The sequence below is a fragment of the Trachurus japonicus genome, chromosome 13 (genome assembly GCF_045865225.1).
Source record: "Trachurus japonicus isolate A0001 chromosome 13, Traja_1.0".
NCBI lineage: Eukaryota > Metazoa > Chordata > Actinopteri > Carangiformes > Carangidae > Trachurus > Trachurus japonicus.
The window spans coordinates 27,900,061-27,971,188 of record NC_140919.1 but is presented as its reverse complement, the minus strand read 5'-3'; the positions used below and the strand labels follow the sequence as shown (position 1 = coordinate 27,971,188).

General features: G+C 42.3%; 3 protein-coding genes across 18 annotated transcripts in view; all 3 read left to right on the top strand.

Moving 5' to 3' along the window:
* The window catches only part of ccdc9 (coiled-coil domain containing 9), a 22,075-nt gene extending 10,377 nt beyond the window's left edge, over positions 1–11,698 (top strand). Inside the window, exons 11-17 of one of the 9 annotated variants that reach the window (XM_085795706.1) lie at positions 1,179–1,223; positions 3,911–4,049; positions 4,303–4,426; positions 4,751–5,369; positions 5,513–5,689; positions 6,777–6,932; positions 11,536–11,698. In XM_085795706.1, coding sequence (XP_085651832.1) covers positions 1,179–1,223; positions 3,911–4,049; positions 4,303–4,426; positions 4,751–5,369; positions 5,513–5,689; positions 6,777–6,932; positions 11,536–11,540 — 1,265 coding nt within the window. In that variant the 3' untranslated portion in view covers positions 11,541–11,698. Of the gene's footprint in view, positions 1–1,178; positions 1,224–3,910; positions 4,050–4,302; positions 4,427–4,750; positions 5,370–5,512; positions 5,690–6,776; positions 7,186–11,535 lie in introns of those variants that run through there. The other 8 variants (XM_085795703.1, XM_085795702.1, XM_085795701.1 and 5 more) reach the window with 8 other exon arrangements.
* A 13,757-nt stretch (positions 11,699–25,455) lies between these two features.
* On the top strand, positions 25,456–51,593 carry pak4 (p21 protein (Cdc42/Rac)-activated kinase 4). Of its 5 annotated transcripts, XR_015037478.1 has the most exons (12): positions 25,456–25,631; positions 40,026–40,262; positions 40,773–40,984; positions 41,542–41,749; positions 42,518–42,751; positions 43,817–44,275; positions 44,995–45,128; positions 45,713–45,839; positions 48,491–48,616; positions 48,713–48,847; positions 50,508–50,961; positions 50,992–51,593. XR_015037478.1 is itself a non-coding variant. In XM_085795696.1 (11 exons), exons 2-11 carry the CDS (start codon positions 40,062–40,064, stop codon positions 50,661–50,663), a joined length of 1,992 nt encoding a protein of 663 aa, XP_085651822.1. In that variant the 5' UTR covers positions 25,456–25,631; positions 40,026–40,061; the 3' UTR covers positions 50,664–51,593. The 5 variants fall into 5 exon arrangements, 4 of the variants coding, with proteins under 4 accessions (XP_085651822.1, XP_085651823.1, XP_085651825.1 ...); XM_085795696.1 differs by having other exon boundaries at positions 50,508–51,593; XM_085795697.1 differs by lacking the exon at positions 25,456–25,631 and adding an exon at positions 32,443–32,696 and having other exon boundaries at positions 50,508–51,593.
* A 6,388-nt stretch (positions 51,594–57,981) lies between these two features.
* On the top strand, positions 57,982–68,630 carry LOC146976155 (sushi domain-containing protein 6). 4 transcript variants are annotated; one of them, XM_085795695.1, is made up of 5 exons: positions 57,982–58,142; positions 62,559–62,665; positions 64,689–64,889; positions 66,860–67,001; positions 67,114–68,630. In XM_085795695.1, the coding sequence occupies exons 2-5, from the start codon at positions 62,572–62,574 to the stop codon at positions 67,451–67,453; spliced, it is 777 nt and encodes a 258-aa protein (XP_085651821.1). In that variant the 5' UTR covers positions 57,982–58,142; positions 62,559–62,571; the 3' UTR covers positions 67,454–68,630. The 4 variants fall into 4 exon arrangements, with proteins under 4 accessions (XP_085651821.1, XP_085651819.1, XP_085651820.1 ...); XM_085795693.1 differs by having other exon boundaries at positions 67,111–68,630; XM_085795694.1 differs by having other exon boundaries at positions 66,857–67,001.
* The last annotated feature ends 2,498 nt before the right edge of the window (positions 68,631–71,128 follow it).

Below are 71,128 nucleotides of genomic sequence, written 5' to 3'. Positions count from 1 at the left end.
TTATTTTTCCAAATTAACCAGTTGGTTTCTTAAATATCAAACATCACAGCTGCACATGACTTCAAATTCAAGAGTTATTGTAATATTGATTTATATTTCTGAATGGAACTTTCTTGTGAATGTTATATTTCAGGATCAGGGAGTTTCTCCAAATTTGTCAGAAATGTTCACTTTGAATCACAAGTGAAAGGTGGTTAAAAGGTCAAAGGTCATTATATCCTCTTAAAAGGTTTCTGGCCAAAACTCCAAAATTCATGCACAAATATCTAACAATATGGCAGGTTTTATAATTCAAAGGGGTCAAAGGTCAACCTCACTATAACATTATAGTGTAAAAAACACACATGTGGCCATTATTCAGCGCCATGGGAGTAACTGTGACCATATTTCTAGTAACGTTCCTGGTTGTTTACAGCTCACGAGCGCAGGCAGCAATTTACAATTACACTAGAGGGGGTGGGAGTTTATAAGTTTTACTTCTTCTCACTCCTTTTCGAATATGTATTCTATTTTTTTCATGTTTAAATGTTTTGTCTTATTCTCTTTTTTTATTACTTTATTTTCATATTCGAAATAAACATTTCAATCAATCAATCAATCAATCAAACTCCTGACGAGCTTTATGACGTGATTGTGCTCATGCATGTTGGAGTTTCAGTCACTCATCCAAATAATTTACTGTGGGACCTGTAATCCCAGTCCCACAGCTAAACAGGCCAAGCTCTGTTCCAGTGGCTCTGCATCTATAATGCAGCTCCTCTTCTCTGCTGGATGGTTGGTGCTTGAGATTGCAGATGTAAGCAGTGATTGTATTCATAACACACCAGATGAGAGAAAACATAATCCTGTGTTAAACATGAAGAGCTGAACAGTCATAAAATAACTGCATCACACTTTAGACCTCTTTCTTTTTTACCTCCTTAGACCCTGGAACGTGTTGTAGTTTTATTGAACATGGCATGACGGTGAAGATGGCTCTGTGTGAAAGGTTGGATAATTGGAACAGTAATTATGATTGGAGCGGTGGTCCCACATGCAACAACCACTTTGTAACAAATGATGTTTCCATGGTTATTATGTCTTTGCTCTCTTTTGTAGACAAGGTGTATATGTGTGTGTTTCTGTGTGTGGTGGATGCACTGTAATGTGTGTGTGTGTGTGTGTGTGTCTCTCTGCAGCGCGGGGGCGTAACTCTCGTGCAGAGCCTCGGGGCAGGGCCTCAGGTTAGACCGCAGCATGGGACTGAGATTACCCTGTGTGTGTTTTTTGTTCCATTTGTATGTCTGTGTGAAGCACAACAGCTGAACCCGATACCAAACTCACCCTAACCCACAAACCCTGACAAAGCAGCCCACGTAGTCACCATAATCATCAACTTAGTCCACCGGCAAAACATAATGCAGCTGTAAACTCTAAACTCAGCCTGAATGAGAAAATATTGTAAAGACGGTGTAAAAGTATCAAAGCCTCAGTCCACACAGATCAATCAACCTGAACACCAGCCGTCAGCACTTCTATAACTTTGTGATGTCACAAAAAGACCCGCCCAAATGAACCCAACATCCAACAGTTTAAATCTGCTGTATTTTTATTGCTTTCTGTACTCGCTCTACCCAATAATAATCCCATGTTGTGTCTGTTTTCCAATAAGTCTGGACAATCATATTTAAAAGTCTTAAATATAGCTTTTCAAAACCTCTCTATAGATATTTTTCCATCTGTATGACTAAAATCAGTCGGCTAGTGCACAGGGTGTCTGGGTTTAGCTTTGGAAGCAGGTGAACATCTGTCAGGCTTTGTGAATGTTTCCTTGAGGCTGGCAACACTTGAGAAGCTTCTGACTGCACACACACCTGTCTGTCAGGAGGGTGAACAGTGTTTTTTTTAGTTCTCAGTGTTTGTCCGGCCTCCTCTCACCAGTCTGATCTTCGCTATTTCCACTGGAAATCCTGATCACACGTGAGCAGGTTAAAACAAAAGCTGAGAATGAACTCTAAACACTGTTCAGTCCTGGTTTTTCTTCCATGTCTCTGTGTGACCGGAGCTGGAGTGTATATTAGAGGTTATGGCACTACACCTGCCCCACATTCAAGCCTGCACCTGCTTTGGCAGTATTTGTGTGTGTCCACATTGGGTGTGTGTGTGTGCTTTCCTTTTATTCTTTACCATTTCTAATTTGTGGAATGACTTGAGTGTCCTCTCCGCAGCCTCAGGCTGCTCTGTTCAATCTCCTCATCTTCATCCTCTCAGTTTTTTTCTTTTCTCCTCACTGATCCCTTCATCTCTTTCGTGCTTATAGCTTTCTCTTTCTGACCTTTTTTTTATCACGGTGTCCCCTCCCCTTCGAGAGCTCTCACCCTCCTCCCTCTTGACATCCTCATGGTTGGAGGGAGGGAGCTTTCAGTCTCTGACAAAAACATCTTACCATAATTTTGACGGTTTTCTTACTCAGTTCTTGTTTGACCTTTATGTTTCTTTCATTCCTCCATTGGCTCAATTCTACTTTCTATATTAATCATTCCTTCCAGAGTGCATTGCCATTGAAATTTCCAAAAGTGATTTTGGAAAAACTATCAGATGCCACACAAAAATGTATATGCTTTTTTTGTTTGGTTGTTTAATATTGAAGTCACAGCATTGCTCCTTTATCCTTTTTTGATAAAGGAACAATGTGTCACTGTCACAGCATCACTGTGTGCTTTTTAGCATAGTAAGCAGGGTGACAACCACAAATACAACCTACAACCTACAACCATATTCTCGTATTTGTTTGGTGTAAGAGGTAACAAAACTCACATCACTGACCCATATTTCAATCACAATATCTGTCAAAATAATCTCAATATGTTTCTTTCTCCATAGTGATTAGCTCTACTTTTGTGTGTTCAAGTCATGGCACTGCCATTGACACATTTTAAGTGGCGCAGTCTTGCAAGAAGAGAAAGCTGAGCAGAGCTTCTTTTCAGTGGAAACGTAAACCATCCATAATTGTAAAATCCTCTACTAAACTGTGATGGAAACCCGGCTTCTGTTGCATCCTTCCCGCTCTGACATAACTTCTTCCAGCATTTTGCTCACTCTTTTAGAGTGCTATTGAGCTGTGTTGCATTATACAGATATGATCCTGTTTTCTTTTTAGCTCATATTCATTGATATTAAAGAGGTGGTTGGAGTAATAGAGCCACTTCTCAGTAGAAGAATCACGAGGCATCAGGCTGAGGGAGACTGCCTCTTTCTCTCTCACCTGCAGCCATCAGTCAGCCACCGACTCGCAGACAGACAATTGACCTTGTCTCATAGTTCAGATGGACTCTGCAGCTGCAGGACTGCTGCTGTCACAAGTCTTGACTCTGTTGTTACATAAGGTATTGACTCTCGAACTGCAGCAGCAGGAAGCGGGAGAAGCAGACCGAGGAATGAATATATTGGTCATGTTTCCACTAAACATTAATTCAAATTTATTTCTTAAAGATAGTTATGCATTCCTGATAAATATGGCAGGTATTTATTGCACGTTTTGGCATATATACATATTCCAGTTTAATTTAAACATCTGTTATCCGGCCTAGAAAGAGGGAAGGTATGTATGAGTCATGAGGAAAGCTTATGACTGATTTCAGGAGAGTGCCTTCTTAAAATTGTGTTGGTTATATTTTTTTCATACTATGTACCCAGTGTGTGTACCCATCTGGATCATGAGTTTTGATTCATGCCTTTTAAAAAATGACTTTTACGCTTCACTTGCTGCGGGGTAAATGTCCTGGGTCATTTGAGCAGCAGCTGTGACAAAGATAAACAAACATCCATCGTCTCATTTCTCATCCTTCAGTCTCTCTCCTCTCTACTGCTCCCCTCCTTCAGATCAGGTGCCATCAAATAACTTGACACTCGACTTTAATGTCTCTTTCAGATGACACTAAGCGGCCGCCCAAAGTTCCGACATTTGGCGACTTCTTGTCCCAGGGTAGGACGCAGGGGCCACGAGGGGACCGAGGGGACCGAGGGGACCGAGGCCGAGGGAAGGGACGAGGACAGAAACAAAGCTACAGGTAGATCAGACAGCATCAAACTCTGTCCTCTGTGACATGTGCAAAGATTCTCATGATGCTGAAGATGTCAAGATTAAGAATCAGTTTCTGATTCAGCATTATTTTAAATAGTTTAATTATTCTTCAGTCTCCATAATAAATTCACACTAAACATCACACGCTACAGGAGTCAAAGCAGTCGAATGATTGGTTTAAACAGCACTTTTGACAACCAAAGATAATGTTTTGTTACATCTCTGGATGTCTTTGACAGCATGCATGACAACCGCTGGGAAGGAGAGAAAGAAGAGGAGGAGAAGGAAAAGGAGGACCAGACAAAGACAGAGGAGAAGACAAAAAAGAAGGAGGTTAAACCCAAACCTCCCACAGCGCAGAAGGTAGGGGAGCTTCATGTGGATTTATAACCAACCAGCATTTCATAACAATAGCTTTAGACGATAGAAAACTGTTACAGTTAACATTTAATCCCAGAAAATACAAGTCGGTGGAGCAGAGGAGGTCCCTGTTCTGGTCTTTGGCCCAGTGACTTCATTGTTTTGGTTCAGTAAACCCTGTTTTTAGCGGACAGCTAACATTAATGGCTAAAACACAAACATGTTTCTGCTTCGGCCGAAAACGACACAAAAATGTTGATCAAAGTTTTAAGATTGTAAACTCTTCAGTAACTTTCCCAGAAATCATCTCCTTCCGTCTCCCCGCAGGTGGAAGAGAAGAATCGGGGAGAAGAGGATGATGAAGACGAATGGGAGGATGCGAGCGATGGAGAGGAGGACGTGGAAGCAGTGGAGGAGGGGAGCGGCTCGGAACACGACTCCAGGGGAGACGAGAAGAAAGACACTGGGAAAGAGAAAGCAGCCAAGAGCAAAGACAGCTCCCCGACGTCTCCCGCGCCTCGTTCTCGATCCACATCAGCAGGAAGTCCCAAAGAGCAGCGCACCCCCCGGCCCAAGGTCCACATCCCCCCCCCAGCAGCGGCTCAGGAGTCCCCAGAGGGAGGTAAGCCCGTCAGCCCCTTCTCCCCACTGGACGGCCACCAGCCTGTGTCAGACTGGGGCGAGGAGATGGAGATGCTGTCGCCCCGGAGCAGCATGGGAGGCGAGAGTCCCCTGAAGCCCCCCAGCACCGAGACCAGTCCCCTGCAGAAGAAGGAGCAGGAGAAGGAGCAGGAGGAGCAGCAGGAGCAGGAGCAGGAGCAGGAGCAGGAGCAGGAGCAGGTGCAGGTGCAGGAGAAGGTGCAGGAGGAGGAGAAGGAGAAGGAGACAGTGAGTCAAGCTGCCAGCTCCAATGATGCTCCTGAGCCACAGAAAGAGGAGGAGACAGGTAGGATAGCACACCTCACACTCTTCATGATGTTAACTGCTGTGCGGGGAAGCCACTGTGTATTGTCTCTTCAACTTTCTGTCTTGTCTCATCTCTGCCTCGACCCCCTCCGTGACGTATTTCGTCTTTCTCCTCTGCTCCAGAAGAGGCTGAAACCCAGCAGAGTCCAGTAGTGTCAGAACCAGAGTCTGTCCCCACAGAGCCCCCAGCTCCACTGCCATCAAACACCTCCCCATCCCATAGTTCAGACCCAGCCCCCTATGAGGTCGCTGAGGCTGCTGCGACGATGGATGAGGAAACGCCTGCTGCTCCGACACAAGGTGATAGAAACCTCATAAACAGCACCAGAGCACTGTTGAGATATTGAAAACTGAAACTGTAAACCTCATGGAGGAAAAGTCAGAGGATGTTGAACTGAAATTAACTGTGTTTATATAGCGGTCGTCTCTCTTAAAGGGATAGTTCAACATTTTTGGCAAATTGGCCCATTGCCATAATCCTTATAGTTTTAGGAGTAGATTCGATACCTTTAATTGTCGGTGCAAGCTATTTTTAGAACGGCCGAGCCAAGCCACAAGCTGCTTAGAGCTACACTACGGAGGCTAGTGGGATTTCTTGGTTTCCCTCATCAAACTCATCAAATACACAATCCAACAACTCCAAAACGCTCTCGTGGACAAGTTGTGACTTGCACATTCACCACGCTATGAGATAATAACAGAATGTTATGAGATGGAGTTGTTTTCGACGCAAATGCAAGGACTGCTTGCCGAAAAACTGCTCCCGACAGAAACGCGCATCAAACAACTCGGTTACGTAACGTTTCATTATCTCATAGCGTGGTGAATGTGCAGGTCCCAACTTGTCCACCAGAGCATTTTGGAGTTGTTGGATTGTGTATATGATGAGTTTGATGAGGGAAACCAAGAAATTCCATGAGCCTCCGTAGCGTAGCTCTGTGAACCATGAATCTGATCTGATGATGTTGTGACAGTCCATCCAGCAGTTGTTGAGATCTTAAAGGGCCGTCGTATAGCTCACTCAGTAGAGCAGGTGCCCTATAAACAGAGGCCTCTCTGTTCAGTTCCACCAGGCGGCCCTTTGCTGCGTGTTATCACCCCTCCATCTGTCTCTCCCCATTTCCTGTCTCTTTCCTCCTAAAAAAGGCATAAAAAGCACCAAAAATACTTTTAAAAAGTTTGGACCAAAGTTTGGCCTCACAGACCAACGTTTCCATCCCTGGAGCCGTGTTACTGCTCTGGCTCGGACTTCAACAGAATCCATGAGCTCATCCAAACTCCCTTTTTTAAACATGAACATTTATTTGATGTTGGATACTGAGGTGTTCTTGGACTGTGAACATGTTGAAGAGATGAATAGATCACTGATATTTTTTCTCTCTGGCAGCAGAAACACTGGACACTGCTTCCCCTCCCGCCATCCTGGAGGCCGACCAGAGCACCCCTGAACCAGCAGGAGGGAAAGATGGCGACGCGGCGCCCGACGGGACCAACGCTGCTCCGACAGCAGAGGCGGTGGATTCCTCAGAGCAGACGTCCTCAGGTGCGGTCCTTATCAGTGACTTTGAGACGGTGTCGTACTGTAAGAAATCCCCTGCAGCTTTCTAACGTCCTGTCGCGCCTCAGTGTTTTTTTTTTTTCTTTCTCGTGGTGAATGTGTTGGTTTGATACCCTCGTCTCTCAGCTCTCTCACCTGCTCTGCTTTTTGTGTTCGCTCCACATATAAATAAATCACAGTGGGAGCTGTTCGGTGGCATGACAAAACCCAATGATATATTTATACACTCACTCACAAGCACAGCGTTCTTGCCTGGTTTTTTGGATCTGATGTGTCGTCTGTCACGTGGTCACTGTCTCCTCCAACCAATCAGGACACCATCCCTTGTTTGAAACTCCACCTGACTGTCCTCCTCCTCCTCCTCCTCCTCCTCCTCCTCCTCTTCTTCCTGTGATGGACTGAAAGTACTAACTGTGTACCGTGTGGTGAATACCGCCCCTGTTCCTCCTCGTGTTTTCATTTTCCTCATGTGAAACCATGTTTTCCTCTTTGCTCCCTTCCTCCTGTGGCTGTGATGAAAACGCTTCCAGCTCTGCATGGGATGCTGCCTGCATTACCAACCCTCGATGTATGACCTCTCGTTCTCTCTCCTTCACTGTCCTGCTGTTAATTACATGATGAGTTTGTTGCTGCTTAAGAGAGAGAAGAGGGGTCAAAGTTGTCTGTGACCCTTTGTTGTTGTGTGCATCTTCTTTTCTCTACATTCATGGCATCTTGGGAACCAGATGTTTTCCTATTTCACTGCCCAACCAAACAAAGTGAATTAGATACAGTTCGCTTTTGATACAGGTCAGACCTTCTTTGCCGCATCATTGTCTGTCAAACAAACTACGATTAGTCGCCTAATCGCTATAAATGACGACTACTGGTCGACCAAGAAAATCTTTGGTCGGGGGCAGCCCTAGTAGTATGCCCTCTGTGTCCTATCTGGTCTTTGACTGGAGGAGGGGGTCATCGTGCCCTCATTGGTTTGTTACACGTGACTATGCTAGTTGGCACATTTCACCACTTGCATGGCTTGAAAAAATCTGGATTTAAGTCAGTTGACAGATTGAGAGAGTGATACCTCAGCCAAAATGGATGACTTTAAGTGTAAGCACAGAGCCAAATGAGCGTTTGATTAAACACAAGAGGCTCCTCTCTCTACTCTCTAGATGTTTTTGGAGAAAGCTGTCAGTCGGTCCACAGTGTTGGTCCTGACTGAAACAGCTCGGCAAGGTGATTTGATCTGATATTTGATGGATCTATATAAATCTAGGTCCCCTTAGGACATTCATTAACCTAAGAGGGTGATTGTGTATCTTAAAACTGTGGCAGTGTGATCGGACAGTTCCTTTTTGCCCTGAATGCAACCTACCTCCTGTTCAGCTTCTGATTGGCCGGCTCTTGACCCTCCAGTCAGAACTTGACCTTGCATGGCTTCACTGATCATGTTGATGGCTCTGCCTGCCTCAAATGTGTCTGTGATTTTTTTTCTCTGTATATTTGACACGACTGTTTCATCTCCTCTGATGAAATTCATGATGGATTGTGTGTTTTTGACATGTTGTTGTTGTTCATTTATTGCCAACCCAGTGCGGTTGGCATTAGTAGTTTCAACCAAAAACAAACACTTATTATAATAATGCCACATGATATCACCGCTTGGTGACTACTAGAACCAAAACACCTCATGGTACCATGAATCATTAGTGTGTTCAGCAGGGGATCAATCAGTGGGAATACAATCCGTGCTCTGCTCTGGTCACTGAGGTACATCAGCTCCTCATCTCTCTGCACATGGTGGTTTAAAAGTGAACAAAGTGGATAAACCACACACCAGAGGAAGTCCCGTCATTAGCTGCTTTCCTCACATACACCACAAGCTTGTGGCTTGGGTGTTATTAATTAGCTAAGAGCTAAGTTTTAAAAGGCAAATATTTTTAGATCAACTTGCTCCCAAAGCCACAGAACATATAGTGTGTGTGTGTGTGTGTGTATGTATGTATATATGTGTGTATGTGTATATATGTATGTAGGCCCCACCCACCTTTGCCCACCATCTATCACCTGTAGGATTTGGTTTCTCTGAGTGTTTTACCTGAAACACTCAGAGGAGAGGCTCAGAGATTCCTCTCTTCTGATTGGCTGACTAACCTGTTGTTAACTAGAGCTCGAGAGAAAAGCCTGAGAGAGGCAAGGCAAGGCAAGGCAAGGCAATTTTATTTGTATAGCCCATTTTTACAAACAGTTTGTCTCAAAGGGCTTTACAGGAGATGTAAAACTACACTGAGATAATTTGTAGGTCCTTAAAACTACAAATATATCTTCTTATGGATCAACAGCCCAAATAAAACTCATGAAATGGTTAAAATCCTCCCAGTGATCCTTCATGTCTGACTCTCACCAGTAAAACTGAGAATTAAACTTAAGTTGACACATCTCAGCCATGCGTATAATTTGGCTCTAATTTGTGGAGTCAGTTTGTGTTGTTTTGAAGTTGACACATTGAGAAATGGCAATGGGCCGGAAGTAATCATCAGCTTTGTTGACAATAAAAAAGACCATTAGTTGAAGGTCTAAGTGGCTTTTACCCCAACACACTGGTTCCAGATCAGGCTCCTGTTTCCTTTTATATGTATGTCAGTTGGTGTTTACGCTCTACTCTAACAAGAGCTTGTTGCGTGAAATTATCTTTAAATTCTTCCTTTTTGTTGTGGATATCAGATGGAGAGGCCATATGAACACAAGCACCATCACTGTAAGGAAGGATTACTGTTGGCTCCTTTTGTTCTTTGGTGTTAAAAGACGCTGATTGCATTTACACTTGTCCTGATGACTCATTTGTGATAAACAGCAGAAGTCAGATGAGCTCATGTGGGCATTGTGTGTGCGTTTGTGTGCACGTGCATGGACACAAACCCTCAGCTCTGTTGCTGTAAATGTGTGACAGCGTTACTGTGTGTGTTGGTGTCAGGGTGGAGATCAGGAAACCAGGGAAATTAGAGGCGCAATTAAGTTTTTAAAAGGCTTTTCAGAGGAAATGAGCTGCAGCCCGCTGGACAGATGACAGTGCAGATAGAACAGATGCTGTTTGAGGTCTGATTGAATTAAATCCTGTGATGGTTCTGAGGCTCCTCGGTGGATGGAGATGAACAACGTAGCACTCAAGTAGCAGCAAACACCCTCTGATCCAGTGATCTTGGTGCTGTACAGTACAAACTCGGGACATGAGCACAGTGAGAGATGTTGGTACAGCATGTATCAAAGGAAAATGTCTTCCACTAACTTCACCCAGAAATTCACACTAGCCAACACACAATGTAAAGTCATCTTTTACTTTGACTAGTTGCCTATGTACAGGTGGCAACATATTATTATCCTTGTTGGTGATCAGTGTAGTATTAAGTGTTTTATTTAGGAATCTTTGATATTTATAGCTTTGACATTTGGGAAATACATCTGTTAGCTTTTTGGTGTTAGCATTGGATAGAAACATTTATACCACTGTCATGTCTGTATGGTTAACATGAAGCTGCTAGACTGGCTCCACCCACCTACAAGCAGTAAATAACTTTGTTGAAAGTTTGTTTAAAGGGACAACGAGGAGTTTTGGAAAAGCGAAGCGTTTTCACACTACATTTATGAGCCTCCGCGCGCACCGTAAAATTCTTTGACCGGCGCAAGACGGACTCATGCTTTCATTCATCAATAATTAAAGTCAGAGGTTCAAAGACGTTCAGTTACCGTCGTAGTTCCGACCATAAACGGCCATTCAGCTGCGTTATTCTCATTAAGGAAACGCTGGTCGGCTCGACCAGCATTTCCACCACCACTAATAATAACAAAATAACGATAGAGACAGAACGATATATTTATCGAAAATGGGCCCATTAACAAGTGTGGGTAGCGGAGATTCATCCACATTAACGTGAGACTTTTTTATAACAGAATAGAAACTCCTCGTTGTCCCTTTAAGTGATATATAAAATGAAATGTGAATTTATTTTCACAAAGCATCACAGGCCGGACTGTCGGACTGGCCCAAAGTGTCTTTAGTTACTGGTCCCGGCCAAGAAATAACCTCCATTAAAAATAGCAGCTTACAGGTAGAAGGTGTAGTAGGCGGAGTGATACGCAGGGTCAGAGTCAGGCTCACTATTTGTTCTATTTACATATGTTTATTTACATAGTTCTCATTTTCTGAAATGTGTTCATGTGTTATTGAGCGGAAATACTTTTGATTAGTTCTTTTAGGTGGGAACATTTGGTACTGAGGAGGATGTGAGATCATGAGAACGCTGGTTTGTAACGTATAGATCAGGACGTTTAAATACACAGCTGGCACGTGAACAGTTTTCCCAGCAGCGTGTGATTATCTCAGAGTGGCTGAATGAGCAGAGTGACGGCAACGAAAGATTCTCCCCGGGGGCCGCTTGCTGTAAAAATGTGCACACTTATGGTACTGTGATTTGCTTTGGATAAAAGCATTAAGCTCAGTGACACACACACACACACACACACACACACAGTTCCTGTTCCATCACATGTGACCTCCCCCCTTTCCCCCCTGCACCACCGCTTCCTCCCTTTGTGTTTGTATCAACAGGCTGAAGCTGGTGGGAACAAACAGACTCTTCTGAGGAGGATGGAAGGAAAAGGAGACGTCTGAAGAGCATCACACTACTCATCACTGGAGTGGCCATCACACATCTACATCAAATAAATAATGATTTAAACTGTCAGGAGGAGGAGGAGGAGGAGGAGGGGGGGACTGCGCCATGGACCGGCGCCTTTTCAGCGCTCTGTCTGTGAGCTGTTTTTAAATCTCTTGGATCAGCGGGTCCGATCACCTCTTGAGTGGTCGACCGTGTGTCGTCTCACGCATCAGCAGCAAAATGACCGTCATTCATTCACAGTCGCTGGCTTTCAGCGCTAAAAAGCTTTCATGTTTCGTTCTCACAGTTTGGGTCACGGGTTTCTCTGCGCTGTCAAAATAATATGTCCAGAAGAAGATCATGTGTGCAGGAGTTCAGATGTCAGACTGAAGCAACACGCTCTGATTTCCCCTCTTGAGATTTTTAGGTTATGAATCGAGCCCTATGGAGCCTGAGAGCTGGAGATGAGCTGTGACTCGTCAGATTGGTGAAGACAGTCACTCGCTTTCAGTCTCATCGTTTTTGGAAGACCACGTCATCGTAGGGACTGTGCGTCTGTTTTGTCTTTTTCTTTTATATTCACACAGTGTCTGACTGCCTCAGGAAACAAAACGGGTTAATGTCTGTGTCAGTTTGAGCTGGAAGATGATTAATTCTTTAATGACTGATCAGATTCACTTAGTCTCTCCTCAGCGTCGGCCTGCGAGGCTCGTGAACCTCAGTGTGTGAGTGACGCAGCCTCTGTCCTGCTGTAAACGTGTGATGCCTGTGTTAGTCTGAGGTGCAGTGACGAGACCTCATCCCCACACTCGACGATGCTTTTGAGTTTTTAAGAAAAAGCTGTAAAGAGCGGTCTGAGATCTTTTTCAAATCCTTACATTCAGAACGCTTAACGCTGCTTCTTTTACATATTCGGTAGATTCCCCTTTACCGTTAAAGGCGTTGCCAGTTTTGCCTCCCGGTTGAATCACTGGCATTCAAGCTCCAGCGTTGGTTTAGAGACAGACAAGACTGTTGGTGCGAGCTGCATGAGGAGATAGATTTAAGACTGTTAACGCTCCTGCGTGACCACACAGGTTCACCTACAGCCACTAAACACTCTGTCACCATCAGCTTCTATTTATACGTCGCATAATATTTAAACATCACAGTGTATTTGTAACTCGTGGCAGTGGGTGCAGATGCTCTGAGCTTTGTCTTTCAACCTCAAAACCTCTGTGACTTCTCCAGCTCACAGGTCTCAGCTCCATCAGTCTTTATCATGTAGCGCTGGGACTCCGCCCTCCAGCCTGCTCAGCTCTGTGCTTTTTACTTTGTGGTTTTTAATTACTCCGTTTGTTACCATGTACACGCAGAATTTATTTTCTATTAGACTTTTTTTTTTTTTTTTAATCATCATCAGAGAAAATATCAACATCAAAGAGCTTTCATGAAAAACTGATCCTTCCGTCTGACTGTTTACATGAGCTTCACTGCAGGTAGTTCATGATGCTTTGAATGTAATTTATGTTTTACATCAGAGCCAGCTGTACAGGCTTGCTGTGTGCGTGTGTGTGTGTAACAGGCTGTTCAAGGAAAACTTTGATTTTATTTTGTTTTAATGTTTGGCTGATGCCCTCACCCGGGTGAACAGACAGGATCAGGTGTCTTGCTCAAGGACACTTTATCCAAAACATCATGTAACGTCTTCACACCCACTCCTCATCTCAAAATACCAATCATGTACTTTTATTCTTGTTAATGATGTCATTCTGTGTCATAATCAATCGGGGAAAAAAAGATTTTATATTTTCACTGACGCAGTCTGTGCTCTCGTTTCGAGACTGGCAGCTTGTGATTCATTGGAGGCCACTTCTGCAGAGAAATCTGTCATATCCGTCGGGTTAAGATTCCCCCTCTCTCCTTAGATGACACACTGCCTCTTGTATAGACAGGTTTTTTTCCTTTTAAATCAAGGGTTTCATTCCAAAATGGTTTAATGGTTTATTAAAGAAAAAGAAAAACATCCTACTCAAAGAGATATTTGTGAGTTATTGGTTTACATGTAAAGATATTTTTAAAACAGCCATAATAACAGTCTATTTGGAAATACTTGGGTTAAATTGTGTAAAGTGCACTAACATGAGTAAAGGCTTGTTGTTGGCTGCAGTGCGTTTGGTTTTAATAGACAGTTTATTTTGAGATGAAACCCTTCACTCATACCTCAGCAGACCAAGGGCTTGAGTTTGGTTTGTTTTGGAGTTTGTGCTTTGTTTTCAGCAGGCGGCTCAGCCTTTTGAATCATGTTAGCTGCAGTGGCCCACCTGTGGCGTTTGAAGACACAGGGATAAAGGGGGATGCTTTAATGTGTTTTGTTCTGTATCAAAGGAATAAAAGTGATGCATTTGAAGTGAGAGGAACTGCAATATGTACAGTTTTTAAATGAACATTCCACCGCTGGGTGTTTGTGCAAAATGTAGCCTGTGAGCTATGAAATGATTTCTGTTGTTTTGTTTCTTTTTGCATATGGATGTTTATTTTTCTGAGCTTCGATGACAGATTGTATTTAAAGCAGTTAGGTGTTTCGGTGTACATCCATTTCTACGACGTCTTCCTGTTTGATACATGAAATCACTCTGACAACTAACAAGGTTTGCCTTCTGGGAGTGGTGTGCAGCTGTTTTCAAAACATGATTAGCACGAGCATGAAAATGAAACTGTATGTTTTTAATGTTGTCTAAGCCATCAATGAAATAAAATGTTCCCCCATCGGCTCACACACACATCAGAGAGACAGGGTCCAGATGTTATCGCAGCTTTCCACAGCGCAGACCCACATGAAATGTAAAGCACCCTGTTGCTTTTCACTTTTTTTCTCATTTAGCCAATAAATAAATGTGTTTTTTTTCTCTGATGTTGGACTTGTTTTTATTTCTGTACAAATGCATCCATGTTGGATTAAAAACGCTCAGGTTCATAGTATTTTGTAGCCTGTCATCTCCACCCACCACACACACAGACCCATGAATTTATGCCATGCTTAGGAGGCACTGTGGAAGGATGAAACCACTCGTGCACACACGGATCTGTGTTGTGTTTGAATCACTGTGACCTTGGCTGCCGCAGGACAGGAAGAAGAATGGCCCACTACTTCTTCTCATCCCCTGTGTGCAGCAGTAGCCTACACAATGAGGGCTAGAAATCCCCCACTCAGTGCACCCTCTGCATTGTGCTGTCTGCGTGGGGAGAGCCTCCGTGTCTGTGGGCTGTGGCGATCGGCTGCTGTGCAACATTTGCAGGAGAAAATGAGAGGCGCTGGTAATTTGTGGTCTATCGCTGCATCTTCTACTGCGGGACCCTTCTAACAAACTATGACCCAATCGTTGGGTGTTGCGTACTTTCAGCCCCTCCTCGTCCCAAGCTGCGTCAAGCCCCACACAGACACGCGGAGCGACACCGGAAGCTCGGTGAATTCTCTTTCACAATAAAAGAGGATTGTTCTCCCGTTTTCCATGTAGGCTACTCTCATTTCAGTAACATATGGCTATAAAAGTTTGAGACAATGCAAAATATTTGTAAAATAAATTAAACCTGAATTATCCTCAGTGGGGATTATGGCTCATGGATACCCTGATGTTCATGGTGTAAGCAGCAGAGGCGTTGCAACAGGGAAGGCAGCCCAGACAATTGTCAGAAAGTCAGAAAAAATGTAACAGTCATACAATTTAAGAGCCGTTACTGTAAACCCTCTTTGTTTTTGCACTTTGGACCAACGTAGGTAGGCTACGTTTTATATGAGACAGCGTTGGCATCTATGCAGAATTGAATCATCAATGGTTTCGGATTCATTAACAGTTAATGTTTGTGGTCCGGTTGGGGGTGGCCGGGTGGGGGCCCTCCCAGTTACCTCTTGCCTGGGGCCTCTAGAGTGTCTAGAAACGCCCCTGGGTGTGAGTCAAAGAAGTTCTGCACATTTGCCTTGAGTATTGGCTAGGCTACTAAAGTGTGAAGTGACAGAACCCGACGATCACCCCCATGTGGTGTAGGCCTTCAAAATTTGCCCACCACAGGATATTATTGTGTAAAATTTGTGCTTTAAAAATTCACTTAATTCACTTAAAAAAGTGAATAGAGCCATGTTAGCTCTATATTAAATTTTCTCATCCACATCTCAGTTTTTCCATGTGTAGGTGACCTTTTTCCAGCCTGTTGATTTTATGCAGAATTTATTTATTTCATTATAATGTGAATGTAGCCTACTGGCAACATTTGACTTCCACTAATGCCCGTTTCATTTGCAGTGACAGTTTGTTTTTATTTTGAAAGGACTTACCGGATACGGTTCCTTTCGCCCACGTGAGCTTGACAGCGGTCCCATCCAGCTGATGCCACTGAAAGCCTCTGTGAGTTCAGTTTGGCCGGTGCGCGCAGAGGACTTGGAGGGGTCAGGGAGCTCCACCGTCCCACACACACACACACACACACACACAGCACCGGGGGGCGGCGGCGGGACACGAGCTCTCTGCGGCTGAGACTGCATCCTGTACCCGGACCGGAGGAGAGGAGAGGAGGGGGGCTGCTGGCTCTTAACTGTCCGGACTCAAATGAACACACAACAGTCAGCGGAGGAAAAATCGTTGGATAAGGTTTCAGCGCTCAAACCAAGATGAAAGCGGCCGGCAGGCAAGTCACCGTGACCGCAGAGAAGCTGAACGGGGACATGAAGCGGAGGCCGAGCTATCCCGGCGAGCTGCGGGCCAAACACGCCAACATGTCAACTAAGATTTGGGTGAAAGTGGCGATGGCGATTGCCTATTTCCTCTGCGTGTCTGTGGCCGCGTTCATCCTGGTCATTTACTATGTGTTTTTCTGGACACCGGACCAGTTCAACAGCACCAGCACCGAGCCACCGAACCGCACCGACTGCGCGCCGAGGTTTGGATGACTACAGCACGCCAGCTCGCACGCACGCACGCACGCACACATCTGCACACATTTGTGCAGGTGACGGCACACACCTAACATTGGGCTGCAGCGCGGGGATGGATGCGAGGAGGAGGAGGAGGAGGAGGGGGCGGTGCACGGAGAGACATGACTGCATCCAGAGTTTGGGATGGATGCTAACTGAGGACCTGAAGGAGGACAGAGGAGGAGAGCGCTGCCGGGATGCATCAGTGTTCCGCATGCAGGATGCAGGTGGGGAGGAGGGGGTGGTTGTTGTGTGTGGGGGGCTTCTCTGCCAGCTACTCAAACCTACAGACCTGAGGGGGTTTCATTTGTCCTTAGTCTTTTACTGTCTCTCATGTCAAAGTCACAGGACGCGTCTCTCTGTCCAGCTCAGAGATCTGATGTTTCTCTGGTTCTTGATTTAGGGTTTGGGATGTTTGACTGTGTGTGTGGGGGAGAAAATGGTGGCTCTTCTCAAAGTCATACAGTACAAACATCCCATAACTCATGGGTGGATTATGAGGCAATGAGCCTTTATAGGCACAGACATGTTACAGAGCATCACTGACGTGTTTGCAGGTGAAGCAGGATCAAAAGTTTTCAAGTGTTGCTGAACTTCAGTGTGTAGGAGACGATAAGAAGCTGTGTGTCCCACACTGACACTGCTGCACACATAGGAAACCTTTTCTGATGTGTTACCATAGCCTCAGAGAGATTTCTTTTTGATAGTGGGTTCATTTCCTAAGTAATTTATCAAGAATTAACACTGTATGGGTCTAAAATGTCTAAAAGTTCTCTCTTTTATATGACTCTTGGTTGAAAAAATGATTTAGTGTCAGAGAAAATAAGTCATTTGAAGATGTAACCTTGGGCTATGTTGCACATATTTAACTTTCGGACATTTTTTAGACTTAACAACAAGAAAAAAATAATTAATTCAACTGTTTATGATCCCACAATATTTCTGGATGCAGCCCCAGCCTGGTGTTTCAATATTAAAACACTCCGATCAGCTGGAGCAAAACCTGGACATTTGTGTTTTTAGAGACTCTGTGCCCAGTAGGCCCGCTCAGTAATCCATCCACGCTTCCCAATGATTTTAAAATATATAACTTCTTCCCCCTCGTCAAGAACCTTTGAAACTCTGTCAGTGTTTCCTGGAATCTACTCAAGACCCCCTCAAGGATACTTATAATCCCTGAACTCTATGGAGCGTAGATACCCAGACCGATCTCAAGTACTTTAGAACACGTTTTAAGGAACCACATTGGAACCACTGAAGAACTCATGAACCCCCAAATAAATCAAATAAACCCCAGAGACACTATCAAGAAACTGTCCCTGGAGACCCCATTTGAACGCCTCAAGAATGCTTCAAACCCAGAGAAACCCTGTCTACCTGAATGCACCTCCCTCAAAACCCCCCTGAAGGACTTGACTCTGTGATCCACTGTTCTGCACTAATGGAGATTTGTTTTTAAAAATCTGCCTACAGAGGAACGGCTGACTCTTCACCCTCTCTCTCTCCTTCTTTCTTTCACAGCTGGATGCTGTTTTTATTCAGGTATCTAGAGGAATTTAAAGCGATACAGTACTGTAGCAGAAGTAGCTCAAATTGTGATCTCCGGTAGCTCGTAGCTGTATGAAATGCAAGGCGATCACTCAGTATACTCTCAGTAGTTGCAGAAATTTTACCTTTTTAGAGCGACTTTTGTCTTGCACAGCCTCACACAGAATGAGCGTAAAATATTCAATGCAATGTCACGTTTGTACCTCTTCTTGATGACACGGTTTGTTCACCTCACTTCCTGTTCATAACTTATTCTTCTGTCCCTCAATCTACTAGACTGTTTTATTTACAATGTAGCCTTGAGAAACTATTGTTATGATATAATAAACTATGCATTTATTCCAGTGTGGGTGTCATCATTGTGTCAGCAGATGAGGAGAAACAGACAGCGGCGCAGGTTGTGAGGCGTCATCCTGCCCTGAGGGACATTTCTCTAAAACTGCAGGCGGACGTCGGCCGAGTGCTGCTTTGAATTTTACATCTGAGATGCTGCTGCATTTAAACAAACCTTTCTTTGTACAAATCACTGGATTCTGCAATTTACCATAAATACTTAAGTACATTCAACCCTCTGCAGCATCACATACCCTGTACACTTGGCCTTCTCACGAGTCAGCCCTCGTGTTTATCCAGTCATCATTACAGGGTGGAGTGTCTGTGAAGTCTTCTCTCCAAAGTATCTCACAGCACAACAAGAACCAGGATAAGCCATGTAGCTTGTTTAATAAACAGTTAAATAATTTAGACTTTTAGATATACAGCATGTTGGAAAGAGATCCTTAACAGTTTCCTGCGAAGTGTTGAGGTCAGTGTTAACTTCTCTCTCCAAATACCGCCAATAATACAGGCAGTATTTCAGTATTACCATCTATTAATGGTCATGGTATTAACTTTCTGTGATGCACAATTCTGCTGTTTTTATAATACAGATTTGTAGAAAATACAAATATAGTCAGTAAACATACTACATGAGGTGCACACTGTGCTGAGCTTGGGTCAGTGGCTCTGCAGTGAATATCAGCGTTTTCATTTTACATTTGGTGATGATTCACCTTGACTGTCATTTTTAAAGAGTGATTTCTGTTGTAAGGTGTTTATGTCGTTTGTGTCCCTGTCCCACCCGAGCTGCTGTACTGCAGCTGCTCAGAGGGCAGCAGATTGCTAATTTGTTGTCCATAAATCCAGAATCTGACATCTAATCTAATACTACTTATCTGCTGTTTGGTCACCTGCACATGTTCAGCTAGATGCAGGTGACGATGTGGTTTGGTCAGGGATCATGTCCACTTGTTGCTACTTGATAAATCAGTAGCAGTTGAAATCTTTAAGGCTTAACATCACCATTTAAATGGGAGCAATAAAAGTGTCTCTGATCATAAAGTTTTGTTAAACTCGATAGAACAGCTCCACGGGTAAAAAGAGGTTATAGCACAAGTTTAGAAGACGGTGTCAGGTCCAAACGGACTGAGATGGGTTTTAATTTCCTGTAAGGAGCACAACTAATGTGATGTTTAAACACCACTTACATTTGTAAACTTTGTAACATCTGAGAAACACACACATTCTCTGGTGTCCCTTATGGGAGGACCGTAAAAATACCAGAATTGGCCTTTAAATTACACTCATAGATACAAATTTCAGTTCGTATTTCAAAGATCACAAGCACAATATAACAAGAACACTGTATATTGATCCCAGCCTGGAATCAATAAACTACCTCTTATCTTTTCTTTTCTGATAGTTTACTATTATAATGATGACGGACCCTGCAGCACTGCCTTAGAATTACATAAAAGAAAAATGGTGAATGATGTTTTTAAGTCATCTCAAACAAGTCATTTTGTGTGTGTGTGTGTGTACTGTGTATACACTTCCTTCAATCAATAATGAAATTAGCAGCTCGAGTAGCAGTCATTCTTCTTCCCAGCATGCAGCAACGATGACTTGTTGACAAACCTCATGTGACCCAGCAGACCTTGGTGTCCTGTTTGTCAAACACTATAACGCTGTTATAGAGGAACTGATTAAATAAACACCAAGACTTGTCTCATGCCAGTGACTGATCCAAAAAACAGTGTCTTCAGCTGAGGTGACGTCATCTTGCTGATGGGCAATTTTTCACTTCTACAGTAGGAGGTGAAGTGATTTATTAACAGGGACAAGCAATAAAGATCATTTCCAGTTGTGATATATTACACTCTGATGAAAGAGGAAACAGAATGAGTTTGGCTCATCTGACACATCCTCTTTCAGAAGATCCACACAGACAGTCTTTGTCTTGGGGATTTGAATCCAGCCATAATCAACTAAATTATGTGATTTTAACCATAACTGATAATTTTCTTCAAAATTACAATATATTGTGTTGTTTGTCAATAAAATAACACTCAAACATTCAGCAACCTAGTTATTTTATGTCATGTCACATGTAATTCCTGTTAATATGACGAAGAATGAAATGCCCATAAACAAACGTAGCCTACATTGTTGTACTGAACATACTATGTCATTTTTAGTCTGACTTACATTGTCATTTTGCGTCTGGATCACTCATAACTTTCATGTTACTGTGCTGTTTCCAACAGGCTTCGATGCTGACTGAGTGGATGGGGTTTTAAAGTGAGGCTGTAAAAACAATACTGCTTGTATTACCTCCTGGCTTGAGTTATTCCAAAAGCAACTGTTTTATTTTTCACTGCAGAGTACTAATGTTCTGTCTGGCCTGGCAATAGACAAGTAAAGAAACAAAACAAAAAAACACACACAACAAACACTGCGATGCTGCTTTTATTTGGTTTGCATCACAAGAGATTAGGAAGCCAATTATCTTATTGTGCAAATTAGTGATGAGTGTGTGATTTTAGGAGTAATCTGGCTTTTCTGCAATCATATTTTGTTCTCTGAGGTGATATGTGGCACTGCACCAAAACCGCAAGAATGTTGAAATTTCCCCTTTGGGTTGTTGCAGGAATTTGGATGATATCTGGATATTTTTTATATGAAATCTCCAGTCCAGATTCCATCAGGGGTCATAGTTTGAAATTTTAGATCTTTGGAGTCTTGAGTATTTTCCACAGTGTTGAAATAGGGCTGACAATATCTCACCATGGCTTCTTTCCCTCTCCATCACTTGCTTTGCCCGACACACCTGACCTCCTGTTGAAGTAATTAACCAGCCAGTGATCACTGGCAGGATTGATGACGAAACCCTGCTCTGAACCATCCAGCCTGGGCTTTCATTACTTCAGAGCTGCATGGAAACCAGTTTTTTTTTTAGTGAATGCAAAGTCTTTCAGCCAAGCAGTTGCCTCCTGGTCTGCTGTGTGGAGGGTGACCAGTCCTCCGCTCAGTCGTTGGAGAGAGGAGGGCTGGTCACTGGGACTGGAAACCAATGAGGCTGCCCATCAAACTGCTGAGCAGCAGAGTAGAGTCAACCAGGAACGACTTTCCTGTTTGAGCAGATTAATTATCAGTAGGGTTTCACATTTTCAGGACAGGAGGCCTCAGCCACAGAGAGCTGGAACTTCAGCCATGCACATAAACACCAGAAAGTTCCCCACACAGAAATGTAATATACAACATATGACTCCGTATGACCCCCAAGGGTGATGTCATGAATGAGTGAAATAAAGCTATATCCGGAAACATATTGGATGCAGCAAAGTAAACACAACAGTGAAGGAAAACTGGACAAGAGCAAGCAAACTCAGCAAAATATCTCCCTGGATAATAAGGATGGGAAATAAACTTGGAGAATGTACAGAGATTTAGCAGATTCAGCTCATCCACCGTTCATTGATCTGAATGTAGAGGTTGACGAGAAAAAGACGCTGATACTGGAGATTTACCAGATCTGCTTCCACTGCAGGATCTCTCTTTCTTTCTCTCTCTCTCTCTCTCTCTCTCTCTCTCTCTCTCTCTCTCTCTCTCTCTCTCTCTCTCTCTCTCTCCAAGGAGTTGTTTAAATGGTCATTTGAATGGTTCATTCATTGTTTGTTGGTTTGTTTTGTAGATTTGTTTCATTCATTTAGAAAAATAGCAGGTATTGTGAGAACATAAATTCCTACATTCTAATAATTTTCAATCAGTTGCTTATCCAAAAAAAGGAATACTTATAAGATTCAAAAGCAAAACCTCTTGTAACCATACCTTGAACACGTTTTCTGCAATTCTTCAAGTTGCTGCAGAATACTACACACTGTTTCCTTCCTACATTAGACACACTCAAAAATGAAATACCTTGTTATCACTGGGAAAACACTTTGATTTAAAACGCAAATCACAATTTCAAATACTACGCACACTTGCACAGAAAACTCACCACCAATCAGTCTGACCTTTAGCACTGCAAACAGAGCTCAGCCATTCTGCCAACTTTGTAAACATGGCGGCACCTTAGGCGCCTACAGCACTCCACAAATGCAGTTTCTGCTGATATACACATCATTTTTGGTTTCAATTTTGTTTTGTTTACAGTAACACAAATGTATTGTAATTGTTTTGTATTGTATTGATAACTGTTACTGTAAAAAACCTGTCAGCAATTCTTCTTTTGAGCATCACAGAGAATTGTTTGAGAAAATGTCAATGCAAATAGTAAAGACTACATGCAGTGTTTTGTGTAAAGCACATCATTGTGTTGCTGTTGATTTGAAAGTGATTCAAGTGGAGTGTGTATCTTTTTGCTGCAAGAATTACATTTTTAGAAAGGATTGCTAGGTTTTGATTGTGCTGTTCCAATTTGTCATGATAGATGTGAGATGTTTTTCATCAAGTCTCGTGTCTTATCTTGTTTGTGTGTAGAGTTTTGGTACAATGAGCCAAATTATGTAAGCAGGCTAAGTAAGCAATCTGCAAAAACTGTAACAAAGGACTTGTTTACTGTGATGCACTCAGTGAAGTGCTAAGATCTTTTTCTATGATTAAATACTGATTTCTGAAATAAAGGATGCAAATTTAAAAGATAAAATGTATTTTTATGTAATGCTGTCTGTTGTTAGTATTTTGTAGTTCATTGTGTTAAGAATGACTGTTTCCAGAGTGAGATTTATTGCCAGTGTTGTGGATAAATTAGGTTATTTTGAGAAATGCTTAGATGCATGTTGGTAATGCAGACAGTGTGTAGAGTTTTATAGCTTCAGTATTGAAAAAAAAACAACAGAATTATAAAGATGAGAAGCATCATGAGAAAACTATCAATTGTCTCAGAGTAAGAAATCACTAAATTGTTCAATTTTATTTTTTAATCAACATGAAGATGAACTGACACTGACAACTGAATAACTTTTCAGGGTCTAAACAACAGGTCAGGACGTTAAAAATAACTGCTGACTGATGAAATCCTTGTGTTTTCCCCAACTGTCATGAACTGATGTGCAAATGTAAATGTTGTTTATATTTAGTGAGACTGTGTATGTGTAGCTGGGTATCTCCTGGGACATCTGTTGATATTTGAGATAACTATATTGTGCTGATGCTGGTGGGTAAACATTTCAACAATGATTCTGAACGTGTCTGAATAATCCAGTCAGATGTGGACCATGGAGATGACCAGACATGTAGCGCCTGTGTTTGACTGACCAGTGTGTCCATCTGGAAGCCACTGGGATGTGTCTTTGCTGAGCAGTAAGTGCATTTGATCACTAGAGGGCAGTGATGTGCAGAGGAAAATCTTCAGGGAGACTAGTTTTCGGCTACAAAGAGTGATGAGAAATTGAAACACAAGGTCACCTTTCATGAGAGATGAGCAGGGGACAGTGGCAACAAGTCTTACCCTACCAATCAGAAAAATTCCAGAGTGATCTCTGAAAAACAAAATGTAGGTGTGAAACTTGATGATTTTTTCTTAAACTGCCATGGCCCTGACCATTTTTATGAATTAATCCCATGTATAGCATTTAGGTTTATATTGCTTACCACAGGCCCAGGTTCAAGTCCAGTCTGTGGTTCTTTATTCTCTGGTCTTCTCTGTCCTTTCCTATCTGTCTCACTGCCCAGGCCAGTGTCTGATTTTACCACATAGCACAACAGATGCAACAATTATTGTTATTTTTAACACAAGACAATAATAACTGACTTGCTTTTTAGATAATAACGCACAAATCAGCTGCAAGGTTGTGATAATACAATCCAAGTAATGTTGTTATGACACAGTATCTGACTGAGTCATGGTCAGGAATGCAGGCAAAAGGAGCCACATCTGCCCTTGTGCACTATCCACCAGATAATTACCTTCATGCACAATAAGATTAAAACCAAAAGCCTCCTAGTCCTTGTTATGTCTATGTCTTTTTATGCCGTCTTTTTTCTATTTAGTGTGTTTTATGTTGAAATAAACTGCACTAACAAACTTTTCTTGCCAAGTAGGCTATAGCATAACTCTCTGTTTACAAACACTTAGGCTACTTGCAAAAACTCCGCCATTGTAATGTTAATACATGAAATAAATTACATAATGTTCTGTTTGAAAATGTTTTAAAGAGGTGGGGATTCAACTTCAGTCATTTTTGAGGCTGCAATTATGACCTTAACTCATCTAGTGTATAACTGGACAACTGAAGTGTATGCAAACATGTAGCCTAGTCCAACTGAGACTGGACTTCTCCAAATCCAAGTCAAATGCCCACAATGCAATAGGAAACTCATTTTCTTCTGCATGTAGACCTTAATCTGACTTAAACTGGACTGTGTGCATGCTTCATAACACAAAGTTCACAAAGTGTAGCATAGAAGCAGACAGGTTTCCTGTGCTAGAATGATGCCTTTTCAGGCCTTGTATGAAATGATAAGTGAACTGTAAGTCTGACTTGAAAGATTTAGCTGTATGAAGATTTGACCATGAGCTTATTGGTAATGACGATATCTTTATTCAGGCAGTCTAATGGCTGACCTTTTACAGGGTGATAGGATGATGGTTCACTGCAACCTCATGAGTTCAGACAGCTCAGTCTGAGCTGCTCAGACTACTTTTTATTAATCCAGATTCTTGCACCAAACCTGATGCAGGGATCGGGCATGGATCAGGAAAGAACCCATTAAACGGTGGGCCACATCTAGTTGAAGGGGCAGACCCGGTAAATAATATTTTTTATATTGTTCTTCTCACAATGCTACTGCAAGTCTACCTGCCAGCATAGTAGCCAACTTGCATGCATCCATGGCAAATATCGCATGGCAAATCAAACACATTGATAAAGTATTAGAGTGAAGGGTTAATCAGATTAACCTGTCATGATTGAATATTGAATAGACTTATTCATGTGATTGTGTAGCCTATTTGAAAAAGTCCATTATCTTTACTGTCCATCCCTGAGGGTTAGAGTGGGTCTCCACGGCGGCCCGTCAGACACGGTTGCCATGGTGCTTGGCTGCAGTTTCCCGGATGTAGTATTTTCCCCACTTCAACATGGCGTCAGGGAAGTGAGACTTCGGCTAATGTCACTCACAGTTTGCCCAAAGTTGTTCTGCTTCTGCTCTTTTCTACAGGAGGGGGAAAGTTTTTTATTTTCACGTCGCGGCGGCAGCAGCAAACGTTTTCCTGCTAGTTTCGCGGTGAGTAAGCACGTTGGCTCTAATCGTGTCAGTTAATGCATTTTGTGCAGCGGCTGGTGGCGCGTCGCTGCTCCCCGTGTAGCTGCTAACGGTGGCTAACGTTAGCCGCTAACTATGAGGTCTGTCCAGACAGACTGGTGGTGAGGAGACCCCAGACCGTTTCTGTCTGGTCTGTCTCTGTGTGTGTGTGTGCGCGTTACGTGGAGAAAACCTTACAGTGAGATGTCAAGCTTGTTGTTTAAAAAAGAAAAGAAAAAAGTGTGGTCTAAATGTAAGTTGGTGGCAGTTCACTTGTCAAAGTTGTTGAACAACAATTAAGTCTCAACACCTAACGAGCTAATTTTACGTCAGGTGCTGTTGCTCTGCTAAGACCCCCTTTAAGCTCGCCGGACGGCTTAATGGCAAATTCAGGAGACAACCTGCTTCTGGAGATGTTGATTTTTTCTCAAGCTATCGTGAAACAACCCCGACCAGCTTGACCTCATTGCCTTTCTTTGAGTGTTACTGCAGTACAATATGTACCAGTAATTTTAAATACCAACATGTTGAACTTTCATTTTCATCTTTGACTCAGAAACGGGCTTTAATCCTTGTTCTGTCAGGGCAGACTGATGGAGGCAAGAGGACATTGTCCGTCTAGAAGTTTATTAAGTTTCTCTCTCCACTCCTTGACCCCATTTTTTGTTTTGTTTTGTGAAACTCTTTATTTCTCTCCCATGCTTCCATTCATGTGTTGAAGATTTCATATGTGGAAGAGAGATTTTGTGTGCACTTACTCAGTCAGCAAGGTTGTGCGATTAGTGCTGGGCACACCGCACATTCCTGGGATGCCAGAGCTGTATGGAGGGATCAATCTTCTCCCTCACATACACACCATCAGTGAGCACTCTTATCAAATACACAACCCCTACAAATACTATACATCATGCAGTGCAACATACTCAGATAGTGTAACTTGGTAAGGAAGCATGCATATCAGGAAGGGCAATGACTAGGTACAGAGACGACTTTGCTAGGTAGCAAAAGTTGCAGTTATATCAGCATGCCCTGTATCAGTTTCAAAAAGTTGTATTGTTGTTAGGTAAAATTAAGGCTCCATTACCAGTCTGGGCAAATTAGCAACAAAGTGACAGAGAGCTCTTGGGGAAACAAGCAGACTTTTGGATGATATTCGTAGCACCACTTAAGTTTTAGACTGTTTCATGTAAATCTCTTAAGCGTTACACTACTGACATATGGAGCATCATCATCTTGCTGTATCTTGGTATATAGTTGTCGAAAATTCAGATTGTCTGCTGTGTTGTGCAGAAAGAGAATTTAAAAGAGGTAAAAACTAACTGAATCAAGCAGGACGGTGGGTTAACAATCCCCTCCTATAATAAGTCTATTCAAACCAGATGTTTGATAAGCCTAATCCACATCTGTCACAGTCATACAAGCATTACATATTTGGCTGCCCACTGTCAAAATCAGACTGCTGGGGGAAGTCTTCATACTGCTGTTTTTTTTTTTGTATTTTTTGTATTACTTCATATTGCTCAGGGTGTTTTGCCTTCAATAGTAATCTTCTTTTTCCCTCATCTAGACAGAAGGCTTCAGTTACCTCTGTTGACCTCCCTGCCATCTAGTAACAGTAGCAACAGTCAAGGTTTCTCTGGTGCCGTGGATGCTACAGAATGGACCTCAAAGAAAGAGTTTTTTCTTCTTTTCATAGACATGTACGTGAGTCAAAATTGGACAGGATGCTTCAGGTGCTAAAAGTTTGGGTGCAACAGAACACCCAGCATTGTAATACAACTAAAGTTAGGCCTTGGTGATACACACATACTGTAGTTGGGACGCGTTCCACACAGGCGCATGGAGATTGTTGTGTATTCTGCTTATGTGCATTGTGAAGCACATCAAAAAGAAGAATAACAACTCACATGGATATTTTTGCAGATATGATAGTAGTGGCAGACCCTTAACAAAGCCTCTCTGCAAACTCAGTGTAAGTGATGTTTGTATGATGCTCGGATAGTGTGTTGACCTCATGGACATATCAAACTGATAGATAAACAGATCTCACATGTAGAAAGTGTAACAGTCCCTCCATCAGTCAGCCATCAGTTTCAGTGGCTGAATGATTAATGAATCAGGTTTGTTAAAGTGTTTATTTTTATGTTGGTTTCATGAAATTAAATTTAAATTTATTTTGTTAAAAAGGTGAAACTGAACGTGCCTATAAATGTTAACTGGAATACCCATAATAAAATGATAAATATTATATATTTTAATTCACCTAGAGTGTACTAAAATAATGACAAAGATTAACAAAACAAATGAATACGGACTAAAATCATAGTAAAAATAATTACCTCTTCTTTAAATGCAATGTCTCACCACAAGAATGAGTGTCATGAATGAAAGAAGTTGTAGTTGTAAGTGCAACTCAAGTTTATCTATGTTATCTTCAGTTTTGTTGTGTTGTCTTTGTGTCCTTGTTGGTTGAGTTTATGCAGGCGTGGATGAGCAAGCATGGAAACACGAAAAGTCTCATCTTTCTCCTGGTATCAGATTTCACTGAAAAAGAGGCATTGGCTTAAAAATGCAAGGTGTGTGTTTGTGTCTGTGTGTGTGTGTGTGTGTGTGTGTTTGTGTCTGTGTGTGTGTGTGTGTGTGTGTGAGAAAGAAAGCGAGTCCAAAGATATGGGTCAGAGAGGGGAAAGCAAGCAAAGATGAAAGTGGATACTTTGTTCTTTTCCTGCTGGTACAGAGCGAAGGGAGGGGGCGAACCACTGAGCCTGGTCCGGCTAACGACTAACAGTCCGACAACTAGCAGCAAGAAATGTCAATGGGGCAAAGACAGTACAGCAACCCTAACTCAACCTTGAGGGTGAGAGAGAGGGTGTGTTTTTTTCCACAATATTTAAGGCATTGTTGTCAGCAAGAGGCATTGGTGCACTGTCCCTATGAAATAAACTAATAAATGGAAAAAAAAAAAATAGAAATAGGTTACAGCTCCTCATGGACTCAAATGATCCACAACATCGCCTGAAGAGTTTAGGCCCTTGGGATAAAACATTAAAAAAGTGACTAAAGTCAGAGGATCAAACTTAGCTGAGTGGAAATTGATAAAATAAGCTCACAGTGGGGAAGACAAAGGACAGAGCAAATTGGGGGGGGGGGCTGAGGGTCATATCAGACATCATGATGCTTCTCTGTAACAGGGAGAGAGGGCCAGACTCATTGCCTTGGAGGGAAAAAAAATCCTCTGGAATGACTGCAGCAGCCAACATCAACACAACCCTCGAGGTGCTCAGGAACAGAGGCAAGAACACCGAATGCATAAAAAAAATATTCAGTATCATAACAATAACAGGTCTATTTTTGAGACTTGGTTTCTACTAACCAGTTAGACTCTGGACCAGCATTGTGTTAAGTGTGTAGAGAGATGAGAAATGGTTTCAAGAAGAATCTCTTCTGCTATCAGGGCTGCATGTGGGCAGAAATTTGTGAAATCCCCCCCCCATCGCCACCATTTTTTTTAAAAAACTCCTTTTGAGTCCATGAATCAGTTGACAGAGTTGATATCAGTTGAAAAATACCAATATTTCGATTTATAAGCCAAGTTATGCGTATTGATAAAATAGCAGTCATCAGATGAATCTATAATGAAAATAACTGCTATCTGTTATCAAGGCTGCAATTGTTTCCCCTGCTGGCAATCGCTTTAGCCACTAATGGAGTCTTGTATGATAATACAGTGTTTGCTCAGACTACACGCTGTGTTGTCCTTCCCTGTTTGTTTCTCTCGCCGAGCGCAGGAACAGAGTGAAGAGTTTGTTCTTCTGTTTCCATCATGTACAGTTGTTTTAATTTCAGCTGAAAAATCAAGCTCGGGCCTGCACCTCCCTGGTGAAGTGGAGCTTTCACAAACACACAATACAAAGAGAGTTCTGGATGGTGGCTGCATTTCACCTTAGTTGTACTGGCATTGCAATGCCACAGAATATCAGTATGTTAGAGGGGGAGGTTAAACAGCTGTGCTTTTTGCTTGCTTTTTTTCCCCCATCATCTTAACACTCAAAGATTCTGGGGGCAGGACTTTGGTTGCAGTCTGTCTGTAAATGCATGTTTGCATTCTCATGAGTTTGCAACTTAACAAGGGACAGCTATCATTTATCTCTTTAAATCAATACAACATTAAGAACATTTTGTTATTTTTAGCAAAAGTTGTAGTTTTTTTTAGTCCAGAGTCCAGACTGCTCAAAGATGGGATTTCTGACCTGGGATGTTTTGGTGCTTTAATTGCTTATGGGCACCGCAGCTTTTGAAGAGGGAGAAAAGCATCTATCAATCACTTTCCTTGCTCATACTTAACCATTTGATCACAATGTCTTACCTCTGACTGTCTCTCTAGTCTGAGTAACATTCACAAATCTGCTGTATTTGTTTCAGACAGTGAATGTCAGACCTCATGGTGATGTGATGACTGGCCTCTCTAATGACAGGGGAGATCGATGTGCTGTGACTTCTTCACAACAGCATCACCTCACTGTCTCTGTTTTTAGCAGCATGCCGTCATCATGTTGCTGCTACAGCTGGTGGTTGTAGTGTGCTCGAAAATGTCTGAATGCGTGGATATGATATCAGCATGGTGCCGAGGCTTCATTGTGGGAAGTAGGCAGCAGTAACGGCGCTGGAAAAAAAGCTTGCTCATTTGTTCAGCAGGTCGAGGCTTTGGCTGAAATCAAATAATTACCTGCAACTCTTTGACTAAGCACTTCACTCTTTGAACACCAGAGGATCCACTAATCTCATCCTGCTGACCACCAATTACCATCCTCTTTAAGTGCAAATGACTCACTTTTTCTATTCCTGTGCTTTTATCTGACGACACCAGAAAAAATAACATGGTAGTTTTCAGTTATTCACCCTTGAACTTGTAGGTAGCTCATCCACTTCCTTCACTGAACTTGACCAAAAATATTTCTGTTTATCAGTGTGTAAGGCCAGCAAAGGTCCAAAGGTCGTATACACAGTCTAACTAGTTGGTGTTCCCTGTGTGTGTATGTGTAAGCTGGCTTGTGTGTACTCTAAATACGGCCCTCTCCGCTGTCTTTATCATTGACCTTTCCACATTCCACAACCTGCCTCTGGAAGTCAGCCCTTATTGGCTGCAACACTGACTGCTTTGTTTGAATTCAAGCTCAGGATTGGGAGGTTTCTTAGTTTCTAGCCCTGATAGGTTGAGTGGACCAGTTACCGCTGTATTTTTACTTGCAAAGGAATGTAATCAAACCTTTTCCGTGTGAAGCTAACACCTTGCAGGCCTTTGGGGAGTGGGAAATAGTCAATTGAACAAAAGGATGTGTTTGACAGCACTCACTTTGGCTGGCAGTGACAAGCAACTCATATTATTAACAGAGCACATATGTTTGGATTCTAGGTTTTATCGTCTAAGAGTGGAAATATCGAGCATGATAAGATTTTAAAGTACAGTTCCGTTATCAGTCCCCATATATCAGACTGAAATGACTTTTGTGATGCCTATATGACAACACTTATTCGTTAGTTAATTTGATGTGGGTTGAAGTCATGAAAGTATGTTTGATGTTAAAGCAGAAGTAAGTGGAATGTTTGCGTTAATATAAGTCTTAAATAGTTATATCTTCCCACAGCAATCACTGAGTGTTTGGTCCGAAACACGGGTCTGTCAGTCACTCTGCTCTGCTCTGAGCCGAGGAGAAAACTTTCCTTGTATCCTACAACCTTTATCCAATGAGGAGAGAGAACGGCATGAAGGGGCGGTCCTCTCTGTGTGTGTGTCGAAAATCTGCTTTTTTATTTTCAAGCAATCTGCATTTAATTATGAAACTAAAACACCAACGCTAAGAGGGTTCCTTGGCCAGTGTTACCTGTATTCACAATGACGTGTTTCATCATTTGCCCTCGGCTCCAGTGCTGAATCTGTTTATATTGGCAAGGAGACATGATATTTCACAACAGTATGCCTCGATCAGACTGCTGAAAACAGCAAACACGTGAGCCATACCGTGAAAGTCTGTTTGCCAAGGTGAGCAATATTGTCATGTGACAGAAGCAAACAATGCATTGTCAATAACGTGGCCTTTAATGTAAATTACTCTTTCAAGCAACAAATAAGAATGTTTCATTATCTGACCCTTTTCTGTGCTTCATATCATTCATAGACATACAATAGTCTCATGGCATATAGGTAGAACAATAAATCATTTCAATTTTAAAGTTTTAGGCTACATACAATACATGTACATTACTATGAATTATCAATATGGTGGCCAGCAAGTCATCCTGGCTTTTTAGTAATACTATAGGCTACTAATACTAATATTCAGCCTAAAATTGAATATTATTTGATTATATGTCATTGGTCAGACATCTGAAATAAAAGTCATACAATTGTGACTTGTGCATTTTTTTCATTATTTTCAAACGCATTTTTCATCATTTTTTAAAACTAAAATTATAGACTATGGCTACTTTAATATGAAAAGGGAACTAATCATCAGATTCATTGATCATGAAAATAGACGTACCCCTAAAATTATCCCCGGAACAAGAATTGCAATACCCAGATAATAATATCACAATATTCGACAAAACACAACTAATGATAGGAGAATACCCTTTATAGATGTTCATAATAACACTTGACGTGACTGCGCTTATACACTCAGACCCCCCCCCCCCCCCCCCCTCGCCCAGTGACGTCATGATACTGGGCCGCGTTTTGCTGAACCCATAGGAATGCGACAGACTTTGTATTTACAGCCGAGTGCTGCTACCACACTTTGTGTTGATGTGAAGTTTGTTTGGTACTACCGCTGTGTGTGTGTGTGTGAGAGACCGAGGCCGTCGCGTTTCTTTTATGAAGACGTAACAATGCTTTCGATGGTTTGACCAAGTTTAATTTGTTCGCGGAAACAACTTTGTTGATCAGGGAGTCGGTTTTTCCTCGTCCGGAGCTGCGTTTCCGACATGAGATCAGGTGGATAGTCTGTAGCTGCCGGGGAAAACAGGACGTGGACTAAAGTGAGTAAAGTAAGTTGTATCCACGCATATGTTTTAGTCGTTTGTTCACTAGTGAGGAGTAAATGGTGTAAATGAAAACTTTGTGTCGGTCCTCGCAGCGCTGCTGGGACCGAGCTGAGGAGCTTTTTTTTTTTTTTTTTTTTTTTAACCACTGCATGGTACCGGCTCGACTCCACTCCACTCGTGTTAAAGTTAATCTGGACCGCAAAACAAAACACTGTTGTTTAAATCTCACAGCAGAGGGATTAACTGTGAGTCAGAAAACATAATAAGGTTATTGTTTGTCCTGTGCGAAGGGGGTAGCAAGCAACCAAGCGGCGAGAGAGCGACACAGACAGACAGCCCTGTTGGAGGGCTGCGGGCTCACATGAGTGTCTCTCTCCCTCCTCCTCCTCCCTCCTCTCCCTCCTCTCCCTCACTGGGGCCATTCAGACCTCTCCATGACTGTTCATATTTGTGACTGTCAAGACAGCTGTTGGCCTGGACTATCCGGGTCGTCTGTCTCTCTTTGCACAAGTGTCGGTGACACATGGGGAGATGAATGGGAGAACAGCTTTTGGTAGTGATTTGCTGTCGTGCTGTGTCTTTTGTGTTCAAACTGAGTTGTGCTCTCATGTCCAGGAAGTCTGTTTCATGCATGTTTTCTTATAATTGTAGTGAGCCGTCTGATTGTTTTTATTATTTATCAAAAGGACTTCCTCATCCGAAATAAGAGAAATGATGGTGTTGCTAGTGCCTGGTACTCTGTCTGCTTAATTGTTTTGGTTTCCTTAAACTTGGGCTACGCTTTAGTTTTATTTGATACAGTAAATGCAGGGCTGGATTTTCATAGCTGGTAGGCTACTAGAGCCCTCATCAAAAATGGTACATAGCTTCAGTAAATTCCCTCTTTTTTTCCATTTGATGAATATTTATTTAGGCTAACAAAAGATATGTAAATTATTTAGCAAAACCTACATTTTACTTTGTTTTAATTAAGTTATAATAAATGTCAATTTAAGTGATGGAACCCTATGATAAGGGATGAATGGGAGTGAGTAAAATGGTATTAAATGTTAATTTCAGTGGGTTTTCTATATAGCCATCACAGAGATGCTGAGTGACCTGTATCGTCTTGATTTCAGGCTGGTCCTTTGTGATCATTATCATTTTAGAATATCCTACAGTCAAAGGTGTACAGATCATAATCAGTCCTTCAAGATGTAAACATCAACCATATTTAGTAGTCCACTTCCTCAGTCATGAGATCATTCTTAGATACGCCATCCTACCCTGTTGTTTAACATAAATGAGTGGTAACTATTGATGCTGCTGTAACATGGACTCCTGTGTTGATGAGCCATGTGGGGCATGAGTGAATGTAGCGTGTGAGATCTTATAACATTAACATCAGCTGATTATCAGTGGGTCGATGAAGGTTCATGTCATGGGAACTTAAGTAAGTGTGTAACAGCTAGTTTTGCATTTTCATCGCCTCATTGAGTGTAATAGTAGACAGATGTGAGCAGACCCACTCTGTGTAATACAGAAGCTGAGGGTGCCACACACACAGTGTTATGACCGGGCTGATGCTGGTTAGAGCGGTCGGTAGCTCCAAGGTCACACAGTGAACACTATGTTTGCGCAGCACTTCACGTCTGGGAGAGAAGACGCAGAAGTGTGGTCCTCTGTGTGTGTTTCCAAGTGCAAGAGAACAGGCTATTAATTATTGCCCCGACTCAGCGCCATCCAGCTCATGTAAACGCATCATAGCATCAATGTTAACCTAAATACCAAATACCACTGTCTGCCTTTTGGTATATCAGTCTTAAAATCTGTAAGCTGCTTGTGTATTTGTTTTTTTTTAGCTTTGGTGAACTCCACCTCAAGAGACCATTTAAGTACTCTACGTTTAACATAGCATGGGAAATTGCCGTCTGACAAATGCTAGTAATATTTTTTGCCTTGGCAGGCAGCTTTGTCTACTTCACCAGTTGTTTTGGCAGGTTATCGGCTATAATTTAGAGGTTATTTATTACCTCAATTATGAATGTGGTTGTTTGTGGTTGTAAATTTTGGGATTTAACACTGATTCTTTTCTGTATATAAACAAGAGGGTTTTTATGCATTAATAAGAAGAATACATATTCCCATGGTCTAAATTTGCTTTTGACAGAGGACCTAAACAACACTTCAGAGAGGCCTTCAACTTGTGATGAGTGAATAAAAGTGTTCACAATACTGAGGTTAGAGTCTGTTTTCAGTTCATGTCATGGTTTGTGGCATCAATACAGATATTTTGCAAATGAGTGGTGTGTGCTACACTTGCTGGGCTTGACATTTACTATTTGCTCATAATACTATAATACAATATCGTTGCAAGCTGGTATAGTCAGGTAAAATCCTTCAGGCTATCTCTTAAATGACTCATAAAGATTTATTTTGGACTTTTTGAAGTTTAAGGTTACATCAGCCCTCCCAATCCACACAAGTAAGATAGCTATGCAAAAAATGTCTCAGTGAAGCCACAGACAAAATCATTAGTGGAGGGAAAGTGAGTGCTGCAATCCCTCACCGCCGTGGCTGATGCCCTTCAAATGTCTTCAAAGTGATGCTGTCTTTCAGTTTTCCTCAACTTTAGCCAGTCCTATAATCGAAGAAGTTTAGATTGGGATCTGTAATCAAAACACATTTTACCCCATAAATATGGGTCTAGGAGTCACCATTCATATCCTTCTCATACCCAACTGTGTCATTACAGCTGAAAAGCGCTGTGACCGATGGTGTCTCTCTCTGAGAGCGGACCACCCATGTACAGCACTTGAATCGGGCCAGAGGACAGCAGCTTCATCCAGAGCTCATCAGCCTGGCTCTGGTCCACTGGCCAGACAGGCTTTCTCACTGTTCATCCAGGCATATGTGAGCTGCAGCAGAGCAATGCAGAGAGAGAGAGAGAGAGAGAGAGAGAGAGGTTGAGTTTAGGTGGAAAAAAAGAAAAATGGGAGGAGGAGGGGGAGGAAGAACAGAGAGAGGGGGCGAGAGCTTGAGGGGAATGGTGGGGGCAGAGGGAGATAAACTAATAAATTGATGATGAGAAAATGACGTGTCACGTGAGGGGGAAACACAGGGAAGCTTTAACTCCAGTCATTGTTGTTTTCAGGGAGGGGTCTGCTTGTTTTACTCTGATGAGGGGCCCGTTTCCAGATTCTGGTTTACTCTGTGTGAGAGAGCATGAACACTGTAGAAGTGGGTGGCAGGGTGCAGCAGCAAATCTCATCTGCTTTTTTAGCCACACATTTGACAACTTTCTTATGATTTCGCTCTGGCCACATCCTATTTGCAGAATGTATTTAACCAGATCATTTTATTTTAATTATTTTATCTTTGAGCACATTCACAATGCAGTCATTACAACCAGGGCAAAAAGCATGGCAGACACTAATGATCTTTCTTTGACTTAATCCTGTTCATGTTGGTTGACTCGATTAACACTTTTCCCTATGTGTGCATTCATTAACTGTCTGTTGGTCACGCCAAGTAAGGCAACTAAGGTATTTGCCATTTAGCATCTTTGTAGTCACTTTGAACACAATCATGTTTCTAGTGCATGACTCAAAACGAGACGCTGAAAAGCACCAAAATATTTGTTCATTAATGATAATCAAAGTAATATCTATAAATAAAATAATCATGGTACCTATTTTAAAATGCTGAATTAACTAAAATGATCTGTGTATAAAACTGCAAAATTGTTTACTGTTGCCCTTTTTATTCTTTCAAAAAGTACATTGTCCACAGTGGACTATTTAACTTGAACTCAAGCTGGTTGTGCCGTCACAACTCCATTTTATTTGTAGGTTGTATATTTCTGGGAATGTCTGTCTGACCTGGCATGTTAAAGATCTTAACAGGTCTTAAAACTCAGAAACTGGACATGCAGAAACCTATAATCAACCTAAGAGTGATTATAGGTCTCAGCATCTCTGAGCGAATACATGGTTTGTGTGTTTGCTCTCCAAACTACTGTTAATTCTGGATATGTTTCCATTTTAATTCTCAGAGTCAGCATTTCACAGAAGCATCAAATAAAACAAATAACCTCACGTTCACGCTGAGTAGAGGCCTGTTGCTCGTACTCTCTCGCTCAGCATTTACTGTTTAATGGTGATGGCCATATAGAGGACAGAAGCAGCTGAACACCAGGGCTGTTGAGGTTGGGGGTGGCACTGTGCACCTGCTGCAGCTGCTAGTCACTCTCCTTGTCTGTATCTCTGGAGTTCACCTGCTGCCGCAACACCTGTTTGAGTCTCTGAATGTCATTTGGGAAAGTAAATAATGTTGTTGTTGTTGTTGTTGTTGTTGTTGTTCTGCTTCTTCTTATTGAAATTGTTGTGTTTTTATTCATATTTGACACCTTTACCAATTTAATTTGGTTTGTGAGTCGTCAGTATTTTAATACTACTGCTTTAATACTACAAGAAATAGTTGTAATCATCCGGCACAATAATAAACATTAGTCATAACCAATTGTGTGCCCCTTTTTCACCGTTTCATATTCTAATAGTGCTTTAGGCTGAGTGGTATCACCAAGCCACTGGTTTCATTTTCTGCACATCACTGTTTTCCCCTCTGAACTAAATTTATCATCCACTGAATGAGCTACACCTAACTGCATCCAGACTCGCCTACATTTGCCCCCAAACATTGTTTATCGATACTACAAATGATGAATCATGTGTTAGTTGCCACCCTGTGAATGAGGTTCTCTCCCCAATCATATAAGGTCTTTGTTTGTCTACCGTAACTTGGCCTTAGTTATATTTAAGCCACATTGCCTCTTGGTTTTGACAGTGACAGTAAAATCTTGTTTTTCTCTCACATTCCTTTAACTTAACTAGATTAAGCAAAAAGCTCAGGATTTGAAAGCCACAAAACTCCATGATTCACAGCCAGACCACTGTCTGTGAGCATGAGACACTCAGTGTCACTCTCAGTCCCCACATGACAGTTTTTCGAACTGATTTATGGACTGTTGAAGCACTTTATGCATTCAATAAGATATTATGATTTAAGCCATTCAAATAAAACCACAACTGTTCTCATTTAGCCAACAGTAATTATGAGCTGCATGTGTGTGTTGGTTGATGTAAGATGGTAATCTGTGGCCAACTCCTTCAGTCATGATTATTTTCATCCTTCCTTACGGCTGTAGTTGCTATCTGTGTCCCAAAGCCCAGATGCATCGATTGGCTCATTTGGCTGCATTGCTGTGTTGGTTGAACACTAATGATAGGCCTCAAGTGATTTATTTGCTTCTTCCCTGTTGTCACCACACTCATTATTGCTGGAGTGAGGCATCTGTCACTAGTGTTGTAACCTCGCTGTTATGAGAAAGTTTTGCTAATGGCAAAAAACCATGGACTGCAAGCTGGATAGAGTTGAACCCTGTTTTCTCTACTATGGGATTGTAGTTTGGATGGTTGTACGTTATGAATAACTCGGATACCGTGATGAACAAGCATTATTAATGTAATGCACAACAAGATGTAAAAAGTAGCAAAAATTAGGTTGAATTATGGTGATGTTTTAAATATTGACTAAAATATGATGATTTAAAAAAGAGCCCAATTAAATTCTGCTAGGAGGTATGGGCTGATTGCTTAGACTATGTTGTGTGAAATTAACCATTACAGAAATTCAATGTACAGATCCCCCCTGGGCCCATTGGGGGGAAAAGATCAATGTATTTTTGGTTGAGAAATCTCTGCACGTAATTTATAGGTTGTGCCTCAGATGTATTGCCTGTATTGACTTGGATTGTTAGTTTCAAGCACAAAAAAACATTGCAATTTCCAGTGCACCAAATAATGTAGATGTCTGCTCTGAAAGACAAACCTACAGAGAGATCAGATCCATCGACAGTTCAATTCTGTGTCCTCATTAAAACACAATGACACCGTAACTGCTCTGTTTAGTGTTTCTGAATAAAAAGAGAAATGGGTTTGTATGTGAAATGTGTGTACCATTTTATGTTTGAAGCAGCGTGTGTTGAAGTTGTGTTGGAGATGTTGAGGTTGTGTTTTTGGCAGTGAAACTTATTTTCTCCATGTGTTCCTGGGCGGGCCTGCTAGACTTGAAACACTCCTGCTGTGAAAGGCTCTTTTAGACTGTGAGCTCTGCTCGGCCGTATGACTCATGCCCTCTAACTTATGACCCGCCAAAATCGCCCTCTCACTCAGCTCACCCACACGCCGTCCCCTGGTCCGTCTCTGGTACACACAGTCCCTGCACCCATGTCATTTCCTTGTGTTTGTGTTGCACTTTCAATCTCTTTATTTTCAAGAGCAAAGTCGAACTCTGTATTTTGAAGGAAAACAAGGGAAAACTGTAGCAGGGTCTGCTCATAACACGCTGATAATAAGACGGCTCTGTTTGACTACTGGGAGTGTCTCTTTTGTTACCCACTGACAAAGAACCAAGGTTGAGAGGAGAGAATCAAAGACTAACAGTCCTGTATAAACAACATAATTTGGAACTTATATTTCTACTTTTTGACTTGTTGTAGGAAACATGCAGATGTTACTAAAGACATTAATGATGGCCCCTGTTGTATTCAAGTGTCCCAGAAAGGTGTTTGGTTGGTTGACATTCAGTATCATATGGAGGGACAAAACAACAAACAACAAATATTTTTGTAACTGTGTTCTTCGGTTGGGACACACAATACAACCACCTTGAAATTCAAGTTTTGTTGAACCCATCAAATATCAAACTGTGTCCTCAAAGGAAAATATCATGAGGCAGGCAGAATGTGTATAGAACAAACCTCTGAAAAGTTCCCAGAGGCATCTGGATTATTTTGTATAATAAAGCAAAGTACAAAATAGTGTGTCCACTATCAGAAAGTGAACTGGACTGCAGTTTGTCTGTTGTGCACATATTGCACACACAGTATGCTTGATGTAATAGTATTATGTGTCAGACACCTGAACTATAATGGTCACAGTGATGATGATGATGTTGAAATGTCTCATTGAAGATGTTACTCTGATGTTTTGTCTGGTGTTAAGAACGTGTTCTTGCATGGATTGTAATTCTGCGCCAGAGCGGCTGTGTTATTATGGCCATTAGGAAATGCTGCAGCAGGAGTAGTTTTCCTGCTGTTAATAATGGGAGACAGGCCTGAAGCCCTCCGCCTGTTGTCAAGCCTATTGATCACCTCCAGCAAAAGGTCACGGCTTGTATAATGCCACTCGGCTGCTTAATGCTCACAGGGTGGAAAATAAGCCCGTTGATTTAGCATATTTCTTCAGTCATTCCTCTAACCCTCATTTCTGTCCTCCTCTTCTCTCCCTGCAGGTCTGATGCTCGGCTGCAGCGCCTTCAGCCACCATCATGTTCACCAAAAAGAAGAAGTCTCGTATCCAGATCTCGGCTCCATCCAACTTTGAGCATCGCGTGCACACAGACTTCGACGAGCAGGAGCAGAAGTTTGTCGGGTTGCCGCGACAATGGCAGTCGCTCATCGAAGACACGGCCAAAAGGCCCAAACCCTTCATCGATGTCACAGTCATCACTACTGTAGAGCCGCGCAAGGTGAGATTTAAAAAAAAATTAAATCAGCAAAGAAATACTTTGCTCAGGAAAAGTATGCAAATTTAAAACCTAGTGGGGGTGGGGGGCATGATGATTTCAGTTTATTGTTGTGATCACTTGGGCTCCCCACCTTTTTTCTTTTTTTTTTCAAATCACAACTTCAGATTTACAACATCATGGTCACTGCTGTGTGTTGGTCTTCAAAAGCCAAATCTGAGTAAAACAGAAAAGCTGAATCTGTCCCACCATGTCACTTGGTGCAAATTATGTCTAAACTTCACCTCCTTTGGAGAATATCACAGAATTTCTACAAAGATTTACTTTTAAGTACAGTATGCGGACAAAAACAAAAGACTACTTGAGAACTGAGCATCTCGCAAACCCATTCACAATATTGCAAACCATTTGCAAATTCACACAGACTCCTAAAACAGTAACAAAGTGATTTATATCAGGATCTCCTACTGTTGCCAACTATTAACAGTTTTTCCCCCTAAAAAAAATCTTCAGACAATTGTACGTGGCACCAAGATGGGAGCAGACGGCTCTCTGACCTGGCTGCTGGATGAGTTTGACACCATGTCTGTGACTCGCTCCAACTCCCTACGACGAGGCAGCCCTCCCATCCAGCCTCGCAGGGACTCCAGCTCTTCAGGAGGAGGAGGCCAGGAGAATGGAGACCCTCACCACAGACACTACTCACACCCAGACAGACTAGACAGGTACGGATTCAAACTGCTGCTTCATGTGGAGTAAAGGCAGAGGTTTGTCACTAAAATAAAACTAGGGATACATGCTGTTGAATTTCAGCCTATATCCAATGTGTTGATATTTTTAAATTCCTTTGGCAGATAAATACAGATGTATGCAGTATGCACATTGTTTTCTTTCTGTATGCAATGTCTAGCTGGGATGGGGGTGCAGACTGTCTCCTGTATTTATTTTACTGTATTAAGGCAGAGATGGTACCGTCTGCTCCCATTATACCCTGCTGTGGCGATGTGGGGACAGACAGAACTACTGCATAACAGGAGACATTAAAAAGAAAATCTTCAGATTCAATCTTTTAGAACTAAAATATTAGGAAACTATAGCCTCAGGTTGAAGTTGCCCAGAAGCGAGACGCATCAGCATAAATTAAATACCTGCCGATAACATTGTGAATCCCTAATTAAAACTTGATTTAATAATTGTGTAGTATGTTTGTTGTGAATCATAGTTTTCTTTCTCAATACAAATCCTTGCTGTAAAACCACAAACCTTTCACTTTGGTTATTAGAGACCGACCCAGACCAGATCATCACAGCGGAGGTGACCCCCGCCAGGGTCAGCGTGCAATCCGTCCTCATCAGAGGGATGATGGAGTCCAGGGTCGGCCCCAGCAGCAGCCACGCGGCCAAGAGCCCAGCAGGGGCCACAGGGACAGACCTGGCTCTGGCCCTCCCCCTCCCCCTCACAGAGATAGAGAGCCTCGTGACCGGGACCAGGTATGGGCTGAAGATGAATGTGGGTCAATGGTTCGCCCTCTTAGGCCAAGTTTTACTCACTCTGTGCTCACAATGAAACATTACCACCCCCATTTATTGTAGGTAATACAGCCAAGGCAGGCCAGGCCTTTGAATCCTTAATCAATGGTGGAAACTTTTGAAGAGAGGTAGATAGACCTGGTGCGAAACTCGATGTTTCCACGCCATTACAAGCGGCAAGTATATCACGGCCCAAAGAGGAGAAGCTCATTTTATGATGTAACGCTACATCATAAAATCTGTCCACAGAAAATCACATCAGTAGAATTAATTAAACATTTTCTTTCTAACATATTTTTAGTCAATGACTTGTAAACGCAACAGTTCATATTTGACCATTTATTTTATTTATTTATTTATTTATTTTTGACATTTTAGAGGAAACAGAGCTTCCCTTGCAGTCTGCCTCTGATGGGCATGTAGCATTAACAAGCATTACAATCAGTTAAGACACACAAAGCAGTGATGGACCAGACAAATAGTTACACTACCTCAAATCTTTTGTAGTTTTCCCAAGGCTGGTGTATTGATTGAATCACTCAGAAGAGCAGTGGCTTGATAGAAAGTGTTGATTCTGTATTTTCAGGGGGGGGGGTTATATATCATTTGACATGACTGCATCAAATCCAATTTGAGCTGTTGTTCTCGCCGTGTTACATAGTTACCTGCATTATTATTTACTGATCCATTTTTCTCTCTCTCCATACTCCCGACCCTGCCTCTTGTCAGGAGCAGGTGGTGCGCAGAGACCAACCTGGCGATCACAGGCCAAAGTCAAGCTACGTGACGAGGGATGGTAGCCCTCAGTCTCCCAGGGACAAGAGACCCCTCTCTGGGCCCAACATCCACACCCCAAACCTTCCATTAACAGAGGGGGTGATGAAGACGGCCCAACAGACCACACGGCCCTTTAACACGTACCCAAGGACGGACAGCGAGGGTGGACGCAGCCCCACAGGACAGGTAGGAGCAGCAGCATGAATAGATGCAATGTGTGTGTTTCCAAAGCAGCCGTGAGGAGGGCCGTTGACTGAGAGAAAAGCAGACCGGTACAAAAGGCTGATGGATGATAGCCCTTATCACCTCTCTCTTTGTTCTTCACATTTACCCACTTCTGTTGTGGTTATCTCCTCTGAAAGCTGTCAGTGATGCCTGTGTGATAATGTCAAGACAAATGCAGTTCAAATTCAGGTTATGAAAATATTACCAGAACTACCTTTGAAAACAATTACATTTTAAAAAAGAAAACTGAGATGGTGTTTCCATTTTAGCTGTTTGTGTTTTTGATAAACAGGTAATTCTAAGATCTAAGATTTATCCCATACATATACACTATTGTAATTACTTGTTTTATATCTATGTTTATCCGTTTATTGGAGTCAATTAAGCAAAAAAAAATTGCTTATGAGACAAAAACTGATCTTTATCTCTATCTTATCCTTTGCTGTGTGGTGTAGTGAACCTCCCACACTGTTAAATATGTTGGCATGTGACTGGCTGCCAATACAAAATAACACAGCATATTAAAGGGACAACGAGGAGTTTCTATTTGGTTATAAAAACGTCTCACGTTAATGTGGTTAACTCCCCGCGACCCACACTTGTTAATGGGCCCATTTTCGATAAATATATCATTTTGTCTCTATCGTTATTTTGTTATTATTAGTGGTGGCGGAAATGCTGGGCGAGCCGACCAGCGTTTCCTTACTTTCGGTTTCGTGGCGAGTCATGAGAATAACGCAGCTGAATCGCCGTTTATGGTCGGAACTGCGACGGTATGTGAACCTCTTTGAAACTCTGACTTTAATTATTGATGAATGAAAACATAAGTCCGTCTTGCGCTGGTCAAAGAATTTTACGGTGCGCGCGGACGCTCATAAATGTAGTGTGAAAACGCTTCGCTTTTCCAAAACTCCTCGTTGTCCCTTTAAGAATGAACATCGCGTTGCAGATCCAACCCTCAAAAAACAGCCCTCTCTTCTTTCTTACACTTGTTTGACGTAACATTGTGCTGTCTCCTTCTTCAAGCCGGTTCGACACCATGAATCTTCCCCTCAAAATGGTCCCTCCGGTGGCTCTTCGCGAGGTTCCTCTGGCTCCAAGCCCCCTGTCAGCCACCCACACCCTCACCACTCTTCCCACCCCAGCCTTACCCCTGAGGCCACCCAGCACCCACACACTCCTCACCCCAACGTTCCAGCTCCGCGGCCCCCGGTGCCCTCTGGGCCACCGGCGTCAAGCGCTCCATCCCAGGGCCGCTCACCGCAGAGGGAGCCCCAGAGGGTTTCCCATGAGCAGTTCAGAGCAGCGCTACAGATGGTGGTGGATCCCGGCGACCCGCGGACCTACCTGGATCACTACATTAAGATAGGGGAGGGGTCCACGGGGATTGTGTGTATAGCCACAGTGAAGACCACAGGGAAACTGGTTGCTGTGAAGAAGATGGACCTGAGGAAACAACAGCGCAGGGAACTCCTTTTTAATGAGGTAAGAGTTTATGACAAAAGGTTTACACTGTTTGAGAAACTGTCCAGACAGTTAGGTGTCATTCAGTGCCGTTTAATTCTTAAAGTCACAGGGTTAGTTTTCATTGACTTTTTAGTGTAATTTATATGTTTATTACCAGAATGCATGATTAAATTAAATTGAATAGTTTGTACTTTTGGTTCTCCTGTTTACTCTCCTATCACCTATCTCCTGTGTATAATGAATATGAAATTGTAACAAGTCCAAAAAAAACAAGTATAATCCTTGCTTCCCAGGCACAAGCAATTTTTTCAAACATAGATTTCCAATAAAAAGGGCTAGAGCTGCAAAGCAGAATATGAAAGCTCATCTCGCATCAGCTCATGCAGCCCTTAAGACATAAAATCATTGAATAAGATCAGTTACATGTCATAGAAAAAGTCATGACCGCTGTCACTGACCGCTTTTAATTTGTACACAGTACACAGTACCACTTCATAATCACATTAGTTGCTAATGTGTTAGCAGTTATAGACATTTGAACTGACGTATCAGTAACCTGCAGGGCTTCAGTGTGCTTGCTCGACATAAACGGTGGCAGATCAATGCTGCTGCGACCTTATAGATACACAATCATCTGTCCACCTGCAAGGTCGACCTGCCAGTCTTTTGAGTCTAATGACTAATGCAATTACACTTGTCTGTGTGTGTGTCTGTCTCTGTCTCCATGGTAACTTCAGGTGGTGATCATGCGGGACTATCACCATGAGAACGTGGTGGAGATGTACAACAGTTACCTGGTGGGAGACGAGCTCTGGGTCGTCATGGAGTTCTTGGAGGGAGGAGCTCTCACCGACATCGTCACACACACCAGGTTAAGAGAAAATGTTTTGGAGTGTCAAGCCAAGCAAGTTAGATTCATTTACATAGCAGCTAGAAATTGTGAAGAGTTGTAACCACTGTGAATGGGTATGTAACCTTATAATACATTTTCATATTAAGTCATTTAGTTTCTCGTGATCACTTCTTTTTATTATCGCTGCCTCTTCAGTCCAGTTTATTCTACTAGAAAATGTCCATTATTAAATCCCTCAGCCACCATAAATATTTCTTCCATAAGGGGGCAGTGTTATCTAATATGATCTCGAAAGAGAGAAATACCAACATGCCGTTGGTCATTTAATTTTCCTTTTTTCACCGACATCAAGCAATTTATTGATTTACAACACAGTTCTCCAGAGATTGTCAGCCATATTTGACTGTATCTCTACATTAAACTATGAAACATGGACATGTCAGAAGTTTTTTTTTCTGGTCTATTTGTGGGTGCTTCCTATTATCAACACGGTTTCAGATGAGTTGGAAAATGTGAGTGAGTGGGAAAATGTTTACGCACTAGAAAAAGGCTGTGTAAAGTCTATACTGACATTTCTCTTTGACGTCCCCTTCTCTCCCCAGGATGAATGAGGAGCAGATCGCTACAGTGTGTTTGTCTGTCCTGAAGGCGCTGTCTGTCCTTCACACACAGGGTGTGATCCACAGAGACATAAAGAGTGACTCCATCCTCCTCACTCATGATGGTCGGGTATGTACCACGCTGCCATTTACGATGCTGCAACAAAGCTCTTTATAGGCAGAAAGAGACGCTTATAAAAGACAATGCAGTTGTAAAAATCAAGACTTATTGTAGTGGTTTCAAACAGTTTTCCTTTAAAATGCCAAAAGGAGTGCAGGAAAAAAATGTGAGCAAACCACTCCCAACAAAGCAAACTTTTAGGTGAATAATGAATTAGAAGTACAAATCTGCTTTTATATGCCAAACCACAACACTGTGGCTGTGGCAGCACTTTACTGCATAAGCAGCCTTTTTGATGAATGGATGAAAACTAAACTGCATTAACAGCATAAACTAACAGCTTTAATAACATGAATCATGTTCCAGTTGTAGTTGGTCTTTCACAATATCCGGTTCCAGTATTATCACTGATTATTATTATACACTGGAGTAGTAATCATCGATGCCGAGGCTGAGCTCAGTAATTTTATCAGCTGCATCAATGTTTCTTCTGCTGTCACACCTGCACCTGACAGAGAGCAGTTCCTCACCTGCTCATATGCAGAGTTTGTTCCCCCACGATGCACAAACTCAGTACAACCCTGCAGCCAATGACCCGCTTTTACAAGAATAAAAGAGAAAATGTTGGCTGTAAAAAGGAACTTGATGCCACTTTTTTAACCACTATTGTAGAACTTAGGCAGATGGTAAATCACTTCCTGCCTGTTTGTCGAACTAGTTTCTGCTTTCTGCAGAAAATGAAACCTCAATGGTTGCTCAGCAACGCAAACGGGAAAGGAGAACTCGGTTTCTGATGCATCACTGTGCACAACACATACTGTACATAGTCTGTGATAAGAAAGGACCCCAGCACAGAGAGTGCATAGATGGTGCAGGTCTCCTGAGTTGAAACCTCACCGACACCATTATTATGTTCTCAATGGTCTGGTGAAGCTGCTTCATGAAGATTTATAAACGATTCGGGTTTAAGGGGACAAAATGAAGGTACCCAGTGAGTGACATTGCTGCTGATTCTCTCAGCGTCAGTCTGTCTGCAAGAGCAGATTGAGATCATAACTGCTTCAGATGTGATGTCAATCCAAGCTGAGTCTTTACATCTGTTGTTGCTATATTTGTGGGTGGGCTTTGATGGCAGCTGTTGGCGCCCGGTTTCCTTGCACTTGTTCATTCATTGGAGGGCTGAGTTTATTTATTTATTTTTTAAATTCACATTATTAATATTGTCAATTATGTTTGATGATAAGGCTGAAAAAATCCACTTTTTGGGGGGTAAAATTAATAGCTTTTGCATCAGAAAGTTAATATGCAAGTACTTTTTGCTGACTTTGCAGATTCGTGCATGTCACACCTTTGATGTAAAGAAGAACTAACATGTCAACCACAGTGTCCTTGATGGCAGCAGATGGGTTTGTGGTTTGATGTCTAAGAGCTGGGGTTTTACCTGTCATCCTGCCCTCTAGCAGTATGCACGGTCAGGCAGACCTCGCCCTGCGCAGCAACACTGAAGTGCTTGGCCTACATTGTGTTGCTCTGCTGAGCAGAAAAAACTAAAACGGTGCTGCGTCATATAGCATGTATGTGTGAACGCTGCTAATTCATTTCTCAGAGGATACTCTAAGTCTCTGTGCTCTTATTAATCGTTCCCAGCAGAGCTGCATCAATTCAGCTAACTTGGTCAAACCCTTTTGGTAGGTGTCATGATCTTAATCACTCTGGGTGATGAAAAACATGAAGTAAAAGTATTGTCTGTGTTCTGTTTGTTGCAGGAGTGGTTATGTGTAGTGTACTTACGTAGTTTCATAAAACCCTAAAACGCAGGATTTTTTAAAGTTTTAAAGTTTGATTTCAGCCAGATCTGAGTGTTCACACACTGACATTGTGAACTTCAGCTGGCTGACCTGGTGTTTTGGTGCTGAGCTGAGTTTGAGATTTGCTTGTGGATTTGCTTGCTTGCTTGTGGTTTGGCCTGACAGGGGAAGCTCAACTAACCAAGTATGAACAGTTTCTCGTCAGTAGGGTGGGTGTTTGTTTTTTTTGGTCTCTTTGATTGCACCTTTGCACTGGGTGGTGTATGTGAAAGTGAGTGTAACGTCTGGAAAAGATAAGTTCATACACTGCTCATCTCATTGACTCGTTTAACATTTATTTACAGCTTGAAAAGGCTGAATTCAGAAATGTTAGTGTTGTTGATGAAACTCAGCTTGTCATTGGCAGACATGTTATTATGTTGCAGTCAGTGTTTGTGTCTGTGTGCACCAGATTACACAGACTGGTCTGCTCAACTAGTGTGTGGTGTATGAAGCTGAATGTTGATGTTACACAACTAAAACACATCTCAAATATGTGTTTACATTGTCCTTCTCTTCATCTATATGATCATAACTCAAATTTACTGTGAACATGATTTTATAATAATATTTGTTCTGAATAATCTACTGTCAAACCTTTATGACTTTTTTTTAGCCCTATAACAGCATTTAGAGTTAATTTAATTCTTCAACCTCACATTTGGACGTATGACGCTAAAACCATCTTGGCTATTAATATTGTGATTGAGGATGTGATTGGGGACGTTCCATGAACAGTTCTCTTGATGTTTCTTTACTATTTTTGTTCTTCTGATTTGTCCCTCTCTGTCTCCTTCTCTCTTGTGTCTCCAGGTGAAGCTGTCAGACTTTGGTTTCTGTGCCCAGGTGTCTAAGGAGGTGCAGAGGAGGAAGTCACTGGTTGGGACACCGTACTGGATGGCACCAGAGCTCATATCCAGGTTGCCTTACGGACCAGAGGTAACACTCACAGTTTTTCCTCAGGATCTCACTAGTTGGACGTTCAAATGAGTACATCTTCTTTACCTGTTGACTGTCCCTTCATGCTGCGTCCAGGTCGATATCTGGTCCCTGGGTATCATGGTCATTGAGATGGTGGACGGGGAGCCTCCATACTTCAATGAGCCGCCGCTCAAAGCGATGAAGATGATTAGAGACAACCTGCCTCCCAAACTGAAGAACCTGCATAAGGTAGAAACCCAGTTATTCCCTGCATTTATCTGCAGCCTCCAAACACAAATATCTGGATATTCCCACTTCACTATTTTTTATATCCTGTGGGGTTATTTTTGCTAAATGCTAACAAGCATTGTTTAATAATCCAAACTCTAAACACAGTCTGAATCTCAGCTAAACTGTTTATCTCATCCCTCAAACTGTTTCTCACCAACAACACATGTCACACATGTCTCAAAATGTCACTCTTAACACATTGAGCAACAAAATACTAGCAAGAGAGAGAATAACATACAATATATTTTATCTTTTACGTTTGAATGTTTTTTTCTTCTTCAGATAAATCAGTATTTTATCATAGAAAAAGATTTTAACAATTCATTGGGTGCACTAAATTATTGTATATTGTAACAAGAATGAATCAAGAATACAGCAGCATTTTGCTTCAGGTACATGCATATGCATTGTATTTACAGTTATTACAAAAAAATAAATGTTCCTGTAAGTAAACTATAAAAAGTAGAATCATAAAATTCAAAAGAAGATGCACACAAAAAACATTTTCACTCCCACTCTTTTGTATCTGGTAACACCACATTATCACACACAACAACAAATGTTGTGTTTCTTGCCTTTTGTCCTCTCTGTATTCTCGGGTCCAATGAGACCAATGATGACAAACCATCATGGCAGAGAGCGGGAGATCTTTTTTTTTTCTATCTTTTTTTAATATGTTTTTCATATTTAATTTTATTGTCAATATTTTAGAGACTATGGTCACTGGATGCGTTTTGTGTGAAAGCAATGAAGTGATTAACATCTTGCTCTACATGGACTTCTGCTTTACTTGCTGTGTTAAGAGTTTTGACTATGTGACTTCCGTTTTGACCGATGCTTATCAGCAATTTTAAAAAAAGGTAATAACACGTTGGTTGTATTTGTACATATCAGCTATGACAGAAAAGTTTATTTATGTACTTGGTATGTTGGTGCATCTTTGACCTTTTATTGACTTTTTCTTCACTCGTTTGTTGCCATCCCATCTCTGGCACATGCTCCATTACTACTGGCTGTGCTGTGACTGATGGCATGAAATTCACAAGGGCAATAAGCTTCCATTTTTCAGATTAAAGGATTAAGACGGCTAAATAAGCAGCTGTCAAGCAGACATAAAAGGCAGAGATAGGGTAACAGAGGGATAATAACACTGCTCTGTAATTTGCGACCCTGGTCACTTACTTACTTTTACCCTCTAACCATTAGGTGACTGACAGTGAAGGCTGTTTTGGTGGATTGTGTGGGCTTATAGACAGATACATAGAGTCAGCAGAAGAATAGAAAAGGCCAGTTTTGACAAACAGAAATCTCTGACAAACATTTTGTCAGTGGCAAGTTTACAACTATCCATCCAATGTCCACACAGCTTATCCATGCAGGGTTGCAGGGGCCCTAGAGCCAAACCCAGCTGTCATACATGTAGGGCGAGGTTGGGGTCTATCACAGGCCTGACACACATTCACACCTATGGGCACAGTCAATCTCCCTTTTTAGCAGGTTAAGATGCATTAAAAAAATAGCCTCCAAGTTTTGACAAACTGCCACATTGGTTAAATTTGGTGCAAAAGGGTTTAAGTCTGATATGGGTGGCTGCCTTCTTCCCTCTCTCTTCTCCCAGGTCTCTCCTGTGCTCAAGGGCTTCCTGGACAGGATGTTGGTGCGAGACCCGGCTCAGAGGGCCTCGGCCAGTGAGCTTCTCAAACACCCCTTCCTGGCGAAGGCAGGTCCGCCGTCGTGCATCGTCCCCCTGATGAGGCAGAACAGGATGAGATGAGACGGGACACGAGGGGCCTCCAGGCTGTGGGGGGGGGGCAGCTTGTGCAGGTTCAGATGGAGCAGAATACTCCTGCACACAGAGGAGTGGCTCTCAGGGGTCAGAGGTCGTAAGTTAGAGCTCTGTGAAAACTCTCAGAAAAGCGCTGTGAGCTGCCAAGTGTGAACCAGGTGTGCAGGAGTATTCTGCTTTTCTTATGTGAATCACTGAACTGCGGGGAGCGTGCTCCCTGACAAAAAGGCAATAAGGCGCTGTGTGTGTGTGTGTGAGACCATGTGTGTATGTGTGTAAACATGTTGTCAGCACTGTTGATGACAGTGTTTCATAGCCCTCTCTCTTGGCATTGTGAAGGTGGAGCACTGAGAGAAGAGAAGCCACAACTTGCCTGTTGAATAATTTAAGCCGCTTTCATTTTAACACTTGGTTGTAATTGAAAGGTCTGAGCTGAGAAGATTAAGGACTGTGGCTGTTTTTATCTTTCCATTTGGACCTTACCTGGATTTTAAGTGTGAAGGTTGGGTTTTGCACACCAGTTAGATGCTTTTAAGGAGCCAAGAGCCTGTTGGCTAATTGTCAGAGACGGTCTAAGTGATATTTTGATCTCACTATTGGACAACCTGGAAGCTGACTTTTCTTCACTACAAGGACGTCTCTCGCTGAGGGATCCCAGGCTCAGACACTGTCCTCATCACACCCAGAACTTACTACTGAGGGAGGAACTCTTTTGGCTGGAAAATGAGACGGACTGACTTTATTTTTTAGCCATATAATACTAGCTTTCTCTTGTAAACAAAACATACACTAAGTCAAATGTAAACACTGGAGTTGTGGTTCTTTAACAGATTATTTTTCTCTTATTTTCTCCTTATTTTCCTGTGTAAGTACAATGAACATAGAGAGATATATCAGTTTTGATGTTTTACTATCTCAGTTTTGTGGTTCGTGTTTTATGATTTGTTGTCTTGTTATTTTTAGAGTGAGATGTGATGATTTTTGAAGCACTGTCAACAAGAGATAGAAGCTGCACTCCCAGTTGATTCCAGCGCGCAGATATTAGACACTAGAGCTTTATTTTGTTTTTGTTTTAGACCAGACCACACAGGACTTTGACCTTTGAGGTCAAATAGTTCCCCTGTTTTAGTATCTTTTTTTTAAATGTTGTTTTTAACATCTGGGTTTTACTGTGAGGTTCTCAGGAGAGCAGGCTTCACCACACCTTCATTCTTACTTTATTTTTTTATTTCACAAACTTAAGAATCATCCGAGGTAGGAAATGAACAGGAGCTGCTTTCAGGGCAATTGGAAAGCTGTTTTCATTCTGTGCCACATGTCGTCTCCTCGCATTGTAATCACTCTCCTACCACAGACACACAGCAGCTGCTGTTTTTACTAAGCGGTGAGCTGCTGATGTGACGGAGCGCTCATCACATCGCTCTACTACGCTGCTCATCCAGGTGAATCAATTAATGTTTTAACGCCTGGTTAGTGGATCTACGGGAATGCTGCTGAATCCACCACATAGTGTCAGTGCTTGAAAGGAGCAAACTCTTTGTCATTTGACAAGTACGTTAAATATTAAACTCTTCCAAAACTCAGCGTGACACACAGAGATGAGCGCTAGAGATCAGGGGGAAAAAGTGCTGCTCATGCCTCTGATGCTTGTGAAGACGGCTGTTTGGATTGAGGCTGGCATGCATTAGGCCAATTACAGAAAAATAATTGAATTACCTACAAACACTCAGAACTCTAGTGAACAACAGCTGCTGATAATGAAAACACACACGGGCATGAGCTCAAAAGAACCGTAAAACCGTTTCAAATGGAACCTCAATATCAAACATCACACCCTCACTTTATTTGGGAGTAATAGTGAAGAGTAAAAAGCTTCCCAACAACTTCAGTGATAAGATGTTGTTTGTTGGAGACTGTTGATTGACAGACGTGAGCTTAAAGCCGCCATTCATTGTGTGATTCATAGACGTGACTTTAATGACTCATTTGGAAAACGGGGCATGCAAATCCTTTTCACATCAAGAAATTCAGATCGATGAATTTTTCATAATGTAACATTCACTTGTATACACTCCACTGTCGACCAAACATCGCTTAAAGTCTGCCTCAGCGTGCTGCATGAAATCACAGATTGTTACCCACAGTTCAGTTTGGCCTTGGTCTTGTTATTATTATACAACCACTACTGCCCACAGAAGTGTCTTCATCAGCAGACATCTGTAGTTTCATACTGTACCTCAAAGCAACGAACAGAAGATCTCGGTCAAGATAAGACTGTGGTTCTGTAGCAGTTCATCCCTCTCAAGGTAACGAGATACGCATCAACACAGCCTGCAGATACGTTCCCCGCTCTAGGCACAAGGCTGCTGTTTCCATTCCTTCTATGTCCTCCAGCTGCTGCAGAGAGCAGCCTCCTCTCATCGGTCCAGACGGACAGAGACAGAGCCTGTGTTCCACCTCAGGTACATTACTGCTCCATAGGTTCTGTCACTCCGGTCTGAGAAGGTGATTCCCCATGGCCCCCCCCCTCCAGCCAGCTGGTGGGATGCCTCCATCCTCTTGGAAGGCCTCCCTTACAAGGATTGCTCCCTTCTTTTTAACCTGTGTAACTCGACAGATTGGGTCATATAGTCCAGCTACCTGACTTAGCAGGTTTCAGGAGTCAGCATGTAAAGCATGTCCTCTTCCATCTGATACCCAACATCTGAGCATCAGATGCTCAACGCAGAAACATTTTCTCAAACTTCTAGATGCGGTTTCTCTCGTAAGAAAAAGCTACAGCGCAAATGTGTTACTAGATATGTATTGGATTGTGTAGCACAATCACAATCACCGCAATGCACGACTCTACATCCTCTACTGCAGCTGTAGGCGCCCTTTACTCTAGCTCTCCTCCTGATGTAGCCAACAATCACTTGTGCAAAACAATGGCTGCGTGGCCGCCTACAGACAAAGGCAGCACTGACAAGGATGAAGACTTAAACAGGAATGTTTTTTTATTCTAGTATTTTTTTTTTTTTTACATGTTGCTTATGAAAAAGTACAGCTTGCTAAAGATTGGGACCAGAGTCCTCATTATCCTGTTAATGTCACTAACTGTTGCAGCAGCTCTACAGAGGCGCGTGGCTGTGGTTACTGTGATGACGCTTGCTCCGTAACCCAAATACTTCCTTCCAGACACTGTTTCCTTCGAGCTCTAGTCATATTTTCACATCACTGAACTCTGTTGTGTCTTCGCTCGTTTCATTTATTCGAGAAAAATAAATGGTGAGAAAGAATAGAAAAAATGTAGTTTCCATGCCCTTAAACATGCGTCAGAGTTTTCCTGTACCCACACTGGAGCAGCTTCACAACAAGTTTGAGCCACTAAAAGTAGGTTAATGGTAGACGTTGTCTCTCTTTTCTTTTTTTTGACACTTATGTTTTATTTCAAAAACACTTCAAAGAACTGAGTGGTCGCTGTTTACTTACCAGACAGTGCATTAACATTTTTTTTAGGTTCTGCATCTTTTTGTGGACAGAAGTGGAAATGTGTTGTGTGATGTCACGTGTCCATCGACGTTTCCTTCTAATCAGACACAAGAGACGGCTGAGCTGAGCTCAATGAGACAATAGACTGACAATCAGATTTTAGTTGAGGTAATTCAGTTCAGCCTGTGATATTTAAGGGAAGATCCTTTGTTTTTTTTCTTTCTTTTTCTGGTTTGAAAGAGTTTCCTCAAAATCAGGATGTCTTTCTACGAAATGCTGGTAATTTGCATCTCTGCTGTACTTTCTGAGAGGCCGTAGGTGGCTGAAATGGTAAAACAAAAAAAAACAGCACATATTATTTTTTTATTTCTATATTTGACTGATTATTAAGGCCACTGTTAGGAAAAAAGTGTCACCTGAGATTTTAAGAATTGAGTAATAAAAGATCAAAAAAGTAAAATGTAGATATGGTAAATTGGAATACGTTTTAGCATTTCCTGAAAATCCAGCCTACAGTTAATATTTTTGTGTCACACTTGTGTTTTGACTGTACCGACCTGGGTTCATTTTCATTCCACTGAAAATAAAGTGCGTGGGATTTTCAAGACCTTTATTTTGAAAATGAGATCTCAGATGATTTATTTTCCTAACTGTGGTCCTAATGCTCATTGTACATACGTTCCTGTTGTCCTTTTTTCTTTTGTTAATTTGTTTTTTTAAAACCCTTGTCTTCAATGCCTTTCATCCAAGTGTAAACAAACACACTTTTTATGGTATCACAGACTGTTTTTGTCATGCCTCATCCCACATTTTGGTCGATTGTCCTTTGATTATCAATGTGAAAAAACCCTGATGTGTTTGCTGTACTGGTGGACTGATGTTGCTCATTTGACAGACTTTAACAACATTTTAATGGACCAGATGTATACTGCTCTCTGAGGGTACACGTGTGTGGACATGTATACACATTCACGAGTTCATGCCTTAACATTAACGTTATTTACTTGACAGATTATGATCGTGAGTTGACACTAAGACTGTTAGTGATGGTGAAAGAAGACTTCCATGACTCTTTGTTCTTCTCATCTCGCATATCTGAAAGGTCTGCAAGTGATTTGAATGTCATTTGTTTGTCTCTGCCTTTTGGCTGATGTGTTAAAAGTAACACATCTCAGTGACATTCCTCACAGAGGCCACTTCTGATAGAGATTTTGACCTGTTTTCTTTCTGATGGAGAAAAGGTGCGGTCCAGACTGGACTGCTGTCTTTTCTCTTTATTTTTTTCTGTTGCGGTCTTCCTGCTCCACAGAGCCACGTTACAAAGGTTTTCTGTAGATGTCATTACTAGTAGCCAGTGAGCAGCTGTAGCACTGCTGCTCGGGGTTCTGTGTTTTTGCATATTGACAGACATTTCTCCTTTTTAGGGGAGTAGTCTTGGTTCTTGGAAACCCCTCCCCTCCCCCCCTGCAGGACTTCATCTCTGGCTTCCACAGTGTAAGTGTGGTTACTGAAGTTCATTTCTGGTGTCATGAGAAACCCTGACCACGACTGACCAACAGCCAACTCTACAAGATATACGACACTAGAATAAAAAATAAAAAAAAGGAATAATGAATAGACTTCCTCTGACAGACTGTTATGATTCTTGTTGACTCGACATGTTTTAAAGCTGGTTTTTGTTGATCTGTTGCAGTGTTGACATTTTGTCGTGCGTTAGACAGAAGTGAACCTGCACCGTTTTGTTTTTGTAAATTTCACTGGTATTGTAAAAACATAGATTACACTACACAAATTTTACTTTTTTTGCAAATATAATTTTTGTAAAAGTCATCCATGGTGTGTGTGTGTGTTTTCTGTTACACTTACTGCTGAATACCGGCTCAACCCTCATTAGCCTCACACTGATGTGCTTAGACCTTCATGCTAACATGTATCTGCAGTTACTCTCACTGGTTATTTGTTTGTGCAAAATGTAGAGGAGGCCTTTCTCTTTGATTGTGAGGAATTAACCCTGATCATGAAGATAAGATCTGAAAATATTCACACTTCTCTTTGACTAGACTGTGTTCCCAGTTCCCACGCCTCGTGTTTTCAACACCAGACCGATAATACAAATCAATTTTCATATGGTTTAGTGTGCAGTAAATGAATTTTCATTAGCACCTGAGGCTATTATTGATTAGAAGTACATTTCACTAACACTGAGGCTGCAGTGGACTTTCCATAGGAACTTGAAACTTGTTTGAGAAGCAGATTCACTCAGCTCTGACCTGCACCGCCCTGCCTGCTTTGCCTTTTGTTCGCTTTACAAGAACATAGGCATTCGGCAACATGAAAACATTGCTTGACTTATTAGAGCAATGAATGATTTGTATTGTATGGCATGATTATAAATGTGTCACTCAGGGGTTTGGATGGAACCACTGGTAAACAAAAACACACCCAAACTACAAGCCAGGAGCAGCAGAGAGCTGCTGCTTTACTGTTGAAGAGACTCTGGCAGACGCTGGCCTTTGAGGACGGAGAGATGATTCACTGACATTTCTGCTGTAATAAACAAGGCTGCGCTGTATCAGAATCAGATGTGACGAGGCCTAAACTGAATGTCATCCTTCACAGTAACCTAAGTGACTAATTACAGGACTGATGGAGCTGCCACAGGCTGTCTGGTGAGCTGGTGCTGCTGTAGACCAGCCTTCAGTGGAAACCCTGAGGACTTCTCTGCTGTATTACAGCAACAGCCAGAGTCAGAGCACTTGTATTTTTAGCATTTCCGTCAAGTCGCTCCGTCAGATGAAGTGAGCTCTGTGGTGGTGGCGGTGGCTCCTGCAGGGCTGCAGTTCCTCAGCTCAGCTTTTACTGTAAACAGTCAACATGAAGGATGGGCCCAGCCAAACGGTGACAGCTGTATTTGTGGTCAGTGTGAAAGTTAAGACTAGGTGAGGTTCTTCAGCTCTTTAGTGGCTGAATTAGGGTACGGCCTGAGTGCAGAGTTAAATGAAGAAACGGTGTGCATTCAAGCACGGTGGGGTGGGTAACTTTAAAAAGAGTGAGAGTTAATTCTAACGCTGAATATTATTATCCACAGTCGGTGCAGATAATGAAACTAGGTCAGTGTTTGGTTTGTGTTGTGCAGGCATTCATGGTTCATAATAAATCTTTAGTGACACTCTTCTTGTTCTCCAATATATATATTTTTTCATGACATTTCTCAACATAGTTGGGTGAGTTATTGTCCAAATGAACAAAAAAAAGCTGTGCTCGTTGTTTAATCAGATAAACAGTTAGTCCTACTGGAAGCCTGTTATTCAGTGGTCCAGTGCAGCCTGTTTCCAATAAGTCTCCTTGGTATTTTGTGGTTCTACTCCTACTATAGGCCTGTTTTTATTATCATTGTGCGTGTGTGTGTGTGTGTGTGTGTGTGTTGTGAGGACATTGTGGTCGGTCCTGGCAACTTTTATTTGTTGAGGGTTCAGACAAGTGAGAACTTTTATTTGAAAACTTTACAAAAAAATTCTGCTAGGCCTACTTTGAAATAAAATTAGCTTTTTTTTTTCTATAGGCCTACCCTATTATGTGAACGACTGTCCTCAGCGGAAGTCTGTGTGTGTCGGTGGGTGGGTGGATGTGGGTGTGTGTGTGTGTTGAGAGCATAGACGGTTGAGAGAGAGAAAGAGAGAGAGGGAGAGAGAGAGAGTCGCGTGTGTTTCCAGGAGATAACGGGGCGGCACAGGGGGGCGGGGCTTGGAGGCCCACAGCGGCCAATAGGAAGCCTGATGGTCGCTGTCAAACACAGCTGATCGATGAGTCAGGGAGCAGCAGCTTCGCAGGTCTCACTTGTTGCTGAGCAGGAGCGGAGACCGTCAGCTGACCACCGAGCCCCGCTCCGTCCGATCCGTCCGGCTCCCCCTCCTCTCCGCCGCCGCAGCCTCAACCACCAGCAGCCTCCGCCTCAGCGCCGGATCGCTCCGCTGCCGCCCGGATCTCCGCTCTCAGGTGAGTCGCTCCTGCCTTTTAAACCCCCGACACTCGCTCCGTCCAGAGAGCGGCTGTCCGAGCCGGAGCTGCCGGCCGCGGCGGCCGCAGTCTGCGCTGTGACGGCGGCTCCGGCGCCGTGAGAAACAGGCGCTCTGTGTCTCTGTGTCTCTGTGTTTATGAAGCTCGTTTCCAGCAGATTGAATGCGTGGGGTTGTATCTTGGAGTTCAACCAGAGCTCATAATAAATAACACAAACGGTGCCTATGTGATTTATTACAGCTATAGGCTAGTCTACAGTGATGATGATTGATCAGAGGAGGAGCATCGAGGCTCCCACTCCCACTGTTTATGTGATGGACTGTGGTCATCCTCTGCTGACCCCTCAGTGGGACTCAGGCATACCTAGCCTAATTCAGGTCTCTGAGCCTCTGCATGTTTGAAGGAAGGACTGGTGTTGTTGCAGGTCTCTGGGTCTGCAGGACACTTGGAGTGTAGCCTACTTCTGTTGTTTGAAGGGTGATGGCTTTAGTTAGAAGCTTGAGGGGGTTTTATGTTTCTGAAGGAGCTTGCAGGGTCTCAGACAGGTTCTTTAGAGGCTTAGTTTTGATTGTTTGTTTATCTTTTCCAACAGAAACATCTGGCTCAGATGTGAATGTGCAGCTTTTCTTTTGTTCATCAGTAAACCAGTGATCATTGGTTTGTGGCTGTTTTTGGCCTTATTGTCCAGGTCCGACTTCTCAACAGCTTCTTTCCCATTTTTATTCTTTTCATAGACTAAAGAGTCAGTCAAAGTTTTCATAGTCTTTGAGCCTGTTTGTTCTCCCTCACAACATCTGGTTGACGTAAGGTGCATTTCACTTAGAGCAGTATTAATATTTGTGTAGGGGAATTGTTTGTAGCACCTCATCACCCAGATCAATAGATACACACTGGAGAAACACTGAAACCAGCAGTATGGATTGAATCGCCCATGAATATATTGATAAGTGAAGTCTAAAGACACACAGGGTGAGGTAGCAGCAGCAGCAGCAGCAGCAGACAGACATGTTGGGTTTTACAGGTATGATCACATAATTGACTTCACATTGTGAACCATTAACATGAATAAAAATAAATGTTGCTGCTGTTGCTCATGCAGAGTCCATGTTTATTTGACTTTATGTCCTTATTAGCTTATACAAGCACTGAACATGAGCTGTTTTATGGATTCAATTATAACAACAATGGTGTCAGCACACAATTGTGTTGAACTGTATGGAGGCTGGGTGAAATGGGTTTTTAGTGGGTCTTTCACCCCCACAAACACATCCACCCCCACATGACCTGCTCAGTAATGCAATATCAGCAGTTTCACTGCATGCTGTGCACGCTCATTGTATGTTGTGTATCCTGACTGTTTAGAGCATCAGTACCAGCGCGTCCCGTCAGACTGAGTAATTATGTAATAATATACTGTAAGTTTGAATTAGATCCAATTGCATTCAATGAGGAAGAACCTCTGAATGTGTGGTTACAGACCACATTTAAGTTTTTTTTATTGAATTTGATTCAGTTCCTCTTTGCTGTATGTGTGCCACTCAGCTTTCTGCACAAAACCAGTCCACAGAAATAAATACCTGTCACACTACTGATAACCATCTCTGTGGTGGTTAGTGTTACAGAGAGCTGGTTAAATTTGTTATGTTTCTCAAGAAAAGCATTTTTCAGTAGTCTTACTGAGCTGTTAGAGCAGATAACATTAAATCTAAATTGCAGTTGTAGTTAAAAACTTGAGTCAGTTCTTAATAAATAAGAAATGAGGACAACGAACTGAACCATGTACAAGTTTCACATGTCGAGAGATTGAAGCAGCAGAGCAGAAAGAGCAAAGTTCACACTGGCAGAGCAGGAGTCACCTCCTCAGCTACTGATCAACCAGACTGACAGATGTGGTTCTGCAGGTGAAGACACGTAACGCTACTTAAGTTACTACCAGCCAAGTGTTAAAGTGTCAAAGCAGACTCCCAGGAGTTGACTGCGTGCTTTCTGTTCTCAGCTTGTCTCTGGTGCTCAGGTGTTTCTTAGGCCTCAGGTGGTGTGGATGTTTCCTGCACAATGTTTTGTTTTGTTTTGTTTCTCCAGGTCAAAACCATTTTCTTCCTCCTCATCAGGGCTCATGTTAGCTACACAACTCTTCCTCTGTTGGCACTAAACAAATCACTGTTGCGGCTGGAAACACAGAATACATCACTTCCTGTGTAGCCAGAAAATATTTCCAAGAAAGAGCTGGCAGGGAGCGAGTGTTTACAGCTGCAGACGTTACTTTACGTCACTTAACGTGGGATATGTGCTGTTTGTTTGACACCTTTATTCTGAATCATGCTGAGTGTGTACACATAAGCAGGGTGGGCTTCCCGTAAATGCAGAGTCAGTCCAGATTGTGTCTTTCAAGTTTCATACAGCTTCGGCCTTCACCATCTTGTATCAGAGACACTATACTGTAGCAGCAAATACTGAAATACGTGGGAACACTGACATTTGAAGCTCACCAGGATAATGTTTGTAGTGGTTCTGATTGTGGTGGTGTTGATGAGTCACATATTATTTACACATCCTTTATTCACGGAGTTGTGAAAATGTGGCCAGAGTGAAGGCGGTCAGTCATTTCACAGACTTGTGGTGGTCACAGCATCTACAAAAGCAAAAACAGCATCACAGTGAGTTCTTACCTGAAAGAGTCATTTTTATTTTATGTTGTCAAAAAGATTCTCTTGCCTCTCTGTTTCCAACTTGACAAACAATACAGCAGAAGTTATAATATCACAGAGGGCCGCGATGACTAAGATGCAGAGTTGCAGACATCCCACGCAGGCAGTGGTCACAGAAGACAGAGCTGTGAATACTGTATGTGTGTGTTTCAGTCTGTGTGTATTTGTCTGGGAGTGTGTGTGCGTGTGTGTGTGTGTGCCCATTTGAGTGTGGGGAATATTGAGGCAGGGGGCACTCCCTCGCTCTTCCTGAGATGACTGGCATCTCTCCTCACATGAAAGCACAAAACACACACCAAAGCTCACTGAGCACAAACACACGATCATTTCCACGCATTGAAAAACACTGTGGCATTTAGGCTGGCATTCTCACAGAGGTGCTGGTTTATCACAGGAAGTGTGCGTGCCTTGGATGAACGCCGTGCAAGTCATCTGGAGCAAGAGTCTGGCTCGTTGTGGTGTTTCACTCCCCCTCGTCCGAGAGGTTGCAAACAGGACAGGTTGACTGTCATGTTGGGTATGTGGCTGAACAAGTTTTACACCCTGAAAAGATACTCTGATGATTAGTATGCTGATTAACACAGTGTTTAACATGGGGTCTAAAGATGAACAGTGAAAAAGAGAATAGAAAACTGCAGCTGGAAGCACATCGACTCTTACTTCCTCTTTGAGAAATTCTGGATGGGCCTGGTGCCCCGCCCCCATCTGGGTCAGATGAGGAGTCTGTTGTGCCGGCGACTGCCAGATATCTCAGAACAGCGTAGTTAGCATCTTTGATTGGTTTCTCTTGTTTTGTTTATCTTGGTTTCAGGTTTTTTGGTGCTGGTGCTATAGAGCTGCAACAGTTGATTACTAGATTTTTGATCAACTGAAACTGCACAGACAAGAGTTTTAATCATTGATTAATGGTCGATTGAAAGCATTTTTTTAAACCCCAGAACTTCTTATGGACCTGGGACCTTTTAACTTTTTTACTGGTCTGAAGAAATGGCATTAATTAGAAACTAATCATCAGACGTATGGATTAAGAACATATTGGTCAGTTGCTCTCCTATTGCGGCCTGTGTTGTCTGAAAGTGGAACAGTAACATTTTGTAAATGGACAAAAATCAGAATCAGAATCAGAAAGCAGCAGCGTCGACAGAAATTGTCAATGAAATGAAATTGCCATGACGATCAGCCAAACTGCTGTGCTTCCGTTATTTAGTTCTTGTTACAGTAAAACGCACACTGTTGATGATAAGGTTTAGTTTTAACACAAGTCAGTGTTTTCATGTTAAAGTTGTGGAGGTTTTGTGGAGGTGTGACTGCTGTCAGCAGCTGACAGGTGTTAATCAGCACCACAGCAGCAGACTCGCTGTGTCAGTCTCCTTCAAGCTGAAGCAAACACTGCAGGCTGCTTCACAGCTCACCATACATTCAGAGAGGAAAAAACCCTTTGCACATCTGCGCAGCTGTGATGTCATTTCGGACCCTTACTTCACAGGTCCTTGACAGTGAAAGAGGTCCAACTTCTGCTTCCTGTTCAAAGATACTGTGAAGACACTTGTCCTCATTATATGTGTGTGTGTGGGGGTGGGTGTGCGTCTGTCTGTCTATGTGTGTGTGCCACATCTGTTTGAAGATGGCCGATATATAGTTGTTGTGTTTTTCTCTTCCTCTGACTCTATTTCTGGTGCTTCATCAGGAAGTCTGACTTGATGTCTGCCTCAGTCCTGCATCCATGGCCGTGTGGACCCGTCAGTCTGGTCTGTGGACTCGTCCTCCTGGCCTCCTCGCCGCTCCTCACTGCAGGTATGAACTCTAACCCAAAGCCCTCATTCATTCATTGGGTGTACAAAAATTACCATTTACACTGGATTCAAGGGAAAACTACTAACATTTTTACTGTTACCAATAATATACAATACAACATGCAACAAGCAATCCTGTCCAAGTAATTTGATTAGATGAGTCAATGAATAATGGAAGAAACAAACAGATCATTTATAATTTGTTGTTCCCCATTTATGGCTGCGATTTCATCATATGCAGACAATTACAGATATAGATATTACAGAAATATTTGCAGCAAACACAAAACTTGTTGGGTTAAATGGCATCTGAGCTGAGTTTCCTCTTGAGCTCACCTACCTCTGAATGTTCTTCATGATAAAAAAACTAACAAAAAAAAACCACACACACACGAAAGTGAAAAGGACTTCTCAGGGAATTGTTGAAAAGAATAAGTGTTTCTAAGAAGAACATATCTGACAGTGAGATACTGAAACATTTCACTCATCCAGATGAACTGTCACCACTGGTTTTGATTTTTATGACACTTGCATCATCACTGCTTTTCAAACACTAGATGACCTTTTACACAGCAGGTTGCAGGATGTAGACAATTTGTGCTCAGCTTGACATAGTCACTCTGCTTCGGAGATATAAAACTAAACTGCCCGGTTCCTCATTTTTCTCTGCGCTCTTAAATTTATATTTGTTTATTTGTTTTACTGAAGCTCAAACTCTGGCCATGAGAAAAGTGGCTGTAACTCAGTCTTCTTCCTGCTCTAACTGCATGAATAGCAGTTTAAACCAGAATTCCTCTTATGCCATTGTGTGAAACCAGCGTTTAGACTAAATATATGTACAATGACTCTCCTGCTCTAAAATCCAATAAGTTCCAGCTTCATTTGCAAAAGCTCTAGTGATTTTCCACTCCCAGCCTCACACTTGACCTACTCTACTCTTTGCATGTTGGTGGTGGGTTAAGGAGCTTGCAGAGGCAGTACAAATCGTAATTCTGCACATGCAGACATTTAGGGTGGAAGGTGAAGAAATAGAGGAAGTGAGTAATCGTGTTGGCTGCTGTGGCAAAGCTGTCCATTGGGTAAGCAGAAGAGGTCTGTGGGCAGAGTTCTTCTCACTGAATGAACAGAAAGTTGCTGTGCTCACGCTACCCGGCATGTAACATTTGCATAAATACGCAAAATTAACCAAATCCTGACCCCCAACTGTCTTTAACCCACCCTTCAGCATTTGTTTACAGTAACAGCACCTTTTTCAACCGGTATCACCCTCACTCATCATCCATCACCCTGTCAACACAACACCGCGTCCTCTTACAGAGCAATGAAACACCACCAACAACAAACAGACACATGGACCCTCAGGTTGTCCTGGGGCTTTGCTGCTCTTCTCACTCGATCAGCCACATCTTGGTGAATAACCACCATCTACAGCCGATAGACACTCAGTAACTGCAGGACAAAGGAGTGCATATTTCTATTGTCCTAAAACCTACACCTAGGACATGTCCCGTCTGTGACACTTTGGATCTGTGAATTATTACCACACCATTTGTAAGTCAATGAGATGATTAACACAAACACCTAGACAGGAGCTGCAGGGGTTGGCAGTATGACACAGACCTGTCATGCTTTTCTCACCCACTGAAATCTTTTCAGCATAAATGAGAAGAAATCAGAGTTTCTACAAAGCAAACTGAGCTGAATCTGGTTTCCAAGTTTCTGGCAGTGGCAGCTAGAGCGTGGAAGGAGTTAGAAAATCACCTCCAGAATGTTTATCCTCTTCTTTAAAGCCTAAGGAAAACACATGCATGTGGAGCAGTGCTGCAGAGGTGGAGGAGGGGAGGAAAGAGGAAGGCTTTATGGGAAATGTTTCAATTCTATGAGAGTATAAAAAGCATTAAACCGATGTCAATGGTGCTATGGGAAGGTTACCTATAATTTTGACTTTCAGTGCACAAAGCCGACTCAGACGTGCCACAGTTTTAAAAACCTGCTCTCATCGCTGTGTTTTTGTGTCTCTGCAGGGAGACTGATGAACTGCACTCACCCTCTGGTGTCCGAGCACGGAGGTTTCCGCTGCGACCCATCTCCGTGTCGAGGTTTCCCTTACAAGAGCTCCATCCATTTCTTCTGTGAGCCCGGATACCACACCAACAGGAACCGTGCCTCAAAATGTCGCCATGGGAAGTGGGTGCCTCCGATACCGGCCTGCATTCCCATCAAAGGTGAGAGTTTAGACTTGTTAATAAAACACTCAACACGCTGTAAATGGTGGCGTGAGGGTGCGGGGAATGGGAAGGTGTGTGATCCTGTTAGTCACAGGTCGAGTCCAGACCACCGCCTGGTGCACCATATTTTACTTTTATCCCAGCTGGGTTCACCACTTTTTAGTGTCCCCTGGAAACACTTCAGATTTTTAGCAGAGCACATGTTGTCAAAATGATGAAGATGTTTAATTGATGGTTTATTTGGTTGCATGTGTTTTAGTGCATTGAGCTCCCAGGGCCACCATACTTTTGGCCTCAGGGAATTGCAACAAACTCAACTCAAACTCAGATCTATTGTTATAATAACTTCAACACTAAATAATGATAATACAAAAAACTCCCAATGCAATCCAGGTTGGCAGTTTGATTTCCTCCCATGGTTCAGCTGCCCCCTTCTCTCTCTCTCCCTTTCTGTGTCTCTTTCTGTCTTTCTCTTTCCCTCTCTCTGGAGTTTGGCTAAAAGAAGACTCAAATCATGTGACTTTAAGATTCCTGTCTTTGTTAGTAAGCAGATATTTCTGGAGGGACTGTAAACATCTCTTGACATTTCCCAGCAGCACCGGCATCACAGCACTCCTCGGAGAGGATCTCAGTATATAATCTAGTTGTGACTCATCGCTGTTCATCCAGACCCTTTGCAGGCTGATTAGTCATTTTTAAGACAGTTCCTTCTTGTTCTGAGTTTTCAGGAAGCCGAGACTGTGTTGCTGTTGTGGTTACCTTTTGGGGTCTGATTCCCTGTGGAGGTCTACCATTGCTTAAAATGTGTGTCAATGTCAGTCCAAGATGTGAAAGCTTAGTCAGCATAAAAAGACTTCTCAATAGGCTTCACAAATGAGTTCAAGCCTCCAAGCTTTGATCATGTAGCATTTTATTATCACAGCATCATTATTGAGGCCTGATCCCTCTCCAATAGGCGTTCATCATTTGACCTACTTAGACATGCTCAGACTCTGTAGCTTCACTTTCCTCCGATCAGTTCCGACTTCCTCTGTTGCCATCCGTCAGTCGTGCTGCGACAGGAAGTCAGAGCGCACAAAGAGGAAGCGGGCGAAGAAACCATATTAACCATTAGACATTTCCTCTGTGTTGACGCTGTCAGAGCCTCATGGAAAGCTGCTGCCATTGTCATAGGCACAGAAAAACCACATGACTTGATCAAAAACAGTCTGCCATATTGTAGACCTTGTATTGGATCATCTCCTGCGTTCAGACATCACCACAGATAAGGTGGGTTTTCCCACAGCGGTGCAGCACTGGTCACAGTTAGATTCAGACAGAGGCAGCTTCCGCTCGCTATCTCAGTTAAATCTACCATATCTGCTGGTGTAACATCAAAGTGGTAATCAGTGGAGTTCAGATTTCCAGATTTCACTTACTGTTGATTTGGGGCCAATGTCACATGAATACATCATTGTGTTCAGGCCGGTTTGCCACAGACACCCAGTTCAACAGGCTGCAAAGCTACTTTGTGGATATGCAAAACTTGTGTCAGTCAACCCTGGGCTCATTGACCATTGTGTTAGACTACAAAGATTGTGTGACAGATTATGACCTGACATTTATAATGAATATCTTTGCATGTGCCATTTCCGCACAATCGATGCAACACTGTTTCTTCTTTTTCTCTCTTTGTCCTGTGGCTGTGATTCATTTTTTTCTTCCTTGATTATTAGTAAAAAATAAATGATCCAATGTATACATGTACAAGTCACAAAAAAGTTTCTGGCGCCCAATTTGATATTAAAATAGTTTGTTCTGTCATTGTCTGAAAATACCCTACACCCACATAAGACGGCAGGAAATGTGTCATGTTGATGTTTCGGTGTGATGTCTGCTGACAGAGAGCGCAGCAGACAGTTTGTTATGTGTTGTGAGTCTGTGCTGGAGTTATTTCTTCAACATTTTGTCTCTCTCCTCCACAGAAGGTCCCAACATGAACCCTGATGACAGGGCCAACGATTCGATGCCCAGCATGGCCACCACAGCAGTGGGCGTGTCCATCTTCCTGCTCACGACCACCGCCTGCCTGGTTGTCAAGTCGCGCCTCTACCCCTGTCAATCACACAGGTAAGAGCAGGATTGAAGAGGTTTTCAGTGCCTTGCTCAAGGACACTTCACCTGCTGCACAACACACCTGTTTATTCCACATTACTAAATGTCTCTCTCTTTCCTGCAGCAGCCGTCGCTCCTCAGACCAGCTGGACCTGATGGTGGACGGACTTCCTGTCTCCCTCCCCTCCTACGAGGAGGCTGTGTACGGAAGTTGGGGGCAACGCCTCCCTGCCTGCTCGACACCTGGACCCACCCAGCTATTACTGGCTCAGGAGGCTCCCAGCTGTCACCAGCCGCCACTCAACAACCAATCAGACGGCAGTCACTGCCCTCTCCTGTCCTCCCAGAGCCCCGACAACCCCCCTCCTCCGTACGAGGAGGTCCAGTCATCACACCCCAGGAGCAGGACGAGTGACGGGGAGGTGCGGCAGCTACATGTTGTTCTGTCAGATGACAAGGACACTTGATTGACAGACTGTCGTGTTCGTATATGACTAATTTTTAGCACATGGAGTGCAGTTGTTTAGCAACGAAAGCTCTGTTTTGAATGACAGCCATCTGCTGCGGTGTTTATTCTTCTGGAGGCTGAAGAAAACAAAAACATGGACTGACAGCGGCCTCCTGTGCTGCCTGCACTTTTTCTGGTCGGCTCCAGCTCACCAGCGTCAGGGGACTGTGTCCTATCACATGCTATTATAGACGAAGCTCATAAGCTCTGATTGGCCAGTTGTCAGGTCACAAAGGCCTGGCAGAAGAGGACTAAAGTACATTAGTGAGATGTTGATTGTATAATGTTTTGTATGAATGTATGAAGAGTGAGTGTATGTGCACACACAGCTTTGTTGTCAGGTAAAACCATGGTATCCAGAGTGTTGTTTTCTTCAGGACAGTGCAGCCCTTCAGTTTAAATGAGAAAATGCAGTGAAACTTAAAATGTTTTCACAGGATATCAGTGTGTGTGTGTGTGTGTGTGTGTGTGTGTGTTTTCAGTGTTGTTCTGGAGACGTCGTCTATTTTCCCCCTCAGTGACGGGGCCGATGGAGGCTTCCTTTGTGAAGTCAGCGGCATGCTGTTACAGAAACCTGTGTGTTTCCACGGCAACTGACTATTCATTTCTATTTGAGAATTCTGTGCAGCGTCTCTCTCTCTCTCTCTCTCTCTGAGCCTAATTGGACTGTCATGCACATATTGTTGATGTGACGCCTGCGTGGTGCAAACACTCAGGTGAGAGGTGGAAAAACAGCTTGTGATGATGTTAATTTAAAAAAAAAGTTTATTTGTGTACAGCTGATCCAAAGATGTGGATCCAAACAGTCAGTGTGTTTCCTCCTGTGTTCATTTGGTGTGAAGTCAAACAAACAAACAAACACACAAACCAACACACAGCACACACCCTGGGACCAAATGGAAGTGAAACTTGTTAGAGAAAATCTGACTGTCTCTCTTCTCCCTTCAGTCTGGCTGGTTCCCTCCCTGACGCTCTGCAGACGCCTTCACAGACTTTGAATGTATTTTATGTTTCACTTTGTGGCAAAAAATCTGAACTATTATATGGATTGTAATATTTACAGAATAATTATTTGTATATGGTATTATTGCACAGAATTATATTGTGAATAAATGTTGATATGCTTCTTTGTTTCACATCCTGGTCCTTGGTTTCATTTGTGATGAAAATATTCTCCTTAGTCAGTAACTTTGACTCCCAGAACTCATGACACTTTGCTTTTATTCATTTTCATCTCGACAAAGCTCACACTTTACACAGGTGTGATTCTTGCACAGTTCTTTATTTATCTCAGCTGTAAACAAGTCTTAAACAAACCTACACAGAATCACACTCACATCCATGTCATGGAAACCTGGATTTAAGATGTTAAAAGTCAGATGCAGTGTCTCTGCATATTTTAAAATGTGGTTCTGCGGTTTTTCACATCCTGCTGATACACAATTTTTCTTTCATCAGTAGGAAAAGTTGTTCCTGATCTGATCGACGTCTTCCCACACACACAACAAATGCAATAATGTTAATAATTGTTTTACACTGTGTCTACAGAGAGAGTAGTTTAACAGTTTAATATGACCTATATTGTACTTCTTTACTGCAGACCATATTTGTAAGATTTCCATTTCTTTAAATTATTGTTGTTAGGGACCAGAAGACTGCTTTAAAAAAAAAAAAAAAAAAAAAAATCTTGTTAGTGTTGTGACTATATGAGACAACAACAGATCCAGTGCTGCACACTGAGATCAAACAGAGAAACTTCTAGACTCAACCTGCAACTGGACAAAATTGCTCGCTTTGACGGTTTGTTCCAACACTGTTGCGGAAGTTAATTGCTAATATGCTACTGCGTTGTACTGCTCAGTTCATCGTAAACCAGCTCTGTGTGGTTGACGGCTGCAGACTGTGCTGATTTTGGTCATATGAGGCCGTTGTCTGCTTCTGTTTTGGGTCAATATACAGTATAGGGCAAATACCAACTTCCTTTGTTACTTTAGGTTTTCTCATCATTGTGACAACATAGTGTTTATTTCTCTATTTGTGAGTGATTAGCTGTGCTCTAGACCACCGCTGGTCTTACTGGAGTCCACATTTAAAAACAGTGCATTTAAAACATACATTTACAATCATGACATGAATAAGACAAGACAAGTCAACTTACATTAAATCTTTACAATAGGTATGAATCGTCATCCAAAATCAAAGAACATAAATAAGACACTCAAATGCACAGTGGTTATGAAATAAAGAGGCAAATCAAACAACAACAAGAAAACCTACATACATAAGCCTATATAAAACCCTATGTGTGTATGCATGTGTGCATGTGTATGTGCACATTACAGGTATGAAATTCAAAGTTTTTCTTTCTTTTTTTTTTTCTTTTTAAATATTGATATTGATTATTGGCAGTGGTAAGGAGTATCATGCGTTCATTGATCTGTATTTTACTGTATGCTTCAAAAAGTTGGTGTTTGGTTTGGGAAGCATGAACCAGCCTTGTGTTGCTTGTCTGGGTTGCATATGAATTGTGTTCTTGATTGTGTTGGTATGGTTTTGGACTGTAACACTTTCCATATTGAAAGAAGTCATGCAGCATTGACTCTGTCCTCAACTTTTAACCATTGTACACCAGCTGGACTTTATTCAAATCTTTTTGAGTAGCTTTTGCCCATACTATCTGACAATAGTCCAGGTACAAGAGTACAATATTGTTTATGAATATTTTTGCCATTCATTTCCTGCTGCTTCCTGCTGTACAGTATCATCATATATATTCAGGGTGTAGAGACAGTTTCTTCCAACACAGTCAGGGTTTGTAAGTCATCAACAGAGGTACAAGTTGTTTGCATGAACTTTCAGGCCTTTAACCTGAGAGTTAACCTCTTTACTTATTAGTTGATAAATTCCTGTTTTCTAGGAGTTTCAGATGACTTCTCAGTTTTGGTGACCTAATGTTTTTTTTTTAACCTACAGTACAGTAGTTTACTGATTTGCTCCATTTATAGTTATTTATGGACTGAAGGAATGGGGGGAAGGGGAATTTTCACAGGAAACTGAGTGTAATTCTTCAGCAGAAAAAAAAAGAAGAATCACTACTGATAGGATGATTTCAAGAGAAGATAGCAGTGAGTAATAAGTTAAACTTCCTGCTTGACTGAGCAACCTGGGTGTGTTGGAGGAGTTCCTCCAGTCTGACCGAAAGGAGAAGTTGGTTGGATGATTGTGTTGTTAGGAAATGAGAAGAGTCACTGTTTACTGTAAGCAGCCAGCTGTAATTACAATCATGTGGATGTATGAGGACACACCAGTGACGGAGAAACAGGAGTTGAAAGAAACTTGTACATGTGCTCATTGTCTGTTGCCATTTTTGGTCAGTCCACAACATTGCAGGAGAATGGGTTGATTTTTTTTTTTACTACTCAGCATTTAACATCTTCAACATCTTTTTTCTTTTTTGTTTATTTGTAACATTTCACAGATGTATATTATTTTATTTCCCCTGAACTTTTAGAATTAATTAATTCAATGCCAGCAAAAGCAGATGACCGAAAAGTTTTTAAAAAATAAAAAATAAAATAAAAATAAAAATCTACTATATGGGATCACTGTTCTGGTCCATTCTCACCAATCCTGT

Bases quoted from the DNA above. Each gene is read 5' to 3' on its own strand.
- LOC146976155 (XM_085795691.1), top strand. From the start codon at position 62,572: ATGTCTGCCTCAGTCCTGCATCCATGGCCGTGTGGACCCGTCAGTCTG. The intron at 64,890-66,856 runs GTGAGAGTTTAG...TCTCCTCCACAG, and splicing joins GGCCTGCATTCCCATCAAAG to AAGGTCCCAACATGAACCCT. The intron at 67,002-67,110 runs GTAAGAGCAGGA...TCTTTCCTGCAG, and splicing joins TACCCCTGTCAATCACACAG to CAGCCGTCGCTCCTCAGACC.
- pak4 (XM_085795696.1), top strand. From the start codon at position 40,062: ATGTTCACCAAAAAGAAGAAGTCTCGTATCCAGATCTCGGCTCCATCC. The intron at 40,985-41,541 runs GTACGGATTCAA...TTTGGTTATTAG, and splicing joins CACCCAGACAGACTAGACAG to AGACCGACCCAGACCAGATC. The intron at 41,750-42,517 runs GTATGGGCTGAA...GCCTCTTGTCAG, and splicing joins AGCCTCGTGACCGGGACCAG to GAGCAGGTGGTGCGCAGAGA.